Raw genomic sequence first — 72,089 nt, forward strand, 5'->3', positions numbered from 1 at the left:
TTGCAATAAATGATACACTCGATAGTATCCATTTAACCGGTGAAATACCTTCTCATGCACGATAGTCATCATTAGGGTAACCATGTCTGAGGGGGAACAAGGAATTAAGATCATAGACAACCTTTGCAGTACTATATAGTAAAAAAAAAAAAAAAAATTGCTAGTATGCTACTTTAATAATGCAGTTCATTATGAATCTTATGCGTGATCTTATTATTGGGTGCGAATGCTAAAAATATGAATGAATAAAATAATAAATAAGGATAAAAAAAGCACTCAGAACAAAGATATTTTATGGTTTTTAATCAATAAAGCACACGCACACAAAACTGCATCCTCTCCGCAAATTTAAAAGTAAGAATGATAAAACAAAGTAACAAACAGTAGTTAAAAGTAACAATTCCCAATTAGTACAGGACATTGAGTCTTCCTCATTCTTCTCACCCAGTCAAATTCCCACCTGCCCATCTTCCCCTCACTATTTTCTTAAAGGAACAGGAAGTGTTTAACATTACCACTTCCAGTAGTCACCAATCTTACCCAACTCTGAATAACAGGTTTGCCTAAAGACACAACAAGTGGTGGTGGTGAAGGTTGTACAGGACAATTATTAGGGAAGAAACACCCACAAGCAATCCTTGCTTCTGCAGCGCTGCCACTCCGCTGGTCTGCAGCAGTGATGTCACTTCTACAACATGTGTCCCATGCAAGGACTAAAAGGTGATGCATAGGACTGCTGAGACCAATGATTGGCTGCAGCAGTCACATGCTGTAGACATGACAGCATCGCTGCAGCCCTGTCTACCAAGACTGCCGGTTTTGTTCATTTACACTTATAAGCAGGGCTGGCATCAGTTTTTCATTAAAAACAGGGTCATTTAAATCAGCATTATTCGTAAAGATTCAAGAATGACTCAAAAATTCATTACCAAGTTATTTTTACAGTAAATGTGCAATAAAAAAAAAGTAACATCCACTCCATATTGCCAGTAAAACGCTGCAGCTGAGCAATTAAATTCAGAAACAGTCTTCAGAAATAAGTGGCGTCCCTCTTAACATAACTGGTCAAGCACACAAAATTAATGGTATTGCAAATCTGCTACAAGATATGTCTGCAGTGAAAAATAATATAGTTTTATAGATATCAGAAAGGCTGTGACTTGATTGTGAATGCGACCTAATAAGGACACTGAAAAGTCGTGAACAAAAGAAAGGACGTGATTTCAGTGCAATATAGTAATAAAATATCGGCTATGGATTGCATTTTATAGGAAGTCTCTTAGATATTCTGTTGGTGGGTCTTCAATCAGCTTCCACTGAATGGTAGGTCACACAGGAATGATACTTATCGCTCAATGTTGATAGGAAGAAGTTGCATAGGAGTCGTCCTCTTCATGCCTAGAAACAAAGAAATAAACGTGGAAATCATAGTAAAGATCGGGATACGCAAGACCAGACAGTACTGCAATCCCAGCTATCAAATGTGAGGACTACAATACATTGGCAGGGAAGATTCATGCTTTGTGTTAACAGTATTTTTTATTATCCCCTTCTTCAGTATAATTAAGATGTTAACAGTTCATAGAATGACCACCCAGAATTAGACTTACTTTGGCACTTTCCACGAGGAGAGACATTACCCCTTGGACCCCAGTCAGAGGCCTCTCATACAGCCAAATCAGATCTCATGCTCAGCACTGAGGAGGGACAACACCCAGAAACACGTGTCTGCAAATTGAGATTCTGGTTTGGCTTTCATCCCAAGTCATATTGTAAGGCTTGTTAAATTGGTCGATATTCACTTTTAGGATTGCTACTTCCAATAGGTGGCACTATAGGTCAAGCCCTCTTCCTCTCTGAAGAGGCAATTTGCAGATCACTGAAGGAACTCAAGGTCATAAACTTAGAGGTTTTCCATCTTAAATGGGTAGTCCAGGCAACTACAAAATTTTCCGTAACCACTTTAGCTTCCCGAATCCTAACAGAGTATTATATCTATGTATCGAGCAATTGTCAAATGGCAGCCAGCATGTAGTTTGCATACTTATGATCACATGCCAAATAGATTCTCTTTTACTTCTCTCAATGTTTCATTGAGAAAAGTGGGTAAGAGTCTAGTCTGCATGTGACTGCTAGAATACAAACTACATACTTGCAGTCACAAATCCTAACAGTGTGTGTATATTACACTATTATGATTTGGCAAGCGGCAGTGATTGACGAAAGTTTACGCTGGGCTGGATACCCATTTAAGCTGAAAAACCTCTAAGGTTAACACATTGCGTTCCTTCTGTAATCTGTTAAGACTTTAAATTTATATTGAAGAAGGAGGAAATAAAAAAATGCTGACAAAATGCTTGTTTGGCCCCAAATTTCACAAGATGGACCATGACTTGCATTACGGTTTATAGACAAGCGCCAACTAGGAAGCTGGTGCAGGAGTAGATCAAAAAAGTATAGGACAAGTGTCATAAGATGACCCCAATGATATTTTTTTCATTTGGTGTTATCGCACTAAGGCCTCCTTCACATGTACTTGTGGTATCCATTTTTTTCAGATATCACAAACTAGCCATTATAACCTATGCTGCTGTGCACATGTCCGTGTTTTTACATGGACTTTATATCCATGCAAAACACACAAAGACATGTCCGTTTTTTCCTGGCGGCATGGATGACAAGGGCCAATACAAGTCTATGGGTCCATGAAAAACATGCACAGCACACAGATGGCATCCGTGCGCTGAGCATGTTTAAAATTGTAAAGTATAGGAGACTGTTTGTAATTTCATTCTTTTTTAATCCATAAGGCAAAAAAAAAAAAAACTGATGGCACACTGATCGAAAACACTGACACCGGTACTGTTTTTCCCGGTACCGGTCTTATACTTACGTGTGAAGGGGACCTAATCAGCATGGAGCAGGGGTGGGCAATTAATTTTCCCGAGGGGCCACATGAGAGACTGTGACTGTTGGGGAGGGCCGAACCAATAGGCTGAAATTAATTCTGCTCAATATTAATATTAACATATTAATTCTAATTATTATTATTAATGATTACATAAATATGAATTGTGTAACTTAATATTGAGCAGAATTAAGTGTGCTGACATCCCCCTATATACAGCTTGAGCCCCCACACAGCCTCTCTATATACAGCATGAGCCCTACACAGCCCCCCATGTCCATTATGAGTCCCACACAGCCCCACAAGGCCAGCAAGAGCCCCACACAGCCCCCCCATGTTCAGCATGAGCCCCACACAGCCCCCTCATGTCCAGTATGAGAGCCCAAGAGCCTCCCCAGTGTCCAGCATGACAGCCCTCCCCAGTGTCCAGTATGACAGCCCTCCTTAGTGTCCAGCATTAAAGCCTCCCAGTGCCCAGCATTAAAGCCCCTCAGTTTCCAGTATGAGAGCACCCCTGTGTCCAGCATGACAGCCCTCCTTATTGTCCAGCATGAGAGCCCCCCAGTGTCTCCAGCATGACAGCCCTCCCCAGTGTCCAGCCTGACAGCCCTCCCCAGTGTCCAGCCTGACAGCCCTCCCCAGTGTCCAGCCTGACAGCCCTCCCCAGTGTCCAGCCTGACAGCCCTCCCCAGTGTCCAGCCTGACAGCCCTCCCCAGTGTCCAGCCTGACAGCCCTCCCCAGTGTCCAGCATGACAGCCCCCCCCAGTGTCCAGCATGACAGCCCCCCCTGTGTCCAGCATGACAGCCCCTCCTGTGTCCAGCATGACAGCCCCTCTGTGTCCAGCATGAGAGAGCCCCCCTGTGTCCAGCATGAGAGCCCCTCCCTGTGTCCAGCATGAGAGCCTCCCTGTGTCCAGCATGAGAGCCCCCCTGTGTTCAGCCTGAGAGTACCCCCCCGTGTCCAGCATTAAAGCCCCCCCTTCGTCCAGCATGAGAGTGCCCCCCCTGTGTCCATCATTAAAGCCCCCCCTATGTCCAGCATATACTTACCTCACTCCCTGTTCCCCTGGCGCTCCTGTCTGAGAAGCACTGACTCTCCGCAGTGCACAGGCTGACGCCATCGCGTCAGCTGTTTCTAATGCTGATTGATGGAAGAGCGAGGTAGCGGCCCCTCCTCCACCAATGCATTCACCGCGGATTGAGACCGCGGATTGAGACAGCGGTGACGGCGTGTGGGCGGGCAGTGACGGCGGGCAGTGACGGCATGTGTGTGAGCTGGGAAGGGCATAGTGCGGCCCGTGGGCCACTGTTATCAGCCCCTTGGCAGTCTTGGTCCACGGGCCGGACTGGAACAGCCAGAGGGCCGCATGTGGCCCGCAGGCCGCACTTTGCCCAGGTCTGGCATGGAGTAAGGGACACTTTTACTGCCATTGAGTCACCTAATTTTACAGGTTTTTACCATAATTCTCATCTGAAATAAGTCATCTGTTGTTCTGGTTTCAGTAAACCTCTTTGTATTTAAAATGAACATTTGAAAAGACTAAGAAGAACAACTCTAAAAATAAAATATACGTTTGGGGAGAGTTAACAGGAATTTTTCTTTAGGTTCCTCGATTAAAAGATTGATGGAAGTTCACCTGAACAAGCTCCTAACTTCCCTAATGCACAGGCCAAGGTAAGATTGCTCCAGGTCTTTAAACACTCTACCATTACAAGGACAACTTATACCCAGCAGTAAAAAAAAATCCTTCAGCAAATATTCCAGCTGAAAGACTGATCGATGTTATCAATTCTAGCTCAACAAAGTGGCCAGCACATGACAGCTATGGATGTGTGACATTTACACACGGCTCTTACGATGTTGGTCTTTCAGAAGATTTATACACTCTCATTCATTTGATCCTGTCTAGTCTGCTACAGAAAAGCCAGTACAAATAGGATTAGAATTAGACATGAGCTCAGGTGAACAAATGCTATAAAACATTATATTCCTTTCTATGTAGGAATTAATGATTGGACATGCTAAAGTGTTCTGAAAATACTGAAGAATTAGGAAGTCACGAGGATCCGTAAAAAGCTAAAGGGAAGATGAAGCGGCACAGATTAGTAAGATATACTGTCATTCTGAGACACAAGGCTGTCTTAAAGACCCAGGCATTTCATATTACCAATTTAAGGAATATTTCCGCCAGAAGCATTTATAACCTATCTGCTGGGTGGGTGATTAAGTCCTAGATCTTTGAAATTTCTGACCGCTGGGAAACACCCAGATTGCCGGGAGTACTGCTGCACAAAGAAAAAAAATAATGAACTGGCATGTAGAGCTAAAAGGGGTGGCCCCTTAAATGTTATGATTTGTAGGGGTCCAAGAGGCTGATCCTCCTAGCAATATGCTATCACTTACTAAAGATGGGAAAACCTTGTAACCCTGTCTGATTATTGCTTGCAGATAGAAGCATACAGGTGCATCTCACTAAATTAGAATACCAAAAAAGTTAATTTAGCTCAGTTCCTCAATACAAAAAGTGAAACTCATATTATATAGAGAAGTGATAGTGAACCTTTAGAGACCGAGTGCCCAAACCGCAACCCAAAACCCACTTATTTAATCGCATAGTGCCAACACGGTCATTTAACCTGAATACTGAGGTTTTAGTTTAGAAAAACAACTCATACAGAGAGCAGGCGAAGGGAACCGAAAGCAGCCACAAACAGGAGCAGGGGTATGAGACTGCAAATATAAAGAATATGCTCCCCCTTCCATCCTGGTATATGTTTGCCCATTCTTGTATATATGTTGCCCCCCCATCCTTGTATATGCTCCCTCCATCCTTGTATATATGCTGCTGCCCCCATCCTTGTATATATGCTGCTGCCCCCATCCTTGTATATATGCTGCTGCCCCCATCCTTGTAGATATGCTGCTGCCCCCATCCTTGTAGATATGTTGTCGTCCCCCATCCTTCATCCTGGTACATGCCCCACCCATGAATATGCTCTCCCATACTTGTATTTGTGCTGCTGCTCATCGCATAATAAAAATAGACAAACATAATAAACATTCCTACTCACCTTCCTTCCTCTCCCGCGCCCCGTCCAGTCCTGAAGCCGGCAGCTGATTTCAGGGCGCATGAAGTCACTGCCAGCTGCTGGCAGTGTGTATTGCAGCGTACGGACCTGGCAAGTTTGTGCGCTGCAATACACTTCAGCTAGATGTGTGTCAGAGAACGCACATCTAGCTGAAGTCGGTGGGCTCCAAGTACTCACCCGCCGGGCCCGGTCCTAGTGCTGAGGCGATGGCGTGCGTGCCCTTAGGGAGGGATCTTCGTGCCCTCTCTGGCACGCCTGTCATAGGTTCGCCAGCACTGATATAGAGTCATTACAGAGTGATCTATTTCAAATGTTTATTTCTGTTAATGTTGATTATTATGGCTTACAGCCAATGAAAACACAAAAGTCATTATCTCAGTAAATTAGAATATATTTTATAACAACAGCTTGAAAAATTATTTTAAAATCCAATATGTTGGCCTACTGAAATGTATGTTCAGTAAATGCCCTCAATACTTGGTCCGGGCTCCTTTTGCATCAATGCGGCGTGGCATGGAGGTGATCAGCCTGTGGCACTGCTGAGGTGTTATGGAAGCCCAGGTTGCTTTGATAGCAGCCTTCAGCTCGTCTGCATTGTTAGGTCTGGTGTGTCTCATCTTCCTCTTGACAATACTCCATAGATTCTCTATGGGGTTAAGGTCAGGCGAGTTTGCTGGCCAATCAAGCACAGTGTGGACAGGTGCCAAGTCCTGCTGGAGAATGAAATTTCCTGGTAGACGGCTGCGCTGACTTTGGTCTTGATAAAACACAGTGGACCTACACCAGCAGATGACATGGCTCCCCAAACCAAACCATCACTGATTGTGGAAACTTCACACTAGACCTCAAGCAGCTTGGATTGTGGCCTCTCCACTCTTCCTCCAGACTCTAGGACCTTGATTTCCAAATGAAATGCAAAATTTACTTTGCATTTACTTGGCGTGTCAATGACTGCCTTCTGGACATCTGTCAAGTCAGCAGTCTTCCCGATTGTGGAGCCTACTGAAACAGACTAGGGGACCTTTTTAAACGTTTAGGAAGCCTTTGCAAGTGTTTTTTGTTAACTATTTAAGAAATTAAATAAATTAACTTTTTGATGATATTCTAATTTAGTGAGATGCACCTGTATGCTGGCTGCGTAGCATAGCCATTAAGAGCAGCAGGTGGTAATTAAAGTGGTTGTCCGGTCACTTTGTGTGACTGCAGACTTGAGAATCCTCACATCGTGCCCACTGAGCACTGGATTCTCCGGTACTAGGAACAGCGGTCATGTGACAGCAATTATGGGATATGCATACTTCCGGCCACATTCCGACTAGAGAGGTGCGAACTCGCTCAATACAAGTGCACTGAACAAAGCCGGAAAGAGTCTAGCAGGAATGTGGCCAGGAGTATGCATATCGCATACTTGCGGTCACATGCTGACACCGGAGAACCCTCACAGCACACAGGTCAGTGGCTTGCAGAGTATGCCATGAGTAAGCACTGTTCAGACTTATTGGTTTGAAACACGTAGGCCAACAAAAATGTCTTCCGTTTTTAATTATGAAACATGTTTTACTATTAAGGATCGAATAAAGATATTTTTATCAAGACACAGTGCCAGATTACTCACACATTGTGTCTGTGGGATTCCTGTTGTAGCTTGTTTAATACTATGGTATTGCAGTTTATAGTCTAAGCAATCAGATGACTGCAGGTTAAGGTCCCCTAAGGGACTAAAACATATATTTTTAAATATAAAAAAGAAATATAAATATCAAGTTCAAATCACCAATCTTTCACTCCCATTATAAAGAAATGAAGGAAAAAACAAAAAACAAAACAAAAAAAAAACACCACATAAAATGGCATTGCTGCATTCGTAAAAGTCCAATCTTTCAAAATATAAAATGAATTAACCGTATTGCTAAACGCCATTAAAAAAACAACAACAGAGGTGCAGTTTTTCCAGTTGCTACAACACCAAAAAAACCCCAAAAGAACAAAACACTCAAAACATCGTATCCATCCCAAAATGGTATCAATAAAAAAAATAAAAAAAATAAAAAAGTTAGCACACCAAGCAAGAAACAAATCCTCACACAGCCCCATCACATAAAAATGAAAACGTTATGAGTCTTGGGACATAAGATTAATAGGGGTGCCCAAACTTTTTCATATAACTGTACTTAAGCTTAATGTTTTATAAAAATTGGTGTTTTTGCAACAGCTATTTCAGTTTGATATATGTAATAACTGTTGGACACAGTAATGTTTCTGCCTTGAAATGAGGTTTATTGTACTAACAGAAAATGTGCAATCTGCATTCAAACAAAATTTGACAGGTGCATAAGTATGGGCACCCTTATCATTTTCTTGTTTTAAATACTCCTACTGACTTACTAAAGCACTTTTTTTGGTTTTGTAACCTCATTGAGCTTTGAACTTCATAGCCAGGTGTATGCAATCATGAGAAAAGCTACTTAAAGTAGCCACTTGCAAGTTTTCTCCTGTTTGAATCTCCTCTGAAGAGTGGCATCATGGGCTCCTCAAAACAACTGTCAAATGATCTGAAAACAAAGATTATTCAACATAGTTGTTCAGGGGAAGGATACAAAAAGCTGTCTCAGCGGTTTAACCTGTCAGTTTCCACTGTGAGGAACATAGTAAGGAAATGGAAGAACACAGAGACAGTTCTTGTTAAGGCCAGAAGTGGCAGGCCAAGAAAAACATCAGAAAGGCAGAGAAGAAGAATAGTGAGATCAGTCAAGGACAATCCTCAGACCACCTCCAGAGAGCTGCAGCATCAACTTGCTGCAGATGGTGTCACTGTGCATCGGTCAACTATACAACGCGCTTTGCACAAGGAGAAGCTGTATGGGAGAGTGATGCGAAAGAAGCAGTTTCTGCAAGCACGCCACAAACAGAGTCGGCTGAGGTATGCAAAAGCACATTTGGAGAAGCCAATTTCTTTTTGGAAGAAGGTCCTGTGGACTGATGAAACCAAGATTGAGTTGTTTGGTCATACAAAAAGGCGTTATGCATGACGGCAAAAAAACACAGCATTCCAAGAAAAACACTTGCTACCCACAGTAAAATTTGGTGGAGGTTCCATCATGCTTTGGGGCTGTGTGGCCAATGCCGGCACCGGGAATCTTGTTAAAGTTGAGGGACGCATGGATTCTACCCAGTATCAGCAGATTCTTGACAATAATGTTCAAGAATCAGTGACAAAGTTGAAGTTACGCAGGGGATGGATCTTTCAGCAAGACAATGATCCAAAACACTGCTCCAAATCTACTCAGGCATTCATGCAGAGGAACAATTACAATGTTCTGGAATGGCCATCCCAGTCCCCAGACCTGAATATCATTGAACATCTGTGGGATCATTTGAAGAGGGCAGTTCATGCTCGGCGACCATCAAACTTAACTGAACTGGAATTGTTTTGTAAAGAGGAATGGTCAAAAATACCTTCATCCAGGATCCAGGAACTCATTAAAAGCTACAGGAAGCGACTAGAGGCTGTTATTTTTGCAAAATGAGGATCTACTAAATTTTAATGTCACTTTTCTGGTGAGGTGCCCATACTTATGCACCTGTCAAATTTTGTTTGAATGCAGATTGCACATTTTCTGTTAGTACAATAAACCTCATTTCAAGGCAGAAACATTACTGTGTCCAACAGTTATTACATATATCAAACTGAAATAGCTGTTGAAAAAAACACCAATTTTTTATAAAACATTAAGCTTAAGATTAATAGGGGTGCCCAAACTTTTTTATATAACTGTACAATTTTTTTTTTTTAATTTTCACTTTTATTTACCACTTAAAAAAAAACACAAGTACAAAAACAAACAAAAAAAACCCACAACAAATAGTACAGGTTTGGTATTAGGGTATGTGCACACGATGCAGAAATGCTCAGGATTTTTTCCTGAGCGTTTCTGCATCTCTCTGGCAGGAAAAAACGCATGCGGATTGTATTAAGGAGCATAAATATTCAGTGCTCCCCACGCCCCATGGGCGTGAGGAGCAGTGAATATTCATTTTCTTTAGCAGCGGGGACAGTGTAGGCTGCAGCGGGCGGCTGCTGCCTCCTGTGCCCCTCTCCTCCACCGCTACCCCCACATATATATATACACCCCCCCCAACATTCAGACTATAAGATGCACTCCCCATTTTCCTCCAAAATTTTGGAGGAAAAAATTGCATCTTATAGTCTGAAAAATACGGTACATGTCTGTCCTTCTCTGCAACGTTTAAAGAAGTTGTCCACTACTTTACATGAACCCTCCAATGTATCCCCCTGGGGCCCAGAAGTGTTTTTGTAAATACCTTGCGGTGCCTTTTCTGCCTCTGAGCGGTGCCATCGGTGGCCGCTCAGAGGCATCACGTGACCCGTCACTGACGTCACGTCAAGTGAGGCGTGACATCAGTGATGCGCTCCCCGTGGTGGCTGCTGGGCTGTGGGCGGGGTTACCCCGTGTGTCACACCCAGCATCCAGCGCGCGCTTTCCCAATGAATGGGGAGAGGCAGAGCGCGCGGTGGATGCCGGGTGTGAGTGACGCGCAGGGTAACCCTGCCCACAACCCAGCAGCCACCGGTGGAACGTGGAAGAGGGACCCTCGGCTGCAGCCTGGACTTGTCGTGATGTCAGTGGATGTCAGAGCCGGCTGCAGCCGGGGTTTACGTGATGCCTGTGTGCGGCTAGTGATAGCGCCGCTCACAGGCAGAAAAAGGCACCACAAGGTATTTAGAGAAACACTTATGGGTCCTGGGGGAATACATTGGGCGATCATATAAAGTAGTGGACAACCCCTTTAAGAGAAAACATAGTTTGAAACTGAACCGGACCAGTCACATCTCTCTCTGTGGTCACAGATAGGCTTTTCAAAGAATTGTACAGCCAGGCTCTGATTCAGCTCCTCTGTGGCTTGGGCAACCATGAATCTAGTGACCAGTTCCCTTTCAGGATCTGTTCACATTGAGCAACCTCTAATCTGGCTGATGGCAATCAGTTATCTCGGGGGTGGGGGTGGGGGGGGGGGTTTACTGAAATCCATGAACTGTCCTTATAATGAGTGACACCTCAAGACCCTACTGTCTATAAGAAAGCAGCTCTTTATGACACTGGCTTAAAACAGGGGTACCCAGAGAAGGGAAATTAAATGAATATTTTGACAGCTGTATTGGTAAAGATTTTATACACTACATATATCTGCCCAGCAAAAACACAGCTGAAGGCCAAGCATTAGATTCACAATAGGGCGAAATCAACATATCAGACAGAGGCAAATGCAGGGTTGTAGGCAAAATGCCAGAGAACACTCAGCAAAACATTATGATTGAGGTTTTAAATAGGAAGCACTACAGAGCTCACCGCAGGGTCCACTCCTGCCCTACCTCTATTATATTCACTCATCCGCCTCCTCTTACCAAAGTGGTTCAATTAGCCTTATCTGGACATCTGGTCCTCCAACCTCTCAGCCAGTCACTACATGACACATCCATACTGTAGACAACAATGGATGGCTGGAATACAATTGGATAAGTAGGACACTGTTCATACAGTGCAATCCATGTACAGAGGTAAATGGCTCCAGCTCGCCTGGTGAATGCAGAATCACAGATCTGACGCTTATCAAATGGATTATATGATATTAGAAAGAGATAGAATAAGTATGCATCTACACAAAGGAACTCCGAGTGGAAGAAAAAGCGCAAGTCTGTTTAGATTCCATCGAAGCTCAAAATATATGTCAGACTTGACACAAATGTGTCTCGCAGAGAATACAGCATGACATGCATGTCTAGCAATGGCACATGTGAGGAGCAATCATCCTCCTGTCAGCGCTGTGTAATGAATGAATTAGGCTGTAATTTAGTTATCACTTATCTGAATGCCTCCACTTCTGCTAATCATCCCTGTATAAATGCCTGTCAGATCAGAGCCACACAGCAAGGTAATCAGCAGATGTGCCTGAAGACTTCTAGCTGTTGAAGTGGCAGTTACCATTGTATCACACGTTCAGGAACAGACTACAGCGCTCGTACGTGTAACGAACAAAGCAGATACATACTATACTGTATTAGAAGCCAGATACTAAAGTGCGAGTAAGAGCGCGGTCTTGCTACCGCATTCCCTACGCAAAGTTAAAGCTGCTTTTTGTGTCCATGGCAGAAACTGCCTAGATTTCCATGCTCTGAAACTTACAATCTGCTCCTTTTCAGTGGATTCCAGTTCTTCAGCATTCTACCAGAACTACAGGTGCTGGAACTTCCTTTCCTTCACTTCCCAGCAAGTACTCTGCTTGTCTTTGTCTAAAAGCTTGCCTGTCCTGAAGTGAAAGTCCATTTCTATAGTATGCAGTTTAATAAGAACTATATTGAAAAGATGAGCACTGCAAAATAATTATTCAAGAGCGCTTTAAAAAAGGTATATTAACTGTAATACCATAGAGAAAAAGCAATACAACATGGAGATAAACTGCATCACCCACAATATTGGAGAAAATACAGATTTCCAGTAATATATTGCAAATATAAAATATAACAAATACACACATTTAATGCCACTTAAAACTATGTAAGCTAAGCATACAGGTACTGCTCACAAAATTAGAATATCATCAAAAAGTTAATTTCAGTTCTTCAATACAAAAAGTGAAACTCATATTATATAGAGTCATTACAAACAGAGTGATCTATTTCAAGTGATTATTTCTGTTAATGTTGATTATTATGGCTTACAGCCAATGAAAACACAATCTAATTTACTGAGATAATGACTTAACAAAAAACACCTGCAAAGGATTCCTACGCGTTTAGAAAGGTCCCTTAGTCTGTTTCAGTAGGATCCACAATCATGGGGAAGACTGCTGACTTGACAGATGTCCAGAAGGCAGGCATTGACACACTCCACAAGGAGGGTAAGCCACAAAAGGCCATTGCCAAAGAAGCTGGCTGTTCACAGAGTGCTGTGGAAAGTTGAGTGGAAGGAAAAAGTGAAATAGAAAAAGGTGCACAAGCAACCGGGATAACAATCCTTTCAAGGCTGCGGTTAAGAAAAGGCCATTAAAAATTTTGGGGAGATTCACAAGGAGTGGACTGCTGCTGGAGTCATTGCTTCAAGAGCCACCACACACAGATGTATCCAGGACATGGGCTACAAGTGTCACATTCCTTGTGTGAAGCCACTCATGACCAATAGACAATGCCAGAAGCGTCTTACCTGGGCCAAGGAGAAAAAGACCTGGACTGTTGCTCAGTGGTCCAAGGTGATGTTCTCAGATGAAAGTAAATTTTGCATTTCATTTGGAAATCAAGGTCCCAGCGTCTCCAAGAGTGGAGAGGCCACAATCCAAGCTGCTTGAGGTCTAGTGTGAAGTTTCCACAATCAGTGATGGTTTGGGGAGCCATGTCATCTGCTGGTGTAGGTCCACTGTGTTTTATCAAGACCAAAGTCAGCGCAGCCGTCTACCAGGGAATTTTAGAGCACTTCATGCTTCTCTCTGCCGACAAGCTTTTTGGAGATGGAAATTTCACTCTCCAGCAGGACTTGGCACCTGTCCACACTGCTAAAAGTACCAATACCTGGTTTATAAAGAACAGTATCACTGTGCTTGATTGGCCAGCAAACTCTCCTGACCTTAACCCCATAGAGAATATATGGGGTATTGTCAAGAGGAAGATGAGAGACACCAGACCCAACAATGCAGACGAGCTGAAGGCTGCTATCAAAGCAACCTGGGCTTCCATAACACCTCAGCAGTGCCACAGGCTGATCGCCTCCATGCCACGCCGCATTGATGCAGTAATTGATACAAAAAGAGCCCGACCAAGTACTGAGTGCATTTACTGAATATACATTTCAGTAGGCCAACATTTCAGATTTTAAAGTCATTTTTCAAGCTGTTGTTATAACGTATTCTAATTTACTGAGATAATTACTTTTGTGTTTTCATTGGCTGCAAGCCATAATCATCAACATTAACCCCTTGTAACTCCCGGTTCAGTGAGGGCTCCAGCGGTGAGCCCGCACTGAACTGGGCACATGTCAGCTGATTCTTACAGCTGACATGTGCCCGCAACAGCCGCGGGTGGAATCGCGATCCACCCACGGCTGTTAACATGTTAAATGCCGCTGTTAATCTCTGACAGCGGCATTTAACATCGCCGCACAAGAAGCGCGGCCTTAGCCCTGCCCATCGGTGACCCCGTCACTTGATCGCGGGTCACCGATGAATGGGCATGACAACCCTGGGTCTGCAGCAGACTCCAGTGGTTGTCATGAGCTGATCACTATGAGCGCCACCTAGTGGTCGGCACTCATAGCACAGGAGCATTTCTGCTCCATAGAGGTGATCTGCTGATCACCTCTCGATCAGACAAGTGCAGCTTCTAGTCTCCTATGGAGACTATAGAAGCATGCAAAAAGTGAAAAAAAATGGTTTAAATATTAAAAAGATAAAAAAAAAAATATAAAAGTTTAAATCACCCCCCTTTTGCCCCATTCAAAATAAAGTAATAAAAAATAAACCCCACATACATATATTTGGTATCACCGTGTTCAGAATCGCCTGATCTATCAATATAAAAAAAATAATAATAATTCTATCAGTAAACGGCGTAACGAGAAAAAAATTCTAAATGCAATAGTTATGTTTTGATGGTCGCCGCAACATTGCAATAAAATGCAGTAACGGGCGAACAAAATATCGTATCCACCCCAAAATGGTATCAATAAAAACTTCAGCTTGGCGCGCAAAAAATAAGCCCTGATCTGGCTCCAGATCCCGAAAAATGGAGACACTATGGGTCTTGGAAAATTGAACCTATTAAACAAAAAAAAAAAAAAAAACACTAAAAAAAGAACCTATACATGTTTGGTGTCTACAAACTCGTAATAACCTGGAGAATCATATTTGCAGGTCAGTTTTAGCATTCAGTGAACGTGGCAAAAAAAATAAAAACATCTGTGGTATTGCACTTTTTTTGCAATTTCACTGCACTTGGAATTTGTTCCGTTTTCCCGTACACGATATGGTAAAACCAGTAACGTCGCTCAAAAGTACAACTCGTCCTGCAAAAAATAAGCTCTCACACGGCCATATTGACCAAAAAATAAAAACGCTATGGCTCTGGGAACAAGGGGAGCAAAAACGAAAATGCAAAAACGGAAAATCCCAGGGTTGCGAAGGGGTTAACAGAAATAAACACTTGAAATAGATCACTCTGTTTGTAATGACTCTATATAATATACGAGTTTCACTTTTTGTATTGAAGAACTGAAATAAATTAACTTTTTGATGATATTCTAATTTAGTGAGAAGCAACTGTACCATTAGAGAGAACTAATGAAAACCATTACAGTACCAAATCCAAATTGAGAATCAATTCCTAACCCACCTAAATCTATACCAATTTATAGAATATATGTAATTCTTGAATACATATTTCCCTTTGTCAGTAGTAACAATGATGGCCAAAAAAAATGTACAAAATGTGTGTAGTACTTAAAATATAACTTACAAGAATTGTGATACCCCAAAAAAGTATATATACAAAAAAGGGATACTTAGATAGCAAGAGATGAGGGCACTGGGATCACAGGCGAATACCATAGGTGTAGCACTGCCCTCAAGTGCAACGTCCACCAGCAGGGAAAGACCAAAGGGGCAGTGCAACTTGTAGTGTGCCTTTGATCCCAGAGCAGTCACTTCTTGCCATCTACAGTGATGCTTGAAAGTTTGTGAACCCTTCCGAATTTTGTTTAAATTTCACCTAAAACTACATTACATTTTCATACAAGTTCTAAAAGAAGATAAAGAGAAGCAAATCAAACAAATGAGACAAAAATATTAGACTTTGTCAATTTTTATTGAGGAAAACAATCCAATATCATAGGTCTGAGTGACCCCCTCTATCATCCTTGAGCAGCAATAACAGCATCCAAATATTCCTGGTAATTGTTGATTATTGCACATTGGTTTGGAGAAATTTGAGTCATTTCCTCCTTACAAAACAGCTTCAAATTTGGGTATATTGATGGATTTTGTCCCATGAACTGTGCTCCCTTCACGTCCTTACAAGACATTTCTGTAGGATTAAGGTCAGGATTTTGACTTGGCCATTCCAAAACTTTATCCTTCTTTTGTAGAACGTGTGCTTTGGGTCGCTGTTAGGCTATGTGCCCACAATGCAGAAATGCTGCATATTTTTTCCACTTCTCCCTGGCAGGAAAAATGTATGCGGATTTTACATGCGTTTTTCCTGCCAGGCAGAAGCGTTTGTCAAGCGTTTTTGCATGCATTTCTGCATGCGGGTTATCAAGCGCTTTTACAAGCGATTTTAGCCTCACTGCCGGCATGGATTTATATAGTGTGACCAAGTAATAGTTAAAAAAAAAAAAAGAATAAGAATGGTGAAAAATAAAAAAATAAAGATTATACTTACCTTCCGATGGTCCCTGGTCTCCCCGATGTCTTGAGGCGGTGTGAAGGACCTGCGATGACGTCACCGAGTCATGTGACAGGTCACGCAACCGCTGTAGTCAGCGGTCGCGTGACCTGTCACATGACTTAATGACGTCATGTCAGGTCCTCTCACACCACCGCGAGCCACCCAACACCCCGCATGCATCGCTATGGAGACCGGGGGCCATCGGAAGGTAAGTATAATCTTTATTTTTTATTTTACTTTTTTTTTTTCTTATAGTTTCTATGGTACCCAGGTCTGGATGAGATTCTCCTCTTCTCCAGACCCAGGTACCATCCGCACATTGAATCGCTTCATATCCGCGTGTGCACATGTAGTGATGCGGATATCAAGCGTTTCAATGCAAGTCAATGGCGGAAATTATGCTGCATGTCCGCAAAATTAATGGACATGCTGCGTATTTTTCCGCAATGATAATCCGCAGCGGAAATTTCCGCATGTGCACAGCACATGCGGATCATCATTGGGGACCATGGGGCACGTATTATCAAGCGTTTTTTAAGCGTTTTCGCAGCGGAAATTCCACGGCAAAAACGCTTGAAAAACGCATAGTGGGCACGCAGCCTTTTGCTGCATGACAAGTTCTCAAGATTCAGCTCAAGGACAGATGTCCAGACATTTTCCTTTATAATTTGCTGATATAATTCAGAATTCATTGTTCCATCCATGATTGCAAGCAGTCCTGATGAAGCAAAAGAAGACCAACACAGGATAGTGATTCACAGATGGTATGAGGTTTTTATGCAGTAATACAGAGTTTCTTCTTCGTCAATGCTATATATATGGCATTGGAGCTCCTGCTGCCGCTCTGCGGTCTGTGTGCCCGCTATTAAAGACCATGAATATTCACTATAACCCATGGGAGTGCATTTTGGCACACTAATTTTTGCAAAATTGTTGTAATTCTGCCATACTGGAGGATTTCTGACAATGAATCGCCTTTTATGGTCATGCCACAGCATCTGAAGCACATTAAGTTCAGGACTTTGACTGGTCCACGCCAAAGTCTTAATTTTGTTTTTCTTAAGCCATTCAGAGGTGGACTTGCTGTTGTGTTTTGGATCATTGACGAGCTGCCGGACATTCTCCTTCAGGATTTTTGGGTAAACAGTAGAATTCATGGTTCCATTCATCACAGCAAGTCTTCCATGTCCTCAAGCAGCAAAACAGCCCCAGACCACCATCAAATTTTGCTGTTGGTATGATGTGCCTTTTCTGAAATGCTGTGTTACTCCTACGCCAGATGTAATGGGACATACACCTTCCAAAAAGTTCAACTTTTGTCTCGTCAGTCCACAGAATATTCTCCCAAGTGTCTTGGTGGTGATCATCAAGATGTTTTCTGGCAAAACTGAGACAAGCCTTTATGTTCTTTTTGCTCAGCAGTGGTTTTCGCCTTGGAACTCTGCCATGGTTGCCATTTTTGCCCAGTCTCTCTTATGGTGGAGTCATGAACACAGACCTTAACTGAGGCAAGTGAAGCCTGTAGTTGTTTGGATGTTGCTGTGGAGTCTTCTGTGACCACTTGGATGAGTGGTCGCTGCGCTCTTGGGGTAATTTTGTTTGGCCGGCCATCCCTGGGAAGGTTCACCACTGTTCCATGTTTTCGCCATTTTTGGATAATGGCTCTCTCTGTGGTTCACTGGAGTCCCAAAGCTTTAGAAATTGTTTTATAGATCTCAATGACTTTGTTTCTCATTTGTTCCTGAATTTATTTTGTTCGCAGCGTGATATCTGGCTTTTTGAGGATCTTTTGGTCTACTTCCTCATGTCAGGCAGGTCCTTATTTAACTGATTTCTTGATTTAGAACAGGTGTGGCAATAATCAGGCCTGTGTGTGGCTAGGGAAATTGAACTCAGCTTCCCAAAGATGTGATAAACCACAGTTAAAACATAAATTAAGGGGGTGGGGTGGGGAGAACACTACACTACAGGGCCCTGTAGATCTGGATTTCTTTTTCCCTTAACAATAAAGACCTTCATTTAAAAACTACATTTTGTGTTTACTTGTGGTATCTTTGTCTAATATTTAAATTTTGTAATCTGAAACATTTCAATGTGACAAACATGCAAAAGAATAAGAAATCAGGAAGAGGCAATGACTTTTACACACACATTATATATAAGGCATTTCATATACAGGTGTAGGGGTGGCGGACAACGGCTATCACGTTCCTAGCCCTGAAGACACCAAGCGCGTTATATGAATACGCGTGTGTGACGTGTATAATATACGTACGCATGTGTGAGGAAAAAAAAAAATAATATATACATACATATAATCCTATTCACATAACGTGATTGGTGTCTTCAGGGCGGCTAGGAACGCGCTAGCCATTCTCTGCCACCCCTACACCTGTATATCAGATGCTTTGTTGTTCAGAAATTATCTTATAACTTTATATAAATGACGTCTTCCAGGCTATTCAGAGGATGCTGCCTGGAAGATAACTCTGCCTCCAGAACTTGCTTTACATGAAGAGGGAGTTACCAGTGTGAGACAAGTAACTAACACAGAACAGGAGAAATGACATTTGTCTTCTTGCTAACACTTTTTTTCTTCTCTCAGTTCAGCTGTATTGTAACAATATTACAGCCCTGTCTGCCTGTGAGCTGGAGGCTGAGGCTGAGAGGAACCTTCAGATGTGTCAGTTATAATCACACACAGCTCTGCAGTGAGATCAGGAGAGCAGAGAGCGGCCATCACACATCACAATGGGAACTCCCCTTCATGTAAAATAAGCTCTGGCGTAAGGCTATGTGCCCACGATGCAGATATGCTGCAGATTTTTTCCGCTTCTCCCTGGCAGGAAAAATGTATGCAGATTTTACATGCGTTTTTCCCGCCAGGTAGAAGCGTTTGTCAAGCGTTTTTGCATGCATTTCTGCATGCGGGTTATCAAGCGCTTTTCCAAGCGATTTTAGCATCACTTGGAAAAGTGCTTGACAACTTGTTCACACTATATAAATCCATGCAACCGGCATGGATTTATATAGTGTGACCAAGTAATAGTTAAAAAAAAAAAAGAAGAATAAGAATGGTAAAAAAATAAAGATTATACTTACCTTTCGATGGACCCTGGTGTTTTCTCTGACGTCGGCGGTCACGTGACCTGTCACATGACTAAATGACGTCACGGCAGGTCCTTCACACCACCACGACCCATACAACAGACCAGACGGAGCAGAGAAAACACCGGGGACCATCGAAAGGCAAGTAAAATCTTTATTTTAAATTCTTTTTTTAAATGTGCTGACACGGATAATATGCGTTTCAATGCAAGTCAATGGCGGCAATTATGCTGCGTGTCCGCAAAATTAATGGACATGCTGCATATTTTTTCGCAATGATAATAGGCAGCGGAAATTTCCGCAGCATGTGCACAGCACATGCGGATCATCATTGGGGACCATGGGGCACGTATTACCAAGCGTTTTTGAAGCGTTTTCGCGGCGGAAATTCCGTGGCAAAAACGCTTAAAAAAATGCATAGTGGGCACGCAGCCTTACGGTATCTTCCAGGCAGCGTCCTGCCCAGAGCCTGGAAGAGGTCATTTATATGAAGTAATAAAAGTTGATTTATCAACAACACATCTGACATGAGGCATACAGGTATCACTCTCCTCAGCAGTCTATAATCTGTATGTCCATATTAATAGGTCAGAAGGGAATCTCTTGCTACATTTGTCCTGAGTGTCTCTCTATACTGCATATTTGTTAATAAAGAATTAGAATGTTCTGCCATATTGTGGAAGTGCACAAATTCTCTGTATGATGTATGCAAATTTGTCACATTGGAAACCAGAACAAAGAAACCACCATCTTATTATTCACTACTTTGGCATCAGATGAGCCTAAACTTTGGGAGATGACATTGACTGATTAAATGAAATCTGGGACAAGTTACACCCATATACATCCCTACCTGTAATACCCATACCAGCTTATTTGCTAATGTTAATAAAAAATAAATGCTAATCTAAAATAAATGAAGAATTTGCACAGTGATTATTTTATACAAAATAACATATTACTTCTTTGATGGACAAAGATAAAAAAAATTATGGAGACTCCTAGGAATGAATTCATATATAAATTATTTATGCTCTAATAATTTATATTATGCATACATATGCTGGACACAAGGCATGAAAATATCAGACATCACCTCGAGCATTAAACTCTAATATTAACCTTTCTCCTCTCCTGGTTGAATAATATACTAGCACTTGCTACCGTCTACATCAGCAGAGCAACTGAGCTCAATGATTGGTTGCAGTGATGTCAATGTGACATCACCGCTGCAGCCAAACATCGGAGACTGGGGCAGCGGCAGAGGCAAAATGCTGGACCTGCGGAAAGTGAGTAGAAAGCAGATTCTTTTTTTTACAATGATCTGTGCACACAGGGAAACGTTTTCTGAAAGGTTACAATGTCTGTAGTGTATGTGGACACACAAAATCTTGAGGTATTGGCCAGAAAAGTGCTGTGTAAAATACACTCGTTTTGCTACGTTTTTTACTCTGTTTTGCGTGCCTTTTTGAGGAGTATTTTTCTAATTTATTATAAACGGGTGTAAAATGCTGTAAGAACACAAACAATTGATGGCTGCAGGTTTCAAATTGCTTCACACCTGCAAGGAAAATATAAGCAACACGTGTATGAAACTTCAAAAATCTCGTTCACTTTGCTGGTACTGTAAAATGCTGCATTTTTTTCACAGAAAAATAAGCAACGTGTGCACATACCCTTAAAGGGGTGACATGTAAGCCCGGGGCCCAATCAGCGCTGGCGTCACTGTCCCCGACTTGTGTCGAATTGAACATGAAGAGCAAGTCCGGGCTGCAGCTGATCTATGACTTTCCCTTCATGATCAATTTGTCCAAAGGTGGGGCCAGTAACGCCAACGCTGAATAAGCGCCGGGCTTACATGTCACAACAACAGCATGAGAGCCCTGGGACCGCAAGTGCGACACCGATGGAACGGAGCCGACACGGGAGTAGAGTATAAGCTTTTTTATTTTATTGGGGCCAAGCGTGGGGGATGAGAAAGAGTTGTCCAAGTAGTTTTATTAAGTCTACAAGTCATCTGTGTTATGTACAAATGCCCTTTGCCCCAAAAGAACAAAATCTTAAAGAAGGGCCTCTTAACTTTGGCTAATAGAAGGCTGTCTTGAGAAGTGTAAATCCTAAAGAGTGAAGGAAATACCAAAAATAATAAGGGACCACAAAAGGTAATATTATCAAGAATTCAAATCAATATATTTTATTCAACAATCAAATATAAAAAACACAAGACTAAAGACATATTAAAAACAAAACAGCTCAGGAGGGGGAAGGGTATGCCCACAAAAAGATGTGTATACATATTATAAACCTTCTCATAAGTAAATGCTGCTAATAAGATATTAATCACGCATATATGAAATCAATAAAATTACATAAGCCCCCAAATTAAACAGGGGTCTCAAACACGCGGGCCCTGAGGCTGCTTAATGTGGCCCGCAGGCACCAGAGCCCCCATAATGATTGCGGCCTGGTCCTGAGGGCCGCCCAAGTCCGTGGTTCTTTTCAGTTCAATGTTCTACAAGTTAGGGACCAGCATGAGCTATTACTACAAGATGGGGGACCAGGATGGAGGACATTACTACAAGATGGAGGACCAGGATTGGTACATTACCACGAGATGGGGAAACTACTACAAGATGGGGATATTACTATAATAAGTTGGTCAGAATTACCAAATGGTGCAAATTATAAGAAAAAAAAATCACTGTGTGTGGCCAATTAGGGGACACAAAAGGGAAGTAAAAATTGTAAAAACGGTAAAACTGTACCATAGCCCATAAAATGAATGCCATGTAAAAGAAGAAAATAAAAAAGCCAAAAATGTTTAAAAAAAAATGATCCAAAAGTTGTATAGAACAAACCATATGATATCATTAAGAATTTCATATCATCCTGCAAAAAATGCGGCCCTTCAAATTCACATTTTTTTTTCTATGTGCGGCCCATATACTTAGCCGAGTTTGAGACCCCTGCTATATAAGATAACAATAATGTGTTCATAATAAATCCAAAAGCATAGGTAGTAATTTATATAAAGTGCCAGTGCAAATAAATAAATACCTGCTCAAATATAATAAATAACTCATATACATATCATACTAATGGGCAGTGTAAACCATAAGGCATAGCATAACTGATATCAATACCCTATTGAGGGACCATATATTCGAAGCAGGAGCGAAACGGCTTTGGAGTGGTGTGAGGGGGTCGTGGTATGTCCTAATATTATCTTTTTATCATCCTTCCTTTGCTGCTATTGCTTGAATATATGATCCCTCAATAGGGTACTGATATCAGTTATGCTATGCCTTATGGTGTAAACTGCCCATTAGTATGATATGTATATTGGTTATTTATTATATTTGAGTGGGTAGTTATTTATTTGCACTGGCACTTTATATAAATTACTACCCATACTTTTGGATTTATTATGAACACATTAATATTATCTTATATAGATTAATTTTGTTTAATTTGGGGGCATATGTAATTTTATTGATTTCATATATGCGTGATTAATATCTTATTAGCAGCATTTGCTTATGAGAAGGTTTATTATATGTATACCCATCTTTTTGGGGGGATACCCTTCCCCCTCCTGAGCTGTTTTGTTTTTAATATGTCTTTAGTCTTGTGGTGTTTTTATATTTGATTGTTGAATAAAATATATTGAATTATTCTTGATAATATTACCTTTGTGGTTCCTTATTATACCTTCTTGTTGGTTTGTGTCTTGAGAAGTAGTCTTCAGTCTACTCTAAAACATCGATATGCTCTAAAAACAGATAAACTTGGTCTAAATGCCTCCATATACAGGGTTGTCCAAAAGTAGGTGGACAGAAAGTGTAACAAGGTTATGAAGGGGGAGATTTATCAAACATGGTGTAAAGTGAAACTGGCTCAGTTGCCCTTAGCAACCAATCAGATTCCACTTTTCATTCCTCACAGACTCTTTGGAAAATGAAAGGTGGAATCTGATTGGTTGCTAAGGGCAGCTGAGCCAGTTTCACAGATCTAGTTTTCACAGATAGATCTCCCCCAAATCTGTTTTCTTTTCAAATAATTCAGATAACACATAATGGCAAATAATTTAAATACAGATCAAAGAAAATGGATTTTAACAGAGTATTGGAAATCTCAAAATGCTGAAACCGTTAGAGCAAAATTGGGTTGAAACATTTGGTACTCAAGCCCCAAAGAGACAAACCATTTACCGCATTTGTGACAAATTCAATGCCACTGGCTCAATCCTTAATGCTCCAAAAACTGGTCGACCCGAAACATTCTGTACAGAAGATAATAAACAACTTGTTGCTGAAACATTTGTTCATAGTTCAAAAAAGTCCATCAGAAGAGCCTCTTTGGAATTGGGAATTTCACGAGCTTCTATCATGCGAATACTGAAATCTATTGGGTGGAAAGCTTATCATCCACGTCTAATTCATGGTTTATTGGAGGATGATCCAGACAGGCGGCTGCAATTTAGTGAGATTATGCTTAATGAAATTGAAGAAAATTTTAGATAACATTATGTGGAGTGATGAAGCTTCTTTCAAATTATCCGGCCATATTAACAGACATAATTGTATTTACTGGTACAATGAGAACATGCATTTAACATTAGAGCAACAACTAAATGAGCCTGGTGTCAATGTTTGGGGTGGTATTTCAAGTTTTGGTGTTTTAGGACCAATATTTTTTGATGGAACAGTCACAGGAGATAAGTATCTCGAAATTCTAATGAATCAAGTTGTTCCCCAGTTACAGCAACAGCCTAATTCAAATGACCTTTATTTCCAACAAGATGGGGCCCCTCCACATTATTCAATAGTAGTCCGCGAGTATCTTGATGAAACATTTCCTAATAAATGGATTGGCCGGCACGTTCACCAGACTTGACCCCAATGGATTTTTTCTTTTGGGGAGTACTCAAGGACAAAGTTTATAGTCGAAAACCAAAAAGTGTCAGTGATTTGAAAAATTACATAAGAGATGCATTTCAAGAAATTAATACCCAAAGAGACTTGTGCAAAAAAGTTTGTCGAAGCGTAAGAGGCAGACTTCAAAGCTCTGCAAATTGTAATGGAAAACAGTTTGAGCACCTGCGTTGATAAAATTTAAGGGCTTTTGTATTATTGTTCAGAATAAAATTTAATTGTCAATGTTATGCTTGTGTTAGTAAATATAATTTTATATATAAATCAAAATAAATGATGTTATTTTCTGGCCACCTACTTTTGGACCACCCTGTACATTAGACTATAGGCAGCCAAACTCGCTGACATTGGCCGACAATCTAGTGTGAATAAGGTCCTCCTAACCAGGGCTGTGAAGATGGGTCCATTATGGTGGAGTCGGAATAAAATGGACCGACTCCGAAAATATATAATAAATCGGGTACATTAGTACAATGCAGGATGTGCTGTGTTTCCATAAGAATTTGGTAAAATTATGAAATGTCCTATAAATGTATGTTCTGTTTCTGATCTAAGGATCTCGGCTTTTAGTGGAGATGAATCCGTGCTGCATTTTATGTAGATGCTCAGTAATGAGGCAGGGCTGTGGAGTCGGAGGCATAGTCGGATGTCAGGGAAATTGAGGAGTCGGAGGTTTGGCCTACCGACTCCACAACCCTGCTCCTAACTCTCTCAGATAGATGATGTCCGGGACATGTGGGGGGTGTATTATAAGGTTCAGACACTGTAAATTTTAACGGTCTACCCTCTACACTAGAGCAGTTTAGCAGTGGCTTTCTCAGATCTCCGTTTCAAAAAAAACACATGAAAAATCGATTGAGCGAAACATTCTTATGTATGGCATAGTTCGGACAGATAGCCAACAAGCTCTTGGTTATCAGCTATCTTATATGTATGGCCCGCTTAAAGGGTTGTTCTTAACTTGTCTTCAGGATCGCATCTGTGGATGCAGAAATCGGGCCAGCATCAGAGAAGTGCTTAAAGCTCTATAGCAAAGAGACTGAGCACTGCGCTCCTTGTCTATGAGGCATGACACCTTTGATGGACTGCAGTGATTACCTGCAAGCACTGTGTGCTGCGGGGTTTCGCCGGTATGAGACCCGGTAACAAAGGGTATGTATGCGTTATACATACCCCGGCCTGTGGGCATGGCCGCGCTCTCCATATCTCCATACACTTGTTTTCAATGAGGCCGCGCCTTCTTGTCGGACGCCCCCACTGGCCATCCAGGTCACTAGACGGGGCGTGGCCTCGCTCCATACAAGTGTATGGAGCGAGACGGTGCTGAATGGCCAGGGCCATGTATAACTTATACATACCCTCCATTACCGGGTCTGAAACTGGCGAATCCCCGCAGTGCACAGTGCGTGTGCTGTGGGGATTCATAAGTCTGCAGTCACACAGAGTGACAGCAGACCTAACACTTGACCGGACAACCCCTTTAAGCTTGCATGTGCTCTCACTAATACATTACGGGTCCAAGCAAGAGACCACTTGTATGATGTCCATAGAGTGCTATCATAATAATTACCTGAGGTATTCCTCTTCTTTCAGCCTTTTGGCTGCCTGTGTGGATCTCTTTATCTGCAAGTCCAATCTATGAAGGAAGTCTTTGGCAGATAGCTCTTCATCTTGTGTAACCACAGGCCGGCCTGTTCCAGGAGAGGTGGGCGGAGAGGTAGGATTTGCTGGAGGTGACACCTCTTCTTCAACCAGCGCACTACTGTCCTCTGGACAGTCATTTTCTGGCGAGTCCAACAAGTTAAGTCCGTTAAATAGAGAGGGCTTCTCTGATATAACTGGGATATTTAGTGACTTCCTCAGGAAAATACAATCAGTAGAAAACAGTTTGTTAGCCCTTTTCACCTGTTCCATCTGAAAAATAATGGAGAAAACAATACGGAATTACCATTTATTGCAGAATCATATGTAACTTTAAAGTGTACCTATATGATCAGTTTTTTTTTGCTTTTTTTTTTTAATATGTTGTAAATGCTGAAACGATTTGCAGTAGAGGTCCGGATCATAAGAGTCCCACTGATCGCTCAACAGACTGCTTGTAAGCGCTCAGCCCCTGTATGCGAGTGTACACACAGCCTTGTACGGGCTCATTAGAAAGTCTACCAGCCTGTATACTGATCTGTGCGCGAGTATCACTTCCTGTGGCAGAAGACCAATGCCATGGCAAGCTACTGTTTCTCCGTCATGCCATAGCTGGCCATTCAGGATATATGGGTTTTCCAGGATTCAATAGGAATTATCTGCGTAAAAATAACTAGATGGGCATTACTTATCCATGTGGCTCCAGTCTTGCCTTCCTTCTGCTGCTCCCAGTGTTTGTTGATATGACTGCCGCCATCACATCACAACTACAGCACATGCCTGCTGCAACCAATCACTGTGCTCAATAGTCTTGTGCCATTGTCTACATTGGCATCACCACAGAGCCCAGTGAATAACTTGAGCAGTTAACTTCAGCTGTAGTTGTAGCGTCACTGCTGCTGCCATGTCAATTAAGAAGTAATTAAACCAAGCTCCCTATGACCCCCCACACATTGCTTCTAACGAAAATACCGATAATAAAGAGCATCTACGCATGGACATGAAATGCCCTATTTTTAGTCCATATAATGTAGCTCTTCACATCCATATTTCAATACACTCGTCTGTGTGAGCCCTTATCCAAAAGTGAGGAAACAAACAAAAAAAAAAAGCATTGGGCTTCATCTCAGCACAGGAACATACAATTAGGCTGTGTGCCCACGATGCGCTTTTTAAGCGTTTCCGCAGCGGCAAAAACACTGCAGAAACACTTAAAAAACGCATGGTAGAAGGCCTGCCATGTTCCCCAATGATAATCCGCATGTGCTGTGCACATGCTGCGGAAATTTCTGCTGTGGATTATCATTGCGGAAAAAAACGCAGCACTACCAATTATTTTGCGGAAGTGCTGCGTTTTCGCCGCCATTGACTTGCATTAGAACGCGCCAATTCCGCAAGACTGCATCTGTACTTGCGTAATTGGCGCGTTCTAATGTGCGGATGGTACCCGGGTGTAGATGAGAGGAGAGTCTCATCCACACCCAGGTACCATTAAAAAAAATCTGTAAAAAAAAGAATAAAATAAAAAATAAATATATACGTACCTTCCGGCGGCCCGCGCTGCGCTCCTCCTTGCTTCCCGGCACTTCACGATGGAATGAAGGACCTGCGCTGACGTCAAAGTCATGTGACGGGTCACGCGACGCTGACGTCGGCAGGTCCTTCAATCCACCGCTGCGGACAAGGGAGAAAGGAGTGAAGCAGGACATCGGGGGCCATCGGAGGGCAAGTATACATTTATTTTTAACCATTCTTTGGGGTCACACTATATAAATCCATGCTGTTTGCATGGATTTATATAGTGTGACCAAGTTGACAAGCACTTTCCAAGTGATGCTAAAATCGCTTGGAAAGCGCTTGTCAACCCACATGCGGAAATGCATGTGAAGAACGCTTCACATCCGCATGTCCCTGGCAGGAAAAACGCATGTACAATCCGCATGCGTTTTTTTCTGCCAGGGAGATGACGAAACGCTCAGGAAAAAATCCAGAACATTTCTGCATCGTGGGCACATAGCCTTAGGTCCATATATATTTGAACAGAGACAACATTTTTCTAATTTTGGTTCTAGACATTACCGCAATGAATTTTAAACAAAACAATTCAGATGCAGTTGAAGTTCAGACTTTTAGCTTTCATTTGAGGGTATCCACTTTTTAATTGGATGAAGGGTTTAGGAGTTTCAGCTCCTTAACATGTGCCACCCTGTTTTTAAAGGGACCAAAAGTAATTGGACAATTGACTCTAAGGCTATTTCATTGGCAGGTGTGGGCAATCCCTTCGTTATGTCATTCTCAATTAAGCAGATAAAAGGCCTGGAGTTGATTTGAGGTGCGGTGCTTGCATTTGAAAGGTTTTGCTGTGAAGTAAACATGCGGTCAAAGGAGCTCTCCATGCAGGTGAAACAAGCCATCCTTAAGCTGCAAAAACAGAAAAAACCCATCCGAGAAATTGCTACAATATTAGGAGTGGCAAAATCTACAGTTTGGTACATCCTGATAAAGAAAGCACTGATGAACTCATCAATGCAAAAAGACCTGGGCGCCCACGGAAGACAACAGTGGTGGATGATCGCAGAATAATCTCCATGGTGAAGAAAAACCCCTTCACAACAGCCAACCAAGTGAAAAACACTCTCCAGGAGGTAGGCGTATCAATATCCAAATCTATCATAAAGAGAAGACTGCATGAAAGTAAATACAGAGGGTTCACTGCACGGTGCAAGTCACTCATAAGCATCAAGAATAAAAAGGCTAGACTGGACTTTGCTAAAAAACATCTAAAATAGCCAGCACAGTTCTGGAAGAACATTCTTTGGACAGATGAAACCAAGATCAACCTCTACCAGAATGATGGAAAGAGAAAAGCATGGCGAAGGTGTGGTACAGCTCATGATCCAAAGCATACCACATCATCTGTAAAACACGGTGGAGGCAGTGTGATGGCTTGGGCATGCATGGCTGCCAGAGGCACTGGGTCACTAGTGTTTATTGATGATGTGACACAGGACAGAAGCAGCCGAATGAATTCTGATGTATTCAGAGCCATACTGTGTGCTCAGATCCAGCCAAATGTAGCCAAACTGATTGGTCGTCGTTTTATATTACAGATGGACAATGACCCAAAACATAAGGCCAAAGCAACCCAGGAGTTTATTAAAGCAAAGAAGTGGAATATTCTTGATTGGCCAAGTCAGTCACCTGATCTCAACCCAATTGAGCATGCATTTCACTTGTTAAAGACTAAACTTCAGACATAAAGGCCCACAAACAAACAGCAACTGAAAACTACCACAGTGAAGGTCTGGCAGAGCATCAAAAAGGAGGAAACACAGCGTCTGGTGATGTCCATGAGTTCAAGACGTCAGGCAGTCCTTGCCAACAAAGGGTTTTCAACCAAGTACTAGAAATGAACATTTTATTTACATTTATTTAATCTGTCCAATTACTTTTGGTCCCTTTAAAAACAGGGTGGCACATGTTAAGGAGCTGAAACTCCTAAACCCTTCATCCAATTTTAATGTGGATACCCTCAAATGAAAGCTGAAAGTCTGAACTTTAACTGCATCTGAATTGTTTTGTTTAAAATTCATTGTGGTAATGTCTAGAACCAAAATTAGAAAAATGTTGTCTTTGCCCAAATATATATGGACCTAACTGTATTTTACTTCCAAGATCTATTGATTAAAATGTACAAAGTTCCACAATATGTAAAAAAAAAAAAAAAATGTTCCTGTGCTGAGATAATTTTATAAATGTGCCCCTGCTGTGTACTGTGTAATGGCCGTGTCTGACTGTACAGGAACATGGTCTGATCATACCACATCTCCTGGGCAGGGGAGGAAGCAAAAGAGGATACAGACAGGTCAGCGTGGGATTGCCAATGCTGCTTTCTGTAACAAAACTTTTCCCTGCAGGTTTAAAGATATATTTTACATCACAGAAAGAATCAGCTGCAATGCCATGCTGTTCTGGTCTGTATCCTCTCTTTTCATTCATCCCCTGGCAGGAGCTTTGCTATTTTCAGATCATGAACTGGAGCAGCTCTGCACGGTCAGACACAGCCATTACACAGTACACAGCAGGGGCCCATTTATAACATTATCTCACCACAGGAAGAGTTTTTTTTTTTTTTTTTTTTTTTAACACATTCAATTGTGCAGCTTGTTTTTACTCCAATATTTAATAATTAAAATGTACTTCGTTTGTGGGAAAACCCCTTTAAGCAAATTAAGTTTTTTAATTAAGTAAATTCACAAAATCCCCATAATAACCACTGGCTAAAAGAGTGGAACATAGGACAAAAATGACAGCTTGAAGCTGTATGTTTGACTGTGACATGAAAATAAAAAGCAGACCTGAAAGACGACCCATCACCAAACCGAAAGTGGACAGTTTTGAATATATTTTATTTCCAAAGCTCCTGAGTATTTAATTTTTATTTTTTAAATCCGCCATACGGTTCCTGAGGTATGGGGCCTTTATATTTGGTGCTAGTGTCTATGACCATTTCCAAGGCTCCTGTGATTGTCGGTGTGTCTTTAGGCTGCCATGCATTATTATCCTGTGAACCACGCCCCTTTAGTAAAGACTAACAAATAGCACTAAATAAAAAGGCCCATATCTCTGCAACCGTAAGGCGGATTTAAAAAACAAAACACATAGCAGAATACTCAAGGGAGTAGCGTTAATAAAATGAGAGCAAAAATATGGCCACTTCTGACCTAGTGGCAAGGCCTCTTTAAAAGTACACCCTTCCCATTTTTCAGTTAAAAAAAAAAAAAGTTCTAAAATCAATTTAATTACCTTTAGTATGCCTTAAAAGTCAAAGCTCAATTTTTCTTCAAATCGACTGGTTGCCTGCAGTCCCCACTAGGGGGAGATCGCATACACTAGGGATTTTAGAAGACCACTTACTGAATACCTTGTCATTCAAAGCTGGACTGTGAACATTGTCCTGGACAATAATACCATTGACACATGGATCTCTGCCTGGTTATGTGGCGCAAATTGGGTTTTTCTCAACTTTACTGATTTGTGAGTGGAATTGGAGGGTGGGACAATCTCTTTAGGCATGACAGTCACAGCAGGTCAACTTTTCCCGAAGTATCTGCCTGCCCCCTTCATCTGCTGTATTCTATCACCAGAGGTGCCATCAGTCTGCAGGAAATGGTCTAACTACGCCTTTATGGCCGATTTATTAGCGGTTAGGGATTGGTAGAGGGGCTTTTTGTAGGGTCTTTTTAGTTTGTGGCACACATCTAGAAAAAAAAAAGGCAAAAACCTGCAGCTGGAGAAGGGTGAGAGGGCGTTCAAATGAGCACTTGTGTTTCCTTCTGTGGCCTTGGATTTATCAGCATTTCTTCCTTTAAAGTACTGTACTTAATAGAACAAGATTTATAGCTTATTGTGGCTTTGAACTCCCTGAATGATGATGACATGTAGGGGCATGTTGCTCTTTTTGTCTCCCACCAAAATGGAAAGTTATTTACTGCTGTCAACATGAAACTTGAGGAACGCTCAGAAACCGAAAATCCTACACCTGAGTGCACAATGATAAGAACCGCAGGACTGACAGAACAAAATCAGCACCTCCTGGAAAATACTTGACAAGTCTGAGGGAAAAGCAAGTAAGATCTTCAGCACTAACGGCCATGTAATGAATCCAAGAATACACAAGAAGTTCAAAAATACTACAGGTCACAGCCAAAATGACAGCAAGTGGCCCCTGCACCGAAAGCACAGCTCCTCCATAAGCAGCTTAATTACCAAGCAGTTTCATATAGATTCTCATTTGAAGTAGCTTTTTATTTTTAAAAGAGGTTTCCGCAACAACAAAATGTGTAGTAAACTACATTTCAATCTAGTTTTTGTGGATGCATAAAAAAGCAGGACACTGCTGGAACAGAGGCCATATGTAGTAAAAAGTGACTCCAGCTGTCTTGTTAGGGTGAATGGTTCCGTCGGGGGATCTTTTTGACTCCTTGCTTTTGGATATTCAGACAGAAAACACAATGCAAGTTCTGGGTAGAGCACAGGATAAATGGAACTTAGCCTTAAAAAAGGGTAAAAAAAAATATTTGTAAGCCCAAATTTGTCAAATAAAACGTAAAATTCATCCCATAAACAAGCGCCCACTTGGGTCCATCATCTTTCAATAGAAGAATAGGAGCTTCCCTTTTTCTGGTAGCACAAAAGCTACGTATGGAAAAGAGGCATAGCACTTCCCCCAGAAAAGTCCATCAAAATACATTCTCACAAAGCCAGATGGTCCGTCCTCCATTCTGAGCCCCACAGCATGTCCAAACAGCAGTTAGCGTACACAATGATGTAGTATGGATAACTCACTTGAAGAGAACCTTTCATCAGTTTGAGCATGCTAAATTGTCATATCATGGAGTAGTGACTTCACAGCTGAGGGAAACAGTTGTTATTTTTTAATTTCTCTTCTCCACTGCAGAGATAATACTTTTTAATGTTTAGGTTTATGCTATAGTATAAGTGGGTGTTACCAGAGATCTGTCTCTGGGGGTGTGTACTTCTTCCCCTCCATGAGGTTGACCAATCATAAGCAGCCAGTGTCATGCATGGGAGAAAAGAACAAAGCCCGCTCCTCATCACTGCAGCAACTGTGTAGAGATACAGAATAGCTTTGCTGCATCATTACAAACACTTCCAGAACTAATCTCATGGCCGTTAGTGTGGGGGAGAGCTGACAGCACTGTGATCTGGAAGTGTCTGTTACGGTTCAACAAAGCTGAGCTATGCATCTCTACACAGTAGCTGCAGAGATCAGTGAGGAGGTTGGTGGGTTCTTTTCTAAACTCTAAAATGTAGCAGGTGGCTTTATAGAGAAGGAGAGGATCAGTTACGTACTCCTCCAGTCTTAACTACATCACAAGTCAATAACAGACTCCTTGCGAGAACTGTCAATCAGAATCAGGGGAACTGCTCCAATTGAGTAAGTGTAACAGTGCACTGAGCCCTTGGTCATTTAAAGGATGCACTAAAGCATGGACTAAAACATTTTCAAAGTAACTACACAATCAAAATTATAGTGCAAGTATGATTTTTGTATGGTCTAAGCCCCCTAAATAATGGTTTAATTTGTGTTTTTTTTTCGGGTGACATACTCTTAAGTTTTCTGACATCCTAAAAAAATAAATGGATATTTGAAAGATCAAGTGGATGTAAAGTAGGCATATGGCAAAAGATTTTTAGTAACTTTCTATGTGGTATGACTATCTGGCTTAAGGGTATAAAAATTCTACATTTGAAAACTTTTCCAAATTTTCAGATATTTTTATAAATAAACAAAAAGAAAACAAAATCTTATCTACCAAAATTTATCACTAACAAAGTACAATGTGCTAATGACCTTTCGGCATTCAGAGTGGATATCCCTGTTATATCAGGGTCATATATATATATATATATATATATACATATATATATATATATATATATAGATGTGTAAAAAAAAAAGTTAGTGCTTTTCTTTCTATCTGTACTTGTTGCCATCATTAATATTTGACTGGTTATATATACTGAACAAAGTATTTAAAACATCTCACCTATTGGTCTTAATAAAACAGAGTCCGTGTGAAACGTGACCTGAGCTATAGTACAATCAGCTAACGCTGGGTTTACACTAGTGCTATTAATGGGACTATTCTATTCTGCATTAAGCTATGTGCACACGGAGAGTTTTTGACACATTTTCGCGGCGTTTTTTCCGCCACGGAAACGCTGCAAAAAATGCTCGTTAATAGGTCTGCCAGCTATAGCAATGCTAATCCTGATGTGCTGTGTAGAAATTTCCGCTCAGGATTAGCACTGCGGAAAAAACCACAGCATGACCATTATGCCCAACGTTTCGGAGTGTTTCCCATGCATTGACTTTAATTGAAACGCAAAAAACCCACAGGTATAATATTTATACCTGAGGATTTGCTGCGTTTCAATTAAAGCCAATGAGCGGGAAACGCTCCGGGACCGCGGTGCGGGTGTTACCCGGGTCGGGAGAGGAGGACTACAACTCCTCTCATGCGACCACCGCTCCCGCTGATAACAGGAGCAGTAGTTCTCCTCAACAGAGCCGGGAACCATCGGCAGTGAAAAAAAAAAAAAAAAAAAGTAAAAAATAAAAAAAAATCCTTATACTCACCTGTCCAGCGGGCCCCCGGAGTCCTCGGTCCTGAAGATCCTCTCCTCCCGACGGTATACTGCGGGGAGCGCGCTCACTCCCCGCAGTATACTGTGCTTCCAGGACCTGCGGTCACGTGAGCGATAAGCTGATTGCTCACATGACCTCACCGTGTGAGCATTCTGAAGAATGTTCCCAGGGTGATGGTGGTGAGAGCTCCCCGGGGCTGATCAGCTGATGAAACCCAGTGATCTCCTGCACAACAATGTACACTAGTGACAGGAGTGATTTTACACCCCTGTCAGTATACATTGCTGATGTCACTGCTGAAGTGACCCGGATCGCCGTGGGACAATCGCTGGCTGTACGTGGACGTTGACGGCGGACAGGTGAGGGATATGGTTGTTTGTTATTTTACGTTTATTTTTTCAGAAGACCGATGGCTTCACGGACCCGTACAATAATTAAAAAAAAAAAAAAAATTATGTTTTTTATTTCATTAGAATACCTTATTCTGGCCATGTCTTTTATTGAAAAAGCGGCGACCACTTTACTATGCAGTTAGTAATGGGGGCGTCTTATAGACGCCCTCTATTACTAACCTGGGCTTCACGTCAGCGGCCAATATAAGCCTGACGTGAACTCCAACCCCATTACCCCACTCGCCATCACTACAGGGGAGTGGGAAGAGCGGAGGCCAAGTGCCAGATTTGGCGCATCTTATGGAATGCGCCATTTCTGGGACTGTTGAGTGATATTAATAGCCGCGGAGGGGGCTAGTATTTATGGCCTCTTCCCTGGCTATTAATATCAGCCCACAGCTGTCTGTTTAGCCTTTGCTGGTTAGATTTTATAAGGGGACCCCATGTCAACTTCTTTCTGGGGTCCCCCTGTAATCTAGCCAGTAAAGGCTAAACAAACAGCTGTGGGTTCATATTAACCCCTTAAGGGCCTTGGGCTTTTCCATTTTAGTTTTTTGCTCCCCTTCTTCCCAGAGCCATAGCTTTTTTATTTTTCGGTCAATATGGCCATGTGAGGGCTTATTTTTTGTGGTACGAGTTGTACTTTTAAACGCCTTCACTGGTTTTACCATATTGTGTACAGGAAAACGGGAAAAAAATTCCAAGTGCAGTGAAATTGCAAAATAAAATGCAATTCCACAGTTGTTTTTTTTTACCACATTCACTGACTGCTAAAACTGACCTGACATTATTATTCTCGAGGTCATTACGAGTTGAAAGACACCAAACAAGTATAGGTGAAAGTGGTGAAAAAAAAATCCAAAGTTTGCTTAAAAAAAGAAAAAAAAAAAAAAGCGGCATTTTCCGAGACCCGTAGCGTCTCCACTTTTCATGATCTGGGGCCGGGTGAGGGCTTATTTTTTGTGTGCCGAGCTGACGTTTTTATTGATATCATTTTGGGATAAATCCGATGTTTTGATTGCCTATTACATTTTACTGCAATGTTGCGACAACAAAAAAAAACGTAATTCTGGCGTTTAGAATTTTTTTCCCGTTACGCCGTTTACCGATGAGATTAAATTCTTTTTTTATATTGATACATCGGTCGATTCTGAACTCTGCGATACCAAATATGTGTATGGGGATTTTTTAGTATTATTTTATTTTGAATGGGGAGAAAAGGGTGATTTAAACTTTTATATTTTTAAAACCATTTTTTTTTTTTTTTTTTTTTTACACTTTCTGCATGCTTCAATAGTCTCAGGAGATTAGAAGCTGCAGATTCCTGATCGTTTCTACTGCATACAGGCGACGAGCAGATCGCCTGTATGCAGGAGAAATTCTCCTGTGCTATAAGTGATGACCACTAGGTGGCGCTCATAGCTAGCGACACATGACAACCACAGGGGTCTGCTGCAGACCCCGGGTTGCCATACCTACCCATCACCTGCGATTACGTGATGGGCGGGGCTAAGGCCGCGCTTCCAGAGCGGCGCTGTTAAATGCCTCTGTCTGAGATTGACAGCGGCGTTTAACTGGTTAACAGCCGCGGGTGGATCGCAATTCCACCCGCGGCTATTGCGGGCACATGTCAGCTGCAGTAAGAATCAGAACCGGAGCCCTCACTGATCTGGGGGTGATGGCTTGGGGCGTACTAATAAACCCCAGGCTTTAAAGGGGTTAATAGCCAGGGAACATTGTTGGCTAATGGCCCCCTCCCTGGCTACTAATATCAGCCCCCAGCGGTTGGCTTTCCCTCTGCTGGTTATAAAAATGACGCCGGAGCCCACGCCATTTTTTTTTTTTTAAATTTTAGGCTCTGTGCCCATGATCAGGACGTAGCAGTGCTTTGGATTTTTCGCTGCGTCCAAAACGTTGCACTCTATTGAACGCAGGTAAATACACGTGTTCACGGAACCATGTGAATTACCGCATTCAATACATTCTAGTGGTCAAATTTCTGTTACAGAGACTAGTGACTCCGCAAGAGAATTTGACATGCTGCAGTCCTGAAAGACAAACCGCATGTCAGTCTCCATGGGTGATTCGCAGCCTCACAAGCACGCATAGTGGACATGGGATTTCTAGAGATCCCATCCACTATGCTGTAACATCTGGACGCTGTGGGATTGACACTGCATAAACAAGCAGCGGCTCCTGACCGTGGCCACGTACCCAAACTCACCCGCGGCATGTAAATTTCTGAAGCGGACACACTAGTCTCACCTGCAGATTTTGACCCATTGAAGTGTCATTATATGCAGTGGATTCACATGTACGGACAACAAAAGTGCGGCATTAGAACACCGCGTTTTGGACGCAACAAAAATATGCTGCGTCCAAAGCACTGGTGAGTGCTGATCGTGGAAACAAACAGCTGTGAGCTGTTATTAATGGCCAGGGACCATGTTTGCAAATGGCACCTTCCCAGGCTAAAAGTAGCAGCTCACAGATGCAGTATAAATTACAAGAATGGAAATCCTAATGAAGATTGAGTGAATGGGACTAGCTGACACCCAGCTCTTTTGTTTGGTGATATCAAGGTGTTAATCAGACCTTTTCATGACCAAACCTAATTAAAATAAAGTAAAGAGTTAAATAAACACAGACACAGAGCAAACACTATTTGAAATACAACAGAGACATTCTTTAATCATTTAAATTAACCAATATACTCACCCCAGTTCTGACGGTAATCCAAGGGTTTTAGCAATGTCCCACCAAATTACTTTATTTAGCTCCAAAAAGCATTCATTGATGTACAAAAACACGTCAAAGAATGTGCGGAATTTCTGCAGCGTTTTTCCTGGCAAGGAGATGCGGAAACGCTCAGGAAATTTCTGCTTCAAATCCTGATCGTGCGCACATAGCCTTAAAGGGAATCTGTCAGCAGGTTTTTGCTACCTTATCTGAGAGCAGCATGATGTAGGAAGAGAGACCCTAATTCCTAGCGATGTATGGCTATGTGCCCACGATGCAGAAATGCTGCATATTTGTTATGCTTCTCCCTGGCAGGAAAAACACATGCGGATTTTACATGCGTTTTTCCCGCCAGGTAGAAGAGTTTGTCAAGCGTTTTTGCATGCATTTCCGCACGCGGGTTATCAAGCGCTTTTCCAAGCGATTTTAGCATCACTTGGAAAAGTGCTTGACAACTTGTTCACACTATATAAATCCATGAAACCGGCATGGATTTATAGTAGTGTGACCAAGTTAGTTAAAAAAAAATATATATTATACTCACTTTCCGGTGTTATCTCCACCGCGTCCGGTCTCTTGCACTGCTCGTGGTAGTGTGAAGGACCTGCGGTGACTTCATTCAGTCATGTGTCAGGTCACATGACTCAATGACGTCACGGCAGGTCCTTCACAACAGCGCGAGCAATGTCAGAGACCGGAAGGAGCAGACAAAACACGTGTGATATCCGCTTATCCACACGTAGTGATGCGGATGTCACGCGGTCCAATGCAAGTCAATGGCGGCGATTACGCTGCGTGTCCGCAAAATTAATGGACATGCTGCGGATTTTTGAGCGCAGCATGGGCATTGACATTGCGGCTTGTCATTGGGGACAATGGGGGGCGGATTACCAAGCGTCTTCCAGGCGTTTACGCTGCGTAAATGCCGCAGCATAAAAGCTTGGAAAATGCTTAGTGGGCACGCAGCCTATCACTTTGTTTACTGGGTGCCTCAGTTGTGAGAGTTATTAGATGTAGCATGCAGCAGAGCTCAGGAAGCTTCCCTCACCCACACTAGGCTTTGTATATATGTTGTCTATTGACAGTGAGCGGCTTATCACAGGAAGGGGTGGAGTCAGTCTAGCAGTCCCAAAATCTTGGGAGATAAAACGCAGCAGTATAAGTAAACAACAGCACACAGCCTGATAATTAACACATCACTGAATTCAGTGTTTTAACCCCTACTTCACGCTGTCCTCAGATTACATAGCAAAAACCTGCTGACAGATTCCCTTTAAGGGGCATTTACATTACAAGATAACTGTGAACGTTGTTAAAAATGCTTATCTTACCGTGTAAACAGTTTGCTAATCACCCAATGAATGAGTGTTTTGAAATTGGGTGCAACTCACAGAAAGTCATAGTTTTCAGCTTCATCCCGTGTAAACAGGCCTCACATTGCCAAGAACCATAACAGCTTATGCGCACTTAGCGATCTATAGATCGTTCAGGGTGAAAAGTTTACTTTGTTCTTAAGGCCACGTCACACTTAGCGACGCTGCAACGATCCCGACAACGATACGACCTGTCAGGGATCGTTGCTGCGTCGCTATGTGGTCGCTGGTGAGCTGTCAAACAGGCAGGCTCACAAAACGATCAGGGGAGCAGCGACATAGTGGAAAGAATCTTTCCACGATGTCCTGCTCCTGGTTACCAGCCTGCTGAAGCAGGAGCAGGCTGGTAACTATGGTAAACATCGGGTTACTAGGGGCACACGCGCTCCTAGTAATCCGTTGTTTATCATGGTTACCACTCTGCTACAGTGAGCGGGAGGTTACCACTCACTTTAGCAGGCTCGTAACCATGATAAACAACGGGTTACTAGGTGCGCGTGTGCCCCTAGTAACCCGATGTTTATCATGGTTACCAGGCTGATCGCTGCTCCCGCTAGTCACACACAGCGATGTGTGCTGACCAGCGGGACAGCAACGACCAAAAAATGGTCCAGGACACTTTGCAGCGATCAGCGGCCTCACAGCAGGGGCCTGATCGTTGCAAAGTGTCACACATAGCGACATCGCTGGTGAGGTCGCTGTTGCGTCACCAAAACCGTGACACAGCAGCGATCTCGCTAGCGATCTCGCTATGTAAGACGGGGGCTTAACACAGACATTCAAACAAGGGCAGTATTGTGCCTCCGATCGGTCTGTGTAAACAGACCCTTAGGAATAGGAAAAGAAAATGGTAATTTAGTCCAGGAAGGATTATGTCACATCAAAAATAAATCTGTGTGAACAGCCAGTACAAACAACAATGTCTAGAGGAAACAAATGGCCCTGACACTGGGTACTGCGAATACCACTCCATCTGTAAAGAAACAATGAATATCTTCACATAAACAACTACACTGCTCAAGAAATAAAGGGAACACTTAAACAACAGCATATAACTCTAAGTAAATCAAACTTCTGTGAAATCAAACTGTCCACTTAGGAAGCAACACTGATTGACAATCAATTTCACATGCTGTTGTGCAAATGGAATAGACAATAGATGGAAATTATTGGCAATTATCAAGACACCAATAAAGGAGTGGTTCTGCAGGTGGGGACCACAGACCACATCTCAGTACCAATGCTTTCTGGCTGATGTTTTGGTCACTTTTGAATGTTGGTTGTGCTTTCACTCTCGTGGTAGCATGAGACAGACTCTACAACCCACAGAAGTTGCTCAGGTAGTGCAGCTCATCCAGGATGGCACATCAATGCGTGCTGTGGCAAGAAGGTTTGCTGTGTCTGTCAGCGTAGTGTCCAGAGGCTGGAGGCGCTACCAGTAGACAGGCCAGTACACCAGGATATGTGGAGGGGGCCGTAGGAGGGCAACAACCCAGCAGCAGGGCCGCTACCTCCACCTTTGTGCAAGGAGAAACAGGAGGAGCACTGCCAGAGCCCTGCAAAATGACCTCCAGCGGGCCACATATGTGAATGTGTCTGCAAAAACGGTTAGAAGTCGACTCCATGAGGGTGGTATGAGGGCCTGACGTCCACAGATTGTGCTCACAGCCCAACACAGTGCAGGACGCTAGGCATTTGCCACAGAACACCAGGATTGGAAAAGTTGCCACTGGCGCCCTGTGCTCTTCACAGATGAAAGCAGGTTCACACTGAGCACATGTGACAGACGTGACAGAGTCTGGAAACGCCGTAGAGAGTGATCTGCTGCCTGCAACATCCTTCAGCATGACCGGTTTTGGTAGTGGGTCAGTAATGGTGTGGGGTGGCATTTCTTTGGAGGCCCTCACAGCCCTCCTCCATGTGCTCGACAGAGGTAGCCTGACTGCCATTAGGTACCGAGATGAGATCCTCAGACCCCTTGTGAGACCATATGCTGTTGCGGTTTGCCCTGGGTTCCTCCTAATGCAGGACAATGCCAGACCTCACGTGGCTGGAGTGTGTCAGCAGTTCCTGCAAGATGAAGGCATTGAAGCTATAGACTGGCCCGCCCGTTCCCCAGACCTGAATCCGATTGAACACATCTGGGACATCGTGTCTTGCTCCATCCACCAACGTCATGTTGCACCACAGACTGTCCAGGAGTTAGCGGATGCTTTAGTCCAGGTCTGGGAGGAGATCCCACAGGAGACCATCCGCAACCTCATCAGGAGCATGCCAAGGTGTTGTAGGGAGGTCATACACACTCATGGAGGCCACAATACTGAGCCTCATTTTGACTTGTTTTAAAGAACATTACATCAAAGTTGGATCAGCCTGTAGTGTGTTTTTCCACTTTAATTTTGGGGGGGACTCAAATCCAGGCCTCCATTGGTTAATAAATTTGATTTCCATTGATGATTTTCGTGTGTGATTTTGTTGTCAGCACATTCAAGTTTGTACAGAGCAAAGTATTCAATGAGAATATTGCATTCATTCAGATCTAGGATGTGTTATTTGAGTGTTCCCTTTAGTTTTTTGAGAAGTGTATATAATAATATATCTGTATATAGAAGATAGTGTATTTGTTATACACAACTTCCATTATATCAAAACAGACAGCCTCATTTTTTTTGGCAGTCTTTTGTATCCGTGTATATGTACACATGAAAACAAGTTTTCACATTTGCTGACCACACAGGCTACAGGGCAGACATAGCCTCCCTGATTCTGCGCTGTGGATGTGTGTACACAGTCTTTTTGCTGAGTTTCTGAAGTAGAAACTCCAAGGTTTTGAGTTTTTGAGTAGAATTTCTAGTTTTGAGTTTGACTTTCTGCAACGAAAACTACTAAAAAAAAACCTCAGGGCTCGATTCATTAAACCTTTCACACCAGAATTCTGGCATAAAAGCTTTGAAGAGTTGCAAAATTTAGATGCAACTTGGAGTTGTGCCTAAATTTTGCAGCTTTCTCGTTGACAGGGGCGAGACAGGGTGCGATTCCAGACCTGAACTAATTTATGACGAGCTGTGGTGTTCTGTATACCAGAGATGTCACTCCAGTACCTGACTGGAGTAAAATTTCTGGTGAGGCACATGCCAGTCCAGATTTATTAACACTAGGACAACTGGACTCGTGACCCCGCCTAGAACTACTGAAAGGAGTCATTTTGACTCCTTGCTTGTTTTCGTTTATTTTTAGAGTTTCATTTGTGGTTATTTATTAATAATTATATTTTTTGTAATGTATTATTATTGTGAGATCCAACAGTAATGCTTTTGATTGTTTTTTTTCTGCTTTTCTTATTTTTCTACAGAAAATAATAATTATAATAGACGTTTTTCAAACATTTTTTTTTATTCAAGTGCACACATATAAACAACAACTGAAGAACAAAAAGCAGAGAAAATGTAGGTGGAGGAGCATAAAAATGAAAATATGGCGCAGAATTCACCTTCTAAACATTTGGTGTTTCGCATTTTAGGCATTGCCTTTGATTTATGGCAGTACATTGCCCACATAAAGACTTACCACAAGTCTTACAATTTCCGACAGATCTATTTTTCTTGCACTTTTCTTTGATCTGGCAAAATTTTGTTTGAACCATCACTTCTGAGCATGTAGAAACTTGGGACGTGGAACCCTTTTCCCTATCTGTGACATAAGGACCACTCAACTCTCTCACAAGCGTTTGCAAAAATGCCTTGCGTGACATTTTTTGGTGGGTAATCTCCTTGAATATTATCCATGCATTTATACCCGCAAAGTCTAAGGCATTTTCAAATGCATGAACAGGCCATCTCCTTGTGCATGTTCGTGTGGTATATTTTCGTGCCATCTGATCCACTACATCTACTCCATATTTTGTTTCATTGTAAAACTTTACCGTTTCTGGAGATTTTTTAGCGGAATCAGACGCAATAACAACATCTGGATGGACGGAACTCAAAATGACAACATTTTTGTTGGGCTTTCCTTGATATACTGTAAGTGTAAAATTGTCTTCATTTCTAAACACTTTAGTGTTGTACAATTCCTCTTTCATGGATTTTATTTCTTTAGGCACTTCTCGCTTTATCTTGTTCAGTGTTCCCACGATGGTTGTTCCTTTGCTTTTTAGCTGTTTAGCTAATTTTACTGAAGTAAAATAATTATCGGTTGTAACATTGCGACCTTTTTTCAAAAACGGGTCCAATAACTTCATTACCACATGATCAGCTAAACGGTCCTCAGCACGGCGTGTGTCATCTTTGCCTAGATAAGGGAAGCCATTTGCCAGATATTTGCTCCTCTTATCAACAGCTAGCCAATATTTGTGGCCATATTTATCTGGTTTGGAAGGCATGTACTGCGTGAATGGACACCTAGTTTTGCTTGGGAAAAGTTGCTCATCCACCGTTATGTATGGGCCAGGTTTGTAACACGCAATACAATTTTCAATAAACCTGTCCCACACAGTAGAAAATAGAGCAAACTTGTCCGTTTGCAGTCTCTCCAATCGAGTAGATTTCTCATCAAATCTGAGAAACCTCATAATTTCAACAAAGCGGTCCCTAGACATTGTCGCTTTGCAAAACGGTATTCCCCAGTCATTACACCAAATACTGCTAATTGAGTGACGGTTCGTGCCAGATATTCCACGAGCATAGAATATCGCAATGAATGCATCTAGCTCCTCATCAGATAGAGTTTGTTCAGCATTACACAGTAATACAAGCAGGTAAAACACAAGGAAAATGTGAAAAGTTGACATGTAAATTGAACTACATCTATATGAACATCAGGGTAAATAAGACAGAGTGAAAAAATTATGCACAAAACTTTATAGCAACATTTAGTGACAAAAGGACCTCAAAATATAGAAGGGAGTCAAAATGACTCCCTTCAGTAGTTCTTGGTAAATTTTGAAAAAAAATGCACAAATTTTTCACCAAAATTATTTATTCTCACAAAATCTTTTTTCACATCATATTTGAGGAAAAGTCACCGAGTTTCAAGCCGGAATTCTGAAAAATGTAGTCACAGAAGAGAAATAAAAAACGAAAGGAGTCAAAATGACTCCATCAGTAGTTCTAGTGTTAATAGGCATGCACCTCTTCATGAATCAGGAGCGTCTAAGTCCAGAGCATCACCTCATCAAGACTAGTGTGAACAATGCCAGTCTTTATGAATCTGATCCTCAATGTGCCCATATCCTTCCACCCTCCCTGCAACATGGTATCACCGCACTATCTCTCCAGAGATAAATGACAAAAAGACAAGTCAATTGTATCATCTGAGAAACACACAAAAGAAAGGAGACAGACACAGAACAGAGCAAGGAGATGGGTTATCAGAGGAGGGAGGTGATGTCAATGCCATCTCAAGTTTCACACTCTCTAGCATGTAAACCATCCCCCGCCAGCTGTAAAGAGGGTGAGAGGAGGGCAGTTCCGTTGTTTTATTTTCTCCATTTATTTGAATGATTGAGAAATACTGGAAAACGCTAAAAGAATTAACATGCTAAAATATGGTAAAATACACAGCAAGGTGGAAAAATTCAGAAATTGCTGATACTCTCAAACGCTGCGTATTTTACACACCAAATACCTTGCAATTATGTCACGTGTCAACAAACACTAAAAGGTGATACTCCATGACAACAAACCTTGTCCACATGCCCTATATCAGGAAGAAAAAATGCCTAATACTAGAAACAGCTCTGTTGAATGTCATAAAGTGGTGAAAACTATGGCAAAAATGTGCGGCAGCCCCTGGAGTAACGTTTCAGGCAGAAGGGAAAGCAGTTTTAAGATGCGTCAAACTCACTAAAAGGCACAAGCCCCCTAAAGAACCAGACACATCTTTGCCTTCATTAAGACTGGGTTTATAAAACGCCAATTTTGATGAATCAGACCCATAGTCTCCAACCAGCTTTACAAAGTAAGTTCCCTCTGAAATACGGCAGCGTTCAGAGTAAAACATACATGGCTGCAGTTGCACAGCCACTGTCTGATACATGCTGCCCGAGGTTCCTGCCTCATGAATCTGATGACATGTTCCCTTTAAACTCCACAGAGAATGAGAACTGTGCAGAGCTTCAGAAAGGTTACCCATCCATAGTGGTGAAAGCCATAGAAGATAGGGGAGAAGATCAGCTGCCATATGTAACTCCTTGCTCTCTCCTGGGACTGGGGTTCAAGGGAAAAGAAAAAAAAAGTGTATAGCCGCCATAAATATATTCGATATAGGGTCTAATGTCCGATTTCTCATGATGCAGTGCGAAGTTACAAGAGGGCGAGTGTTTTTTGCATCTACATGAACTACTAGACAGATACCAGTCAGGAGACTCCAGCACAAGCCTGCAGCTGTTCCCGCAGATCTGCACCCGGGACAGAGAATTTATAATAGATGGGGACCAAAGTGTGACAGAAATCACCCATTCAAGTGAATAAGTGTATGACAACACTGGCCCACCCAGAGGGCATCCGCGTCCTGCTATCCCATCCCAGAATGCTCAGTAGGAGATGGTGGGGAAAACGCTGTCCCCCAAAAAAAGTTATCACATAGAAGAAAATTCTGCCTTTCTTTTTGCAAACAGAATTGACAGGTACAAGTGAATAATGAGCATAAGGCCTTGGGCTACATTCACACCAGCACTATTACTTCTGCTCATATAGACAAAAACGGGAAGTGCCCGATCACCACATGATGGACCCCCCTGACTTATAATGGGGAGAGCGCGTCATGCAGCGTTCGTCTTCTGGTCAGAATAATGCCAGCGGACATCAACAGATCCCATTACAGGTCAGAGGGGTCTCTAGCACCTGTGGTATCCAACATGTAACCGATCCGGGGACATTGTGAGCAAGAGCCATGGTGTGCACAGGCCTGGGGCTGTCATTAGGGTACGTGCCCACCATCACGAATAGCAGTGTTTTGGACGCAACGTATTTTCGCTGTGTTATAGAGACCCCATGCCTACTGAGCTTTTTTACGCTGCGTAAACTCCCCTGTGGTGCGGGCTTATGAGCCGCAGCAGGTTAATGTCCGTAGCGCAGACGCTAGTCTCATGTGTGTATTCTCAGTCATCAGATGCGGTAAATCCAAATAGTGCACTAAACGCAGCGAAAATACACTGCGTCCAAAACTCTGCTGTTCCTGATCGGGGGCACGTACCCCAACATCTCCAATGGGGACTGCGGCCACGGAAAGACATACATGATGACAGCAGGAGGGGCACAAGCCACTGGCCAGAATACACACACACATACTATTGTATAGTCAGAGCCACATCGCCTCCGCACCCCGCAGTGTGAGCTGGGCCTAGGACTCCATGTCCTGTACATGTGCCACCATGGGCTCTCCCCGCAGACACTGGCAGTGCCAGGCTTCCTGCCCGCAGACACCACAGGTGATGGGTCACCCACACGCCCATCAGACGGGCACGGCCACCTCCCGGGCACAGAGCCCTCAGCCCCCCGGGCCTGGCCGCAGCTTACCGTCACCCCGTACTTGAGCGCGATGCCCTGCAGGGTGTCCCCGGGGCTGACCGGGTGCTCTATGAACCTCTCGGCCCAGGGCGCCGTCACGCTGGCCGTGCTCCCGTACGAGCGGGTTTTGGTCCGGGCCAGGCTCAGAGACAGTTCTGCTTCAGATTCGCACTCCGAGCTGGGAAACATGGTGTAGCCGAGCCGGCTCCCCGCATCCCTGTGCGGCTGTAGCACCGGGGACAATCCCGCCATCTTCTGCGGAGGAGAACACGCTCCGGTAACGGTAAGAAGGCTACATGTACTGGAGCCTCCACTGCCTGCATCACCGGCATCCGACGGCAGGGGGCGCTCCTCTGATCCCAGCACAGGAAGGAGTGGCCGTGTTATCCCGGGACCTCCGGTGTGGAGCACGTGTCCCGTCACTCTCCGCCCCCCGGGGCATCTCCAGGCTGCACTGTGTGTGCACCGGACATGCTGCGACCCCCAGGGCACATTAGTAGTATTATTTACAGTTATTATTAGTATTCGTACTGACTGTATTATTATTTTATTTTTGGTACTATTATTACTTAGTGTTATTTATTTTTGTACTTTTATTATTAATATTTATGTTATTATTATTTAGATTCTTCTATATGAGGTACCTTCTTATTGCTGGCTGTTAGCCTCCACATATTACAGAAAAGTTCATATATCATTATTAGTAGTACTATTTATTGTTATTAGTGGTATTATTATTGTATTATCATTTATTATTTATGTTTGTACTGTTGTTATTATTGGTTGTATAGGAGGCACCTTCTTACTATCTTACTTGTTATTCCCCACTTCTTACAGGACAGCTCATAATACATTATTATTAGTAGTATTTACTGTTATTAGTGGTGTTATTATTATTATCATTATTTATATTTGTACTGTTGTTATTCTTTATATTCTTGTTGTATAGGAGGCACCTTCTTACTTGTTATTCTCCATTTATTACAGAACAGCTCCTAATACATTCTTAGTAAATTGTGCTTCCTTCAGGAATGATTCCATGATTGATTTTAGGATTTACATTTCCGTATTTGAGGCATTTTCTACAGAGTCTAACCCAAAACCTTGTCACTATTCTTTCTGTCAAAACAATGGACACTAGGACAGAACCTGGCAGACCCTATTGTGCTCCGCAGAGACCATCACCCCGCTGGTATCGGACATATGATGTATCTTACATCGCTCATTTTCTATGTTATGCTCCTATGACAGGACAGAAACCCAGACATGGTAACTAGTGATGAGCGAGCGTGTATTGTTAACGCTTTCGACAAGCACGCTCGGGTGCACGCCGAGTATTTGCGGCGTGCTCGTTATCTATGTTAGTGTCGCTGTGGCTGCATGTGTCACATCTATTAGACAGCTGTGACACATGCAGGGATTGCCTAACAAACACGCAATCCCTGTATGTGTCACAGCTGTCTAAAAGATGTGACACATGCAGCTGCGGTGACACTAACATAGATGACGAGCACGCCGCAAATACTCAGCGTGCACCCGAGCGTGCTCGCCAAAAGCGTTAAAAATACATGCTCGCTCATCACTAATGGTGACACAAATGTGAATATTCAGCTTTCATTGTCAGCCCCACCCCTTCCACCATATCTGGGTTTTTAGCTTTGCCCCATCTGCAGTACTTCTTCTATTGTCTTGCATTAAACCTTCCTCCCACCCAGGTTCATCATGTTTATGTAAAAAGTTGCTTCTAAAACATACTTTACTTTTTTTCTTTGTTGCATTCAAGAATAAATGTTATTTACATTATCCTATTTTCTTGGAAAACAAACTCTGGAGATGGTTAGTTCTAAGCCTTTGATCAAATTCACTAACATAAAATCAGGTGTGATATTTTGCTTCTCTGTGTGACATGTTCTTTATGTGACTGTCATTCAGCAAACACATACGGTATATATACTATACAGGTCCAAAAGAAACCCCAATCTGCTATGAAATACCGTATTTTTCAGACTATAAGACGCATCGGACCATAAGACGCACCTAGGTTTTAGGAGGAGGAAAATAAAAAAATAAAAATTTAAGCAAAAAATGTGGTCATGATGCACTTTTAAGGGGGAGGGGGTCGTCTGCTGACACTGGTATAGGGGTAATGTCCCCCAATTCTGACAATATCCCCCATCCTGGTATATATGCCGCCCCCCTTTCTTTTATATGCGGTCCCCATCCCCTTCCCCATCCTGGTATGCCTGACATCCCTCCATCCTGGTATGTATGGCATCCCTCATCTTTATCCTGGTATGCATGGCACCCCTCATACCTATCCTGATATGCATGGCACCCATCATCCCTGTCCTGGTATGCATGACACCCGACATCCCTATCCTGGTATGCATGGCACCCCTAATCCCTGTCCTGGTATGCATGGCATCCCTAATCTCTGTCCTGGTATGCATGGCACCCCTCATCCCTGTCCTGGTATGCATGGCACCCCTCATCCCTGTCCTGGTATGCAGGCACCCCTCATCCCTATCCTGGTATGCATGGCACCCATCATCCCTATCCTGGTATGCATGGCACCCCTCATCCCTGTCCTGGTATGCATGGCACCCCTCATCCCTGTCCTGGTATGCAGGCACCCCTCATCCCTATCCTGGTATGCATGGCACCCATCATCCCTATCCTGGTGTGCATGGCACCCCTCATCCCTGTCCTGGTATGCATGGCACCCCTTTCCTGGTATGCATGGCACCCCTCATCCCTATCCTGGTATGCAAGGCACCCATCATCCCTATCCTGTTATGCATGGCACCCCTCATCCCTGTCCTGGTATGCATGGCACCCCTCATCCCTGTCCTGGTATGCATGGCACCCCTAATCCCTGTCCTGGTATGCATGGCACTCATCATCCCTTTCCTGGTATGCATGGCACCCATCATCCCTATCCTGTTATGCATGGCACCCCTCATCCCTGTCCTGGTATGCTTGGCACCCCTAATCCTTGTCCTGGTATGCATGGCACCACTAATCCCTGTCCTAGTATGCATGGTCCCCCTAATCCCCATCAGGCTGCACATTAAAAAAAAATAAACACTCCTACTCGCCTCTCTTCTCTCCTCCAGCGCTGCGTCCTGTCTGCCTGCACTGATCTCTCCATGTGAGTCCCGTATGACGTCACTGCCATGCGCGGCTCACATGGAGAGATCAGCTGCCGGAAGTCACTGCTCCCCACGCCGGGTCTGTGCGCGGGGAGCAGTGACTTCACTCTCCTTCATAGCCGGCACACAGTGGAGCCGCGCTGCGGCTGCCGGCTATCTCCTGTGCCCGCTCATTAAAGGGCATGAATATTCACCCTCTCCCCACGCCCATGGGCGTGGAGAGAGGTTGAATATTCATGCCCTTTAACAGCGGGCACAGGATATAGCCAGCCGCAGCGCGGCTACACTGTATACCGCTATTAAGGAGCATGACTATTCAGTGCTCCCCACGCCTCCCCACGCCTCAGTGAATATTCATTTTCTTTAGCAGCGGGGACAGTGTAGGCTGCAGTAGGCGGCTGCTGCCTCCTGTGCCCCGCACCTCCACCGATACCGCTCCCCCCACACCACACATAAATATACACCCCCCCAAAATTCGGACAGAAGACGCACCCCCCATTTTCCTCCAAAATTTTGGAGGAAAGAAGTGCGTCTTACGGTCTGAAAAATACGGTATTTACTTGGGAGACACCTTGCTGACGCAGTATAACGACCTTATATCTTATTGCTGTGTTCATTATTGCCATGGTATATGACCTGACACATGAAACTGTCTTCCACAACCTCACCTTTGTAGCAGAATTTGGCTTGTCCTCACCCAGTTTTAAACCTCCTACACAGCTGTTTCTGTTTCAATTAATGACTGTGTTTCAACCTACGAGGGCTGTGGAGTCAAAGTCGTGGAGTCGGTGTCCATTTTCGTGGAGTCGGAATTGGAGTCGGTATAAAATGGACCGACTCCAACACCTAAAATATGTAATAAATTGGGTACAGTAGTTCAATGCAGTTTGTGGGGAATATTTATTTCATAAGAATTTGGGAAAGTTATGAAATGTCCTATAAATGTCTGTCCTATTCCTGATCTAGGGGTCTAGACTTTTAGCTGAGATGAATCTGTGCTACAGTAAATTTATCACTTAAACATGAGCCATGTATGAGGGAGTCGGAGGCGTGGAGTCGGTGTCGGAGGTTTGGCTTACCGACTTCACAGCCCTGCAACCTACATATGAAAACTGTGATCATTGTTTCCTGTTTGCTATATTTGGCTACTCATACACCTGACCACAATCCTACAAAATCCCTGACTTTCTGCAAGTGTACCTAGAAGAATTGAGGCTGCTTTGAATGCTCAAAAAAATAAAGGGAACACTCAAATAACACATCCTAGATCTGAATGAGTGAAATATTCTCATTGAATACTTTGTTCTGTACAAAGCTGAATGTGCTGACAACAAAGTCACACAAAAATCATCAATGGAAATCAAATTTATTAACCAATGGAGGCCTGGATTTGGAGTCACCCCCAAAATTAAAGTGGAAAAACAAATTACAGGCTGATCCAACTTTGATGTAATGTCCTTAAAACAAGTCAAAATGAGGCTCAGTATTGTGTGTGGCCTCCATGTACCTGTATGACCTCCCTACAATGCCTGGGCATGCTCCTGATGAGGTTGCGGATGGTCTCCTGTGGGATCTCCTCCCAGACCTGGACTAAAGCATCCGCCAACTCCTGCACAGTCTGTGGTGCAACATGACGTTGGTGGATGGAGCGAGACATGATGTCCCAGATGTGCTCAATCGGATTCAGGTCTGGGGAAATGGGCCAGTCCATAGCTTCAATGCCTTCTGCTGACACACTCCAGCCACATGAGGTCTGGCATTGTCCTGCATTAGGAAGAACCCAGGGCCAACCGCATCAGCATATGATCTCACAAGGGGTCTGAGGATCTCATCTCGGTACCTAATGGCAGTCAGGCTACCTCTGGCGAGCACATGGAGGGCTGTGCGGCCCTCCTAAGAAATGCCGCCCCACACCATTACTGACTCACTGCCAAACCGGTCATGCTGAAGGATGTTGCAGGCAGCAGATCGCTCTCCATGGCGTCTCCAGACTCTGTCACGTCTGTCACATGTGCTCAGTGTGAACCTGCTTTCATCTGTGAAGAGCACAGGGCGCCAGTGGCGACTTTGCCAATCCTGGTGTTCTGTGGCAAATGCCAAGCGTCCTGCACGGTGTTGAGCTGTGAGCACAACCCCCATCTGTGGACGTCGGGCCCTCATACCACCCTCATGGAGTCGATTTCTAACCGTTTGTGCTGACATATGCACATTTGTGGCCTGCTGGAGGTCATTTTGCAGGGCTCTGGCAGTGCTCCTCCTGTTCCTCCTTGCACAAAGGCGGAGGTAGCGGTCCTGCTGCTGGGTTGTTGCCCTCCTACGGCCCCTTCCACGTCTCCTGGTGTACTGGCCTGTCTCCTGGTAGCGCCTCCAGCCTCTGGACACTACGCTGACAGACACAGCAAACCTTCTTGCCACAGCTCGCTTTGATGTGCCTTCCTGGATGAGCTGCACTACCTGAGCAACTTCTGTGGGTTGTAGAGTCCGTCTAATGCTACCACGAGTGTGAAAACACAACCAACATTCAAAAGTGACCAAAACAACAGCCAGAAAGCATTGGTAATAAGATGTGGTCTGTGACCCCACCTGCAGAACCACTCCTTTATTGAGTGTGTCTTGATAATTACAGAAATTAATTTGCGCTGCACTAAAGGACAATAGTAAGGGGATTAAGAAAAAAGGTAGTTTATTAAAAATTAGTAAAAGGATAAAACACGGATTAGGTCGGTAGACAAAAGCAGGGTCAGTCTGGATTTACGGTCCTAGTTGAGGTCCAATAATACCAGTGATGGATGGCTGCCACTAGGGAGGGGAAAGAAAAGAGGTGATTTAGTGAGGAAATAGTTAAAAAAAGGTAACCTGTTGGGTTACCTATAGGTGTGAGGACCAGCGAGGATTACCTGGAGGTTGGATGGTTCAATAAAGACACATATGTAGCTGGGTCCACTGAGGCGTGTGAAGAGGGGCTAATAAAAGGGGTAATAAATATAAGATTATAATTTTATTATTATTTTATTATTAATAAAATACTAAAAGTGTTTGCAAATGTATAAAAATATTTACCAATATCCTGAATAAGCTTGCAGTGGCCAGTAGGTGGAACAGGTAAGAAGTGGTTCCTGCTGAGAACTTGGGTGATTATAAATGGCAATTTAATACAAAGGTGAAGTTGGAGAAGGGTAGCTGATACCAGCTTATGGGTATTAGGGCCAGGAGGGGGGGTTACCTGTTGGAAAGAGGTCAGAGTAGAATGCACTAGAAGGCTAGGCTGTGGAGAGTGAGGCTGGAATAACACCCTGGTATTTAGGGAGAAGAGGGTGACTCTCCTAGATTGGAGTAGATTAGTAAGAGGGCTGTGGAAGGCTGTGCCCAGCGGTCACAACGGTGAACCTAACTGGGTAAAAGAAGGACAGTTTAATCCAGTATTAATGCCTGGTAGCAAATATTGAGAAACAAAAAGGGATTACCTTAATGTAGTAAGGTGGTGTGTCAGATGACGCTGTAGACTATGTAACCTCTATGTGGGCAGGTGGGAACAGTCGGACATCTATCCCGGGGGTGCGCTGCGTACGAACCTGGTCCTATGGCAAAGATTCATAGACGACGTTATATTCATTTGGTCTGGCACCAAGGACTCACTGAATACTTTCCTTAGGGAAATTAATACAAATGATTTCCACCTGGAATTTACATCTCACACTAGCTCTGAACAAATCAACTTCCTGGACTTAAATATATACATAGATCAAGGGCACTTATATACCCGGACCTACTCGAAACCTACGGACGCAAACAGTTTCATCCTATTGGACAGTTGCCATTTACCACAATGGTTACTAAACATACCCCGCAGCCAATATACCAGACTCTACTGCAATTGCTCACACGCACTTGACTTTGAGGTAGAAGCAGAGAGTCTGACAAAGAAATTCCTAGAGAAGGGATACCATGCAAAATTCCTAGAATCAGCCAAAACTAAAGTCCAGGAAATACCTAGGAACCAAATACTGGCGGAAAAAAATCCCAGACTCCATTCCGCGAGTAAGGAAACTAGCATAGATATCCCAATAATTTTATAATTCAACTCTAACATTCATCTTATTCAAAAAATTGTAAAAAAAACATTGGGATATCCTTAAGGATGATAAAACTCTGGGAGGTAAACTACCACCAAACCTGAGGTTTATTTTTAGAAAGGCTCAGAATCTGGTCTATTTGATTACCCCATCTATAAGAAATCCACCTAACCTCCTTAACGCTTCAAATGCGTTTACCAAAAATCTGAGAGGCTTCTTTCCCTGCAAAAAATGTAACGCATGTAAACATTCACTAACTTTCAAACAAAAAACAATTAAAACTCAACAGAAAGAATATCCCATCACTGAATTCATAACGTGCTCCACACCAGGTGTTATTTACTGTTTAAAATGCCCTTGTGAAAAGATGTACGTGGGACGTACCAAACGCCCCATGTTTAAACGCATCAATGAACACCTACGCAATATTAAAAATCATTTTACTGGACATCCCTTGTCTGCACACTATCTGGAAAAACATGGGGGTAACACATTGGGCACCCAGATAATGGGGATACAAACTGTATCAAAAAATTGGCGCAATGGTGACTACATTAAAAGTATGTCCCGTGCTGAAAGTTTCTGGATATTCGAAATGGACACACTAAAGCCAAAAGGCCTCAACAGCGAGATTGAGATCTTCGCTTTTAATGATTAACAATGGCCTAATCATCAAATCATTAACAAAGACTGATCCATTAATTGGAATTAACTGACATCTACTATATAAAGGACCATGGGCAGAAGCTACACCATCCCTCATGAAGAAAGCCGCAGCTTTCGAAACGCGTAGGAATTGGTCCTTCTGCCTCACCGTAACTTACTAGATCACGTGCTCCACACGTGACTGTGACGTCACGTCAGGTCCTGGAAGACCCGACAGCACATCCGCACCGCTACGCAAGGTTTAGAGCACGAGTCACTGGCCGGGACTCCGCTCCTCCTCGCTCTATTTTCCCGACTCATCGCCTGCTCTGACCACTCGGCACATACAGCTCCACGTCAAAGAGGTAAGCTGTTCTGTCTGAACATCTGCCAGTGGCCTCCAACACAAGATTCCTTCAGCACAGCCGCAGCACAGTCCTATCATACAGCTGCGCCTCCCTCTGGGTGCCCTATTACATAGTCTACGGCGTCATCTGATACACCACCTTACTACATTAAGGTAATCCCTTTTTGTTTCTCAATATTTGCTACCAGGCATTAATACTGGATTAAACTGTCCTTCTTTTACCCAGTTAGGTTCACCGTTGTGACCGCTGGGCACAGCCTTCCACAGCCCTCTTACTAATCTACTCCAATCTAGGACAGTCACCCTCTTCTCCCTAAATACCAGGGTGTTTTTCCAGCATCACTCTCCACAGCCTAGCCTTCTAGTGCATTCTACTCTGACCTCTTTCCAACAGGTAACCCCGCTCCTGGCCCTAATACCCATAAGCTGGTATCAGCTACCCTTCTCCAACTTCACCTTTGCATTAAATTGCCATTTATAATCACCCAGGTTCTCAGCAGGAACCACTTCTTACCTGTTCCACCTACTGGCCACTGCAAGCTTATTCAGGATATTGGTAAATATTTTTATACATTTGCAAACACTTTTAGTATTTTATTAATAATAAAATAATAATAAAATTCTAATCTTATATTTATTACCCTTTTTATTAGCCCCTCTTCACACGCCTCAGTGGACCCAGCTACATATGTGTCTTTATTGAACCATCCAACCTCCAGGTAATCCTCGCTGGTCCTCACCTATAGGTAACCCAACAGGTTACCTTGTTTTAACTATTTCCTCACTAAATCACCTCTTTTCTTTCACCTCCCTAGTGGCAGCCATCCATCACTGGTATTCTTGGACCTCGACTAGGACCCTAAATCCAGACTGACCCTGCTTTTGTCTACCGACCTAATCCGTGTTTTATCCTTTTACTAATTTTTAATAAACTACCTTTTTTCTTAATCCCCTGACTATTGTCCTTTAGTGCAGCGCAAATTAATTTCTGTACTTTACTTTTGGTACCATTTTGGCTCCTTTGGACAAGTAGTGGCTCTTGTTCTAATTTGCTGCAGGCCTAATTGACCACCTACCAGCGCCACTGTTATTTATTTATTTTGTGTCTTGATAATTGCCAATAATTTCCATCTATTGTCTATTCCATTTGCACAACAGCATGTGAAATTGATTGTCAATCAGTGTTGCTTCCTAAGTGGACAGTTTGATTTCACAGAAGTTTGATTTACTTGGAGTTATATTCTGTTGTTTAAGTGTTCCCTTTATTTTTTTGAGCAGTGTATATAGGCAGATAGATTGCTGCTGCTTTAGTAGCAAAGGGTCCTCTCTCCACCTGTACCAGTCGTAACTCGTTTTTGTTCAAGATTATTGTAATTGTTTTCGCTCTGTATACCCCCTTTTTCACATGTAAAGCACCATGGAATCAATGATGCTATAATAATAAATAATAATAATACATTTACCTCTTCTACAAATACAGTCAGGTCTAAAATCTTTCTTTACTGTCTGATTCTTGCTTGGTCGTGTGAATGTAAATGCACAAACGTTACAAACAGAACAGTTTTTGGTATAATTATCACTGTTCTCCATTATTTTGTATCTTTTATTCCAGTCACTGGTGGACATCGTATACTACAGCCACTTATGACAGCAAATCCTTCCACCATAGTTTGACTATGGATTCAGTGGATATTTCTCCAATTCAATCAGCTCTTAGCCTCACCTCACAGTCTACTGAGACATTCCCAGAACTGTTCATAGGGAGCAGAGCATTTCCTAAATAGTTGATGGCAGAGGCATTTCCCACTGCACTGTGACATATAACAGTCAGTGCTGGGGTGGGGAGGGTGCTTTTTTTTTTAATGTCAAAGGTTTTCCAATTTACCTCTGTACAAGTGTAATGAGATATAGTGACAGCTTGGATGCAATTTACTCTTGTGTAGAACCTCAACACTACAGAACTTTGTTATTGATACAATAGAAGAATCCGAGCCCACTTATTGCTGCCCCCCAGATTGCTGCTTGGATAGAGACACCTAGTATCCATTTTCACTTCTGATTGTTAATTTTCAATGTTCGTTTTGTACATGAGTTATCAGGACTGATCATGTTATTATGATTGCTCATGTGATGATTATGCCATTATGATGTGTTATTCAAACCTTTTGAATTCGCTTTCTTGATTGTAAGGCCACGTTCACACTTTCAGTATTTGGTCAGTATTTCACATCAGTATAAAGCCAAAACCAGGAGTTGAACAATCAGAGGAAAAGTATAATAGAAACACGTCACCACTTCTGTATTTATCACCCACTCCTGATTATAGCTTACAAATACTGATGTAAAATACTGAACGTGTGAACTTGGCCTATGTGAGGAAGAAATCAGACCAATTTCAAAATGCGTTATTTACAAATAATGACCTCCCCTTTTATTTAAAACAAGCTCTGGAGGCAGAGTTATCTTCCAGGCAGCATCCTGGAAGAGGTCATTTATATAAAGTGATAAAAGATGATTTATCAGCAGCAAGATATCTGATATGAGAGATATAGGTATGTATTTTTTTAGCGTTCTATAGCCTGTATGCCCATATTAATAGTTTAGATAGGTCAAATGTGGTGACAGATTCCCTTTAAATTAAGCTCTGGAGGCAGATTATTGGGGAGATCTTTGTCCTGCCCGTAGATCTTAACAGCTCATTTACATACTAAGAAAAATGTGGATTTCTTAGAAATAAGACATCAGATCGCAGATATCAAGGTATCATTTTAGTCAACTTTCTATGACCTGCTGATGTTTACCCATGAAATTGTACATTCTATAGAGATTGCATGTAAGTGGGCAGAGCTGTTCAAATGTTTGGGAGAAGAAATGTTTTGGACAAGTAAAATCAAACCTGGTACTTAGTATTTGGGTCTCTCTGAAAAGAGATTGGTATGGAGTGCAGGGAGACATCTTCTACAACAGGAATACACAACCTTTACTGGTCAAAGGGCCACATTGCACATTGTCAGATTTAACTATTGCCAGGGACCATAATACATAATAAACCTTAAAGGCAATGTGTCACCCCCCTGGGACTTATCAGACCTCTAATATGGGCATACAGGGTATATAATTGTAAATCTATACTTACCTGTATGTCCCATATTAGAGATCTGCGTGCTGGCATCCTGATAGTTAGCAACTATCCGGGAGGAAGTGGGGAGTAAACCTCATTGTTCTGCACGCCGGAGGTCACTGGAGCGGAAGTTACAGTGACTCCCTGGCACCTGCGCACTAGAGCACAGCAATGTAAAATAGGGCAGGGAGCAAAAAAAAACGCGCCTTCCATTATAGGCGCATGCGCGGGATGTGCAGATCTAGAGTGCACGTTACAGGGCCCTGTGACGTGCAGGGGAGGGGGGAGTATTTAAATTAAGTAGGTAGGCGGGCATTTCTTGGCGTACCCTTTAAAGGGTATTACTATTTGGGAAATATGTGGCTTATCAAAAGAATATGCCATTAAATGGAACCTGATTAGTCCGGTGCTGCGCCCTGTCGTCTTTTCCCAGCTCACGCTCCAGGTGATTATCGGGTCATGGTTATGGTCACACATGGGAAAGACCATGGTTTCGGCTGCATGAATTGAATAACAGGTTCCCTAATGTCTGATAAGTGCCACTCCACTATTAGGAGAATCGAGGTCCACTTTTTCTGGTTTTCACTCCAGAAATCAACCATATATGCTGATCTTTCCATAGTAGTTTATGTAATTTGCTGAAATAGCAAATTGTTTCACTACTGCCGCACAGTACATTGACAGATGCCACACTCATGAATGGTCAGTCACCTCTTCACCTTATATACTGCTTTTTAGAGTGTCAAGCAGTAGACTTCTGTTATGTCAATATCTGAGTCTCCAAATGGCCACAGATCATTAGTACTTATCCATGCCACTCCTCTCTGACAAGAAAATAATATGTGAGCAGCCACCAGACACAGATAAGCATGTCTATGATCAGGTGGTTGGGGCATGTACAAAATGACATGGCAAGCTACAGGTTGTGGCACAAAATGGCGTGGCAAGCTACAGGATGTGCACCTGAGGCAATTGATATACAAATAAGCAATGGAGCAAATGCCTTACTATTTCATTCCAACCTTATACAGCCAATGCACAGTAGGCAAAAGGAAAATGCTATTTTGTTGTCGGTCGGTCTTCCTTTGTCCAAAAATGGTAATAATCAGTTTTTAATCGATGGTAAAGATCTGTTTGTTATTTGGTGAAAGTGGCCTCTGAAAATTTTCTAATTTTGGGATGGAAAAAAGGAATATCACTGCAGAAATTCAGGCATCTGCATCCAACAACACAACACCTGAGGCTTCAAATCGGTTCGCTAGCAACTGATGATCTTGGGATTCATTTACCAATTATAATACATTTTAATCCTATCTGAACACCAAATAAATTTTTTCATAGACCTCCTTTACATCATGACATTCTACTGACAATGCTGGATAGGACCTTCCCATAGGGGATTTCTACATCTCTTTTTATTGCACAGCTTCTTTATCTCTCCTCCCTTTTCTTAAAGTAATTTTACACAAGTTTATAATTAAAGTAGTCCTGTGAGAAAGTAAAAACTCAAGCACATAAGCATATGGGGCCTGTTAGTTGGCATGGTTTTTACATTGTAAAAGCCTAACTACAGGTGAGCCCCCACTATGCTGCTTCTTAATGTGTCAAAACTTATACATGATTAGTTATACAATTGCACATTTTACAGAAACTAATTTAGGCCCATTTCAGATTAGGAACGCACTTGTGCTTCTGTATTACGGATGAAATAACTGGCTTAACCATGGCTCCCATAAATATTAGACTGAACCTGCCAATATCGTTAGGTATGGCTGACAGTCTAATGTGTTTGGGGGTCTCCGAAAGATGGTTGTCGGGGTAGATAAGAATCCGGCATGTCTAATTTCGGACTGCTGATCCTTTTGTTCTCCCTGAGATAAGCCGCTGCCAGAAATGCGTCAGAGGGGAGCGCTAAGGTGAATGGGAGAGTTGGGCGAGATAGATACTGGCTGAACGATTGGCCAAACCATCATTCAGCCAACAGCTGTCTAATATATATTGGGGGCTTACTAATTGCTAAATCTATTGGTAGCTACTCACTTTTGATTATTCTTGATCTTTCTGCTGCATTTGACACTAGATCAACAACGGCTCTCTTGCTTCTGCTCCTACCTCTCTGACCTCACCTTCTCTTCTCATTAGGCCAGATTCATACATCCGTGTTTCACAATTTGAGTAAGAACTGTGATGCACAGACCGGCTGCGGGTCTCCTTACTAGAGATGAGCGTTGTTCTACTCGAACTGTTCGCCAATCTCAAATTCGAGCTGTTTTGGGCGGTGTTCGAGCCGTTCGGCGAACACGAACGATTTGAGAAAAATTCGGCTGTTCGAGGTTATGTTCGATAACTGTTCGTGCACCAAAATCATAACTGGATTTTTTCTCAGTAATGATGAAAATTAATGTTAATACGCAGTTTGAGTGTACAGCGGGGCGGGGGAGGGGCAGGGGATGGATCTCTGCAGGAATAATGAAGATCTCCATTTTTTTTTCTCTTTCCCGCATTTACAGTGGGGAGGTGCAATCTGTCAGCCTATCAGCAGCGCACACACGGAGCGAAGTGCTTTTTTTCACACAAGCAAGGGCATGTGTCATTGGCAGTGTATGTCACATGTCCTTGCCCTATAAGACCCAGCCATTTTCCCCGTCGCCACCATTTTCTCACTGCTGCAGCTGTGTGTTAGACGGCACCGCTGTTGCTGTGTGCGCTATACCTTGTTAATTTCAAGCCAATTTTCGCACAAATCTACAGATAGCTTGGGAGTAGGGAATAGTTGTGATTGCAGTCCTTTTAAGGGCTAGGTTACAGCATTTCCTACGACTTTTATCAGGCTGGTCTGTGCTCTTAAATAGATAGGTTGTGGGAGTAAAGACTAATTGTAATTGCAGTCCTTTTCAGGACTAAGTTACATCAGTTCCTATCAGTTTTAGCCAGGCTGGTCTGTGCCAGTGCTGTGCAAGTTTTTTTCACAGCATTTGGCTGAATCTAGCAAAGCTAATCCTTTTTGGCCTATTGCAGAGTGTGTTAGTCAGTGGAGTAGCCTATCTGTGTTGCAAGCTACACCACCTGTGTATAGAATACCAATTTTTTTACTGCACCTAGTGAAGTAAAACCTTTTGGGCATAGCATCATTCTATTAGTCCATCTATACTGACCTCCATAAGGTTGCAAATTGAATATCATTTTTTTCTGCATCTAGCTCTGAAAAAATATTTGTCCTTCTAGCAGTGTGTGGGACTTGTTCTACTAGTCCATCTATACTGACCTCCATCAGGCTGCAAATTCAAAATAATTTTTTGTCTGCATCTAGCTCTGAAAAAATATTTGGGCTTCTAGCAGTGTGTGGGACTTGTTCTATTAGTCCATCTATACTGACCTCCATCAGGTTGCAAATTAAAAATATTTTTTTGTCTGCATCTAGCTCTGAAAAAATATTTGGCCTTCTAGCAGTGTGTGGGACTTGGTCTATTAGTCCATCTATACTGACCCCCATCAGGTTGAAAAGTAAAAATAATTTTTATCTGCATCTAGCTCTGAAAAAATATTTGGCCTTCTAGCAGTGTGTGGGACTTGTTCTATTAGTCCATCTATACTGACCTCCATCAGGTTGCAAATTAAAAATAATTTTTTGTCTGCATCTAGCTCTGAAAAAATATTTGGCCTTCTAGCAGTGTGTGGGACTTGTTCTATTAGTCCATCTATACTGACCTCCATCAGGTTGCAAATTGAATATAATTTTTTTCTGCATCTAGCTCTGAAAAAATAGTTGTCCTTCTAGCAGTGTGTGGGACTTGTTCTACTAGTCCATCTATACTGACCTCCATCAGGTTGCAAATTAAAAATAATTTTTATCTGCATCTAGCTCTGAAAAAATATTTGGGCTTCTAGCAGTGTGTGGGACTTGTTTTATTAGTCCATCTATACTGACCTCCATCAGGTTGCAAATTAAAAATAATTTTTATCTGCATCTAGCTCTGAAAAAATATTTGGCCTTCTAGCAGTGTGTGGGACTTGTTCTATTAGTCCATCTGTACTGACCTCCATCAGGTTGCAAATTAAAAATAATTTTTTGTCTGCATCTAGCTCTGAAAAAATATTTGGCCTTCTAGCAGTGTGTGGGACTTTTTCTATTAGTCCATCTATACTGACCTCCATCAGGTTGCAAATTGAATATAATTTTTTTCTGCATCTAGCTCTGAAAAAATATTTGTCCTTCTAGCAGTGTGTGGGACTTGTTCTACTAGTCCATCTATACTGACCTCCATCAGGTTGCAAATTCAAAATAATTTTTTTTCTGCATCTAGCTCTGAAAAAATATTTGTCCTTCTAGCAGTGTGTGGGACTTGTTCTACTAGTCCATCTATACTGACCTCCATCAGGTTGCAAACTGAATATAATTTTTTGTCTGCATCTAGCTCTGAAAAAATATTTGGGCTTCTAGCAGTGTGTGGGACTTGTTCTATTAGTCCATCTATACTGACCTCCATCAGGTTGCAAATTAAAAATATTTTTTTGTCTGCATCTAGCTCTGAAAAAATATTTGGCCTTCTAGCAGTGTGTGGGACTTGGTCTATTAGTCCATCTATACTGACCTCCATCAGGTTGCAAATTAAAAATATTTTTTTGTCTGCATCTAGCTCTGAAAAAATATTTGGCCTTCTAGCAGTGTGTGGGACTTGTTCTATTAGTCCATCTATACTGACCTCCATCAGGTTGCAAATTAAAAATAATTTTTATCTGCATCTAGCTCTGAAAAAATATTTTGGCTTCTAGCAGTGTGTGGGACTTGTTCTATTAGTCCATCTATACTGACCCCCATCAGGTTGCAAATTAAAAATAATTTTTATCTGCATCTAGCTCTGAAAAAATATTTGGCCTTCTAGCAGTGTGTGGGACTTGTTCTATTAGTCCATCTATACTGACCTCCATCAGGTTGCAAATTAAAAATAATTTTTTGTCTGCATCTAGCTCTGAAAAAATATTTGGCCTTCTAGCAGTGTGTGGGACTTTTTCTATTAGTCCATCTATACTGACCTCCATCAGGTTGCAAATTGAATATAATTTTTTTCTGCATCTAGCTCTGAAAAAATATTTGTCCTTCTAGCAGTGTGTGGGACTTGTTCTACTAGTCCATCTATACTGACCTCCATCAGGTTGCAAATTCAAAATAATTTTTTTTCTGCATCTAGCTCTGAAAAAATATTTGTCCTTCTAGCAGTGTGTGGGACTTGTTCTACTAGTCCATCTATACTGACCTCCATCAGGTTGCAAACTGAATATCATTTTTTTCTGCATCTACCTCTGAAAAAATATTTGGGCTTCTAGCAGTGTGTGGGACTTGTTCTATTAGTCCATCTATACTGACCTCCATCAAGTTGCAAATTAAAAATATTTTTTTGTCTGCATCTAGCTCTGAAAAAATATTTGGCCTTCTAGCAGTGTGTGGGACTTGGTCTATTAGTCCATCTATACTGACCTCCATCAGGTTGCAAATTGAATATAATTTTTTTTCTGCATCTAGCTCTGAAAAAATATTTGTCCTTCTAGCAGTGTGTGGGACTTGTTCTATTAGTCCATCTATACTGACCTCCATCAGGTTGCAAATTCAAAATAATTTTTTTGTCTGCATCTAGCTCTGAAAAAATATTTGGCCTTCTAGCAGTGTGTGGGACTTGTTCTATTAGTTCATCTATACTGACCTCCATCAGGTTGCAAACTGAATATAATTTTTTTCTGCATCTAGCTCTGAAAAAAATATTTGTCCTTCTAGCAGTGTGTGGGACTTGTTTTATTAGTCCATCTATACTGACCATCAGGTTGCAAACTGAATATAATTTTTTTCTGCATCTACCTCTGAAAAAATATTTGGGCTTCTAGCAGTGTGTGGGACTTGTTCTACTAGTCCATCTATACTGACCTCCGTCAGGTTGCAAACTGAATATAATTTTTTTCTGCATCTACCTCTGAAAAAATATTTGGCCTTCTAGCAGTGTGTGGGACTTGTTTTATTAGTCCATCTATACTGACCTCCATCAGGTTGCAAATTAAAAATAATTTTTATCTGCATCTAGCTCTGAAAAAATATTTGGCCTTCTAGCAGTGTGTGGGACTTGTTCTATTAGTCCATCTATACTGACCTCCATCAGGTTGCAAATTAAAAATAATTTTGTGTCTGCATCTAGCTCTGAAAAAATATTTGTCCTTCTAGCAGTGTGTGGGACTTGTTCTACTAGTCCATCTATACTGACCTCCATCAGGTTGCAAATTGAATATAATTTTTTTCTGCATCTTACCCAGCCAATAGTTTTGGCCTAATACCACAGTTTGGCCACTCAGCTCTGCTCGGTTCCCATCCATTGTTTTTTTGTGCAAACAACTCCAGAGTTGTGAATTAGTTAACCACCAAAATGAGTGGAAAATGGCCTGCTACTGGTGGAAAGGGGAATAGGCATGTTGGGAAGGGGAAAAAAGGTTGTGTCCGTGGGGTAGGTGTTAAAGCAACAGTAACATCTGCAGAAGAAAGACCATCTTCCAGCCAAACTAAAATGTCTACTTCTTTTAGCGGACAATGTGATAAGATCCCTTTCTTACGGCCACGCCAATCGCTACAAATTCCAGATGAGGCACAAAAACAGCAGGTGCTTCAACGGATATCAAGTGTTCCTTTAAGTGGGTTCTCCTCCACATCAACTTCAACATCACAAATACTCCAGTCCTCAAAGGTGTCACCCCAATCGCACTTGCTTCCTCACAGCTCCCAAATCTCCAGCTGCCCATCTGAGTATGAGGTAGAACAAATGGTTGAGTCTGCAGAGCTGTTTACTCATACTATAGCCTGGGAATCAGAGGTCGGCTCCAGTGCTTCTGTGAATCCAGACGAGGAAATGATCTGCACTGATGCCCAGAACTTTATGAGTCGAATCCAGGACCAGACGCTGAAGGTTCTGACCATAATGTAGACCCTCATTCCCAAACTGTAACTCCTGTTGGTGGAGACAATGAGGAAGACGATGATGAGACTCAAATACCTGATTGGAGCGACAACTTTAATTTTTTGTCAGGGCAGGAACAGGTTGGCTCTGAGGACGACGGGTGTGATAACGCACAGGGTGATGATAATGAGGTTGGAGATCCCACTTACTGTCAACCCACAGTCAGCCAAGAGATGAGGTCAGCAGAGGAGGTGGAGGAGAATGCTAGTGACGACGAGGTCAGGTTGCGCCTTCCTGGACAGAGACGTAGTACTGGAAGCACGTCAACAACTGCATCCTCAAACACAACTCTGCCTCTCACCACAAGTCGTGGTGGCTCTTCAGGTCGCATGGGTGCTAAGCCTTGCATAGCCTGGGCAATTTTTCAGATCGATAAAGATGACCCAACTCGTGTTATATGTAACATTTGTCAGCAAAAGCTAAGTAGAGGCCAAAAAATACATAGTTTGAGTACTTCATGCATGAACCGGCACATGGACATGAAGCATAAGTTGCAGTGGGAAGCTCACTGTGCTACAATGCGGCCTAGCCGGCCGGGCCAACCACCGTCTGCCATATCTTGTGCATCCGCGGCCTCTTCATCCTCTGTGACTGGGGGGACAGCAGTCACACCTGTTTTGGGGTGCAGACCTGCCACCTCTTTACCCGCAACAGCCAGCGTAATTGGCAGGTCATCATTTTCTTTGGAGGTGGTAACACCAGCTGGTGTTGAGCGCTGTCCGACATCGATAGCACCACCTTTGGATCAAGGCAACCTAACATGTCCGCCTGCATCTTCCTCACAGACCGGCAGTTTGCCGGGGACACCCTTATCAACCCCGTCTAAGCACAATAGCCAGCCCTCGGTCCCTCAGATGTGGACAAGTAAAAGACCATTTCCTCCTAGCCATGAGAAAGCTAAGAGGTTGAATTTCACCATCTGCAAGCTCTTGGCTACAGAAATGCTGCCTTTCCGCCTGGTGGACACAGAGGATTTTCGAGACCTTATGTCCGTCGCAGTGCCCCAGTACCAGATGCCCAGTCAGCACTACTTCTCAAAGAAAGGTGTGCATGCGCTCCACCAGCATGTCGCACACAACATCATCGCTTCTTTGAGAAACTCTGTGTGTGACAGGGTGCATTTCACCACAGACACTTGGACGAGTAGGCATGGACAGGGGCGTTACATGTCGCTGACTGGGCACTGGGTAATTATGGTTACAGCAGGACAAGGGGCTGCTGTCCAAGTCTTGCCGTCCCCATGAGTTGTGCGTCAATCCTCTTTATCTCAAAGTTCCTCCACTGCTTCTGCCTCCTCAACCTCCTCTCGGTCCTCCACCTGCACCCAAAGCCTGTCTGGTCATGCCACAAGCTTTCTAACTGCGTAGAAGGGATCCTGCACACCTCCTTACTATGCTGGCAGTAGGGCTCAATGTCATCAGGCGGTTTTTACTTTGAAATGTCTGGGAAATGTGAGTCACACAGCTGAGGAGTTGTGGTCAGCTCTGGAGAACCAGTTTCATGAATGGTTGTCTCCACTGGACCTGAAACCAGGGAAGGCCGTGTGCGACAATGCTGCAAACCTGGGTGCGGCCCTTCGCCGGGGCAATGTCACACACGTGCCTTGTATGGCTCACGTGTTGAACCTGGTTGTCCAGCAATTTTTAGCCCACTATCCCGGACTAGATGGCCTTCTGCAGAGGGCACGGTCGCTGTGTGCTCACTTCCGCCGTTCGCATCCCGCAGCTCAGCGACTTACATCTCTACAGAAGTCGTTGGGCCTGCCACTTCACCGGCTAAAATGTGATGTGCCTACCCGGTGGAATTCAACTCTGCACATGTTGCAGCGACTGTGGCAGCACCGACAAGCCCTGGTGCAATACGTTCTGACGTATAGCCTGGGCCAACGAGATCCAGAGGTGGGGCAAATCACGCTGGAGGAGTGGTCTCAGATCAGGGACCTATGCACCCTTCTGCACAGTTTTGAAATGGCGACGAAGATGTTTAGTGCTGACGATGCCATTATCAGCATGACTATTCTGGTGATTTACATGCTGGAGCACATGTTAAACAGAATTCGGAGTCAGGTGGTGGCACAAGAGGAGGTGGAGGAAGTAGAGGAGGAGGAGTTGTATGCGGAAGGGCTAACATCTGCAAGGTCCAGACGGTCGGCAGCACCAAGGCGGCAGGCATGTGAGGGTGGGGGAGATGGTTTTACCAGGGTGCATGGTAGCAGCCAAACTAGTGAGGAAGGTGCAGGAGCCCAGGAAGAAGTGGAGGACGAACTGATGGAAGACTCATCAGATGAGGGAGACCTTGATCACATTTCTGTTGTGCGAGGTTGGGGGGAGAGGACAGAGGAAGGAAGCATGATTGTTACCTCGCCACCAACACAACAGGGACTTGGTGCTCCTGGATGCGCAACACACATGAGTGCCTTCTTGCTGCACTACCTGCAACATGACCCTCGAATTGTGAGAATTAGAAATAATCCTGACTACTGGGTTGCCACACTGTTAGATCCCCGGTACAAAAGTAAATTTGCAGAAATTATTCCTGCCATAGAAAGGGATGCACGCATGCAGGAGTATCAGCAGAGACTGTTGCAGAATCTTACATGTGCTTTTCCACAAATCACCAGTGGTGCACGTACTGAATCTCACAGTTCCAACTTACCAACCGTGGGACCGTCGAGTATTCAGCACTCAAACCGTAACCGAAACACAGTATCTGCTGGTAACATCAATTTTGCGGAATCATTTCACCACTTTTTTAGCCCATCCTTTGCAAGGCCACAGGAGACAAGAAGTCTGACACATAGTCAACGCCTAGAGACGATGGTACAGGAGTAAACATTGAAACCATGACTGTGTCACTGGACCCTTGCTCTTTTTGGGCTTCCAATCTGGATAAATGGCCGGAGCTAGCCACTTACGCTTTGGAGATCTTGTCATGCCCCGCAGCCAGTGTTCTGTCTGAACGTGTGTTCAGCGCTGCTGGTGGTGTGCTGACAGATAAGCGCACGCGGCTCTCCACTGATAATGTAGACCGACTCATGTTTATAAAGATGAACAAATCATGATGGATCCGAAACGACTTTTCTACCCCTATGTCATCCTGGGGAGAGTAAAAGCTTGATGATTGGTTAAAATCACCTCACCAACCATTTTAAGCATTCAAATTACTAATCATGTTTATCTGTATCTTGGCTGGAAAATTATTTGGGCTTTGTAGCAGTGTGCAGTACTGATTCTATTAGGCCATCTATACTAAGCTCCACCAGATTTAAAATTACTAATCATGTTTATCTGTATCTTGGCTGGAAAATACTTTGGGCTTTGTAGCAGTGTGCAGTACTGATTCTATTAGGCCATCTATACTAAGCTCCACCAGATTTAAAATTAATAATAATTTTTAGCTGCATCTAGCCCGGAAAATAATTTTGGGGCTCCGAGATGCGCAAGACACATAAGTGCCTTCTTGCTGCACTACCTGCAACATGACCCTCAGATTGTCAGAATTCGAAGTAATCCTGACTACTGGGTTGCCACACTCTTAGATCCCCCACACTCTTCGATCAACCTTTTCATTTTAATAAAGACCAAAAAAATGGTCATTTTTGAAATTATAAGCATTAGCAGGTTATTAGAAACTGAAATCAAACAGTTTTCAACTCAAAACTTTATTCTAGGTGATGTTACATTTGCACATAGGACCCCTTGTTCGAAAGGAGCTTCTGAACTCTCTCGTCCATTGAATTTGTCAGGTTTTGGATGGTTTCTGCTTCAATTGTTTTGCATGAGGACAGAATACCCTCCCAGAGCTGTTGCTTAGATGTGAACTGCCTCCCGCCATCATAGACACTCCAGAGGTTCTCAATGGGGTAGAGGTCAGGGGAGCATGGGGGTCACACCATAAGTTTGTCCCCTTTTATGCCCATATCAGCCAGAGATGCAGATGTGTTATGTGCAGCATGAGACGGTGCATTATCATGCATAAAAATGATCTTGCTGTGGAATACACGGTTCTTCTTCTTGAACCATGGCAGGAAGTGCTGTTTGAGAAACTCCACATACATTATGGAGTTCATCTTTACCCCTTCAGGGATCCTAAAGGGGCCGACAATCTCCCCATGATTCCAGCCCAAAACATTACTCCACCTCCTCCTTGTTGGCGCTGTAGCCGTGTTTGCGTGGGGTGTCCATCAACCAGCCATCCTCCACTCCATCCATCTGGACCATCGAGCGTTGCACGGCACTCATCCGTGAACAAAACAGTTTTGAAATCAGTCTTCATGTAATGTTTGACCCACTGGAGCCGTTTCTGCTTGTGTGAAGTGGATAGAGGAGGTCGACAGGATGGCGTATGCTCAGCTGCAAACCTCTGAAGGACCCTGCATCTTGTTGTTCGGGGGACTTGGAGGCACCAGCAGCTTCAAAAACTTGTCTGCTGCTATGACAAGGCTTTTTTGCCGCTGCTCTTTTAACCTGACGTAATTGCCTGTAGGAAAGAGTCCTCAATTTGCCCTTATCAGCACGCACACGTGTGTACTGTGAATCAGCTACATACTTCTTGATTGCCAAGACACTTCATCCTGATCATCGCACAATGTTGATTGTAGTCATGCCTTGACCTAAACACTCCACAATTTGTTGCTTCTCAGCAGCTGACACATCCTTTTTCTTTCCCATTTTGGCAGAAAATGTAGCCTGCTTAATAATGTGGGACAGCCTTCTTAAGTAGTCTTGCCTTTCATTGGACACACCTGCCAAACTAATTAGCACAGGTGTCTGCAATTGCTTACAGTGATATAAAGAGCCCTGACTCACATCACCATCAATGAGTTTAACTGACAAACAAACAAATTCTTCCCTTATCACTCCTAAACACTTTTTGCATAATAATTTGGAACACAGTGTACATGTGTTTTTCCACAAAACACCAGTGGTTCACGTAGTGAATCTTACAGTTCTAACTTGCCAACCGTGGTCTGTATGGAGTTGTTCAATAAAGGGCCCAAAATTAAGATAACATAGATGGGAGAGGTCTCTATGAATAGGAATTCCTAAGTATTTGATACCCTGTGAGGGCCAGGCAAAGGGAAAGTTGGACTGGATGGAATCCTGTATGGATTTGGGGAGGGAGACATCGAGGGCCTCAGACTTCGCTGCATTGATTTTAAAATTTGACCATGTAACAAAGTGATCTATTTCAGCCATAACAGCAGGGATGGATATATGTGATTGAGTGATATATACTAGGACATCATCAGCAAATAGAGAGCACTTGTACTCGGTGCCTCCCACCTCAATCCACCTAATATTGGGGTTATGGCGAATTGATGAGAGCAGGTGCTCCGTCACTAGGATGTATAAGAGAGGGGACAGAGGACATCCCTGCCTTGTCCCATTGGTGATCATGAAAGGTGATGAAAATGTTCTGACGCGCCCCCTGGGCCTTGGGACACCCGGAGCCGGACCCTTTTTGGTGGATGCTGGTGGTTGTAGTCTCCGTGGCGGCGACCCGGTTCCGTGGCTCAGGGCGGTCAAACCAGTGGCGGAACTATTTATGTGGTTTTGATGTTTAAATGTCCGACTACGCCACCCGTGGATTGCGGTCAGAGTGAACCGCCGCTCCAGGGCAGACCGCTGAGGCTGGTGTTGTGGGTGCAGCAGAGCGAGGAGTATAGCCTCAGGGCAGTGTATGCGGAGGATGGGGGTGATGGTGCAGGGCAGCAGCAGTAACGACACGGAGTCAGTGATGCAGTCCACGGCCTTTACTCACAGTTCTTATTATCCAGACCACGTCTGCAGGTAACAGCTGCCCACGTCGTACTGTGCTCACCAGGTGAGGGGCTCAGACAACTCCCAGATAACTTTGGAGCGCTTCACAGGACCCCCTTTGTGTGTCCTTTGTCTGGCCTTTCTTACCAACCCTTCTGTCCGGCGGCCTCGGGCCTCCTCTTGGTAAACTTGGCGCCAGTTTCCCTGACCCTATGTGGTGCCTTCCTAGCGGGTGTAGCGAGGGGCTGCGCCACATAAAATGTCACAGCCTCCGGTTTCTAGCTGAGGGTCGTTTCCCGCCTCCACTAGTTTCGGGGACCGGTCTCCCCCTTTGGCCTGACCCCTCCACGCAGGTGGATTCGGGCATGCGGTGGCGACTCGCCCGTCCGCACCCCTGGGATCCCTTCGTTCCTTGTTCCTGGAGCCTTCTCCGCTCCTCTTCCTTCCTTCTCCCTCTTCCAGGCCTGGGCCTCTGTTACTAGACCCGCCTCCGGAGCAGAGCTCATGCAGAGCCCCTGCTCCCTGTTACTTCTGCTCAGACTTCTCTGCACTGAACTAAGATGGTGCCCACCTTTTATACTCCCTTCTCAATGCACCCAGGAACTGCTTCCTCCCTGCTCCTGCACTACAGGGTTCCCCTTCCTCAGTGTTCCCTCCCCCCACTCCAGCCAGGGACAGGGACTGTCGTGCCCATCTCAGGGGCATATTGGTCGCCCTGCCCCACGGCAATGTGGTGTAATGCATGCAGGTGTCGGGTCCTGATCCACACTCCATCCTTACCTGAGAGTGAGCTATCACACCTCTGGGTGAGGTGCAATACCTCTGTAGCAACCGAGCCCTCAGGGTGCTACAGTTCCATTTATCTTCAGCCTAGGTGACGTATTGCGATACAGGGCCGTGATTTTGGCTATAAAAGGGTCCCCTAGACCCCTACCCCAAACTTTTTAAGAGAATAATATATGGCGTGCCAGGAGACTCTATGGAATGCTTTCTCAGCATCCAACGAGAGTATCTAATTACAAATTTTTAACTGCATCTAGCCCAGGAAATACTTTGTGCCTAGTAGCAGTGTCTGCTAGTCAGCGGATTATCCCTGCTGTTAAGCAAGCTACACCACTTGTAGTTTGGACACTTAATTTTTTCAAAGGAAATACTTCGGGACCACGGGATACTCAGTGAAGAGCATCAGGAGGCACCCCAAGGCATAGAGGCTGGGACTGGCAGTAGGATGCCTTGCGGTGGACAGCCGAGCTCGATCCTTATAAAAGCTTTTTAACTGCAGCAGCTTTAGTGGACGCTACTGGAGTTGGAATTACGCGGCTGCTGGCATGAGACTTGCCCTCCAATAGATCCTTGTAAATGGATTTAAAGTGTATTCATTCAAATTAGAGAGACAATTTAAATTAAAAAGCTTAGAGCTGCCTCCACCACAGGGGGGCTCGCTCGACCCACCAGCGGACAGGCACCAGTATTGGGAGAGGGGGGCTGGCCTTCAGGGTTCACCGCGGCTCTGGCACAAACCCGGCGACACGGAGGTGGCACGGGCAGGAGCGGACTGGCCGTGTCGGCTTCTCACTTTTTGGATTTTAGAAGGGCATGACATGCCTATATCTGTGTCTCCCCCTCCTTTTACTCCTCCACCTCTTTTCTTTTCGCA

General features: G+C 43.3%; 1 protein-coding gene across 2 annotated transcripts; it reads right to left on the bottom strand.

Moving 5' to 3' along the window:
* Window positions 1-444: 444 nt before the first annotated feature.
* LYSMD2 (LysM domain containing 2) lies at window positions 445-46,703 on the bottom strand. 2 transcript variants are annotated; one of them, XM_073653038.1, is made up of 3 exons: window positions 46,330-46,703; window positions 26,062-26,405; window positions 445-1,398 (listed from the first exon to the last, which is right to left on the bottom strand). In XM_073653038.1, exons 1-3 carry the CDS (start codon window positions 46,570-46,572, stop codon window positions 1,353-1,355), a joined length of 633 nt encoding a protein of 210 aa, XP_073509139.1. In that variant the 5' UTR covers window positions 46,573-46,703; the 3' UTR covers window positions 445-1,352. The 2 variants fall into 2 exon arrangements, with proteins under 2 accessions (XP_073509139.1, XP_073509140.1); XM_073653039.1 differs by lacking the exon at window positions 445-1,398 and adding an exon at window positions 23,569-24,029.
* Between the last annotated feature and the right edge of the window lie 25,386 nt (window positions 46,704-72,089).

This window comes from Phyllobates terribilis, unplaced genomic scaffold (assembly GCF_046119375.1).
Source record: "Phyllobates terribilis strain yellow unplaced genomic scaffold, ASM4611937v1 Scaffold_11__3_contigs__length_659146591, whole genome shotgun sequence".
In the NCBI taxonomy this organism is placed as follows: domain Eukaryota; kingdom Metazoa; phylum Chordata; class Amphibia; order Anura; family Dendrobatidae; genus Phyllobates; species Phyllobates terribilis.

Excerpts from the sequence above, each read along its gene's own strand:
- LYSMD2 (XM_073653038.1), bottom strand. The coding sequence starts at position 46,572 with ATGGCGGGATTGTCCCCGGTGCTACAGCCGCACAGGGATGCGGGGAGC. Across the intron at positions 26,406-46,329 it reads CGCTCAAGTACGGGGTGACG|ATGGAACAGGTGAAAAGGGC; the intron begins GTAAGCTGCGGC and ends ATTATTTTTCAG. Across the intron at positions 1,399-26,061 it reads AAAGAAGAGGAATACCTCAG|GCATGAAGAGGACGACTCCT; the intron begins GTAATTATTATG and ends CTTTGTTTCTAG.